A 72089-nucleotide genomic window follows, 5' to 3' on the forward strand; every position below is an offset into this window, starting at 1 on the left:
TCCATTTTTGGTAGAAACATTGTTAAAGATTTAGTTTGTTTTGACTTTGAAACATTTTCCCCTTGAGCCAAGTAGCATATTGCTTCTGTTATTGTGTAGTTACCACTACTTGTTCTCTTCTCCTGATCTTTTTCACTCTCTATTTTGACACACTTTCTTCTCATCTTCCTTTTCCTCTTCCTCTTCCTTCTTCTAACCTTGCTGGGGTTAGCAATTACTTTTTAAAAATTTTCCTAGTTTTCCATATACCCATAAGGATTATTTCCCAGTATATCTGTTAGATGACTATTAATTTTTCTCTGAACATTTTTTATCAGCTTTTTTCAATTAATTAATATTGTCTTCTTTCTACTTCAATATTAGTGAGTATATTTGAAATTTTCTTCTACTCCTTGGATTGTCTCTGTTTCTTGAGTCCCTTTTATAGTGTTTTCTTATATTGGTCTCTGTATTTCAGGTTGGAGCCTTTCCTATAATCTAGGATGATTTTGGCTGCCATTTATATTAAAGAATAGGCCATAAGAAGGTACCTGAAGCCCATGCTAATCATCCTCAAGGAAGAAGAAACTGAGAGCTTTTCCTCTAAGATCAAGAACAAGACAAGAATGTTCACTCTTACCACCTGTATTCAATATAGTATTCAAAGTCCTAGCCACAGCAATTATGCAAGAAAAAGAAATAAAAGTCATCCAGATTGGTAGGGAAGAAGTAAAACTTCCACTATTTGCAGATGACATGATTCTATATACAGAAAACCTTAAAGATTTCACCAAAAGAACTACTAGAATGGATAAATGAATTCAGTAAAGTCACAGGATACAAAATTGATATACAGAAATTGAATTTCTGTACCCTAATAATGAAGCAGCAGGAAGAGAAATTAGGAAAGCAATTCCATTTATAATTGCACCAAAAAGAATGAAATACCTGGGGGGGGGGGGAGAAAATTGGAAAAGTCTATTTACAAGGACAGAGCTTGTTATCAGTGAGCTGTGTTCTAGAATGATAAAAACATAAACTGGCAGTTTCATGGAGGCATAGAAATGTCTATTTTTGTGGGTCTACTCTGGGACAACTCAAAGAAGAATCCTTGTTATCACTATGAAAACTTTAACCACCACTGGACTGATGTCCTCCAATCCAGGATCTCACTAGATCAATTTTTCCATAACACAAAGTTAAAGCCCCTTGCAGTATTTAGGGCATGTTTGTAAATGCTTGTGTGGAGGAGGAGAGGCATCTGCATATCTAACCATTCTTTATACTGATGTCCAGTCAGTCCCTCTAGATTCAACCTTGAGATTTCTGCCCCTTTCCAATTCACCCAGTTCTTTCTACACCAGAGCCTTTTCGTGACTCTGTGGAGTGGATCACCCTGATTTTTTCTGTGCAGAAATGTTGAGTTTCACATATTTTCTTCTTCTATGTCAGTTACTAACCTTTAGTATCTTCTTAAAATTTGGTGATATCTTTTAATAGCTCTTGTCTCTTCATCTATGCTTTTTGTCCTTAAGAGTTTATTCTTTAAAACAAATTCTCTACTTATTACTTTAGTAGAATTCAATGAAAGAGTAATATGAATACATATGCTCGAACTGACCACTTTTTTTTACTAGCTGTTCCAACACGTATTTTTAATTGCCAGGAGAGGCTTGGTGGTATCTATAGCATGATCTTACAGTAACTTGATCATGATAAAACTATGGTGTATTGTATGATAGTCAGAAACTGATAACTTACTATTTCATGAAAATATCTAATTATTATGATTATAAACTACTGAAAGTTTGAGATATTGTCTGTCTGATTTTTATATTTATAATACAGACTAAAATAGCAATTAGAGATTTTTAGTGATTCAACTTTGAAGTGAAGTCTTTAAATTGTCATATTTTAGATTTTGTTTTAATTTTTTTATTTATTCATAAGAGACAGAAAGAGAGAGGAAGAGAGAGAGAGGGAGAGAGAGAGAGAGAGAGAGACAGGCAGAGGGAGAAGCAGGCTCCATGCAGGGAGCCCAACGTGGGACTCGATCCTGGGTCTCCAGGACCAGGCCCTGGGCTGAAGGCAGCGCTAAACCATTGAGCCACCCTGGCTGCCCCATATTTTAGATTTTTGAATCATTTTAGTTTAAGGATACTCTGAAATCGCAAGGCATTGTCTTTAAAAGAAAAAAAAATGTTAAGCAGTTACAACTAACTGATATGAATAACAATTATTTTGAGTACAGTGAAACAAAAAAAATGATACAGAAATAAACAGAAAGTAGGATAAAAATAAAATTTATTCATAAATAATGGAATCAAAGGAGGATTTTGTGGAAAATATAGTATGACTACTGATTTTAATAACCAATTTCAAAGTTTGGAGTTGTCAGTCTCATTGTTCTCATATTGATTTTACAAATAGAAAATGTTATAAATTTGAACTTAAAAATACAGAAAAGAGCACTTTAATCTTTTTTATAAGATGAATTTCTACATGAATAGTGTGATTAGGAAAAAAATATTTCTTGGCCAATAAAAAAAAGAGAAAAAGGGAAAAAATTGAGAACTACATAATGATCTATAAATTCTATTCTAACCCTACTCGTCTCTTCAATTACTCTGTTTCACCTCATCCATAAAATTGTAATAATAATACCTGCTCTTACAGAATTATGAGTATCAAATTAGGTTCTGTATGAGGAACTATAAATTCCTTTAGATATGTAATTTATTATTACTAATCAAATCTGTGGAAATGTTAAGAAAAGTAAAAAGTCCATGACATTATCACATACCTTGCAATTTTCTCCTTCCACTACCAACATTCCTATACAGTCTTCCCTTCTTCCTATAATTTTTAATACCAGCCCAAATAGTAGTGTAACTCTAGTCACGTGGTCAAATCACATTTGCTGCCAAAAGCTGCCTCCCATAGAAGAAGCTCATGAGATATAATTATGCAATTACTAAACTTCTTACAGTGGTGCCATTCCTTTGCCAGGAGATTTCAGAGAAAACCGAACCCAGAAGGTGGAAGTCTTCTGTTGTTTCAATGGAGCTCCTTAATATTATCTATGTAGGAGGGAAATGCTAAGAATATAGATATGCAATTCTGTTCAAAATATTTGTGAAATACTACTTCTAGTTTCACTCCAATCTACTTTTTCAGCTTTGCAATCTCAAAACTCCCCTTTTAAAGAGAATGAAGATCAGAGATATTCATCCAGTGAGATGTGTTGGGTTTTTAAATTTTTTCTCAGTGGTCTTTAATAAATCTTCCAGATTTTCTGAACATATATGAATTCATTTCATATTTTCTTTGTGTGTCAGAGAGACAGGCAGAGGGAGAAGCAGGCTCCATGAAGGGAGGCCAATGTAGGACTTGATCCCCAGACTAGGATCACGCCCTGAGCCAAAGGCAGGCGCCCAGCTGCTGAGCTACCCAGGCATCCCAGAACTCCTTTTGGTCCACTTGAGTCTAAAGATCATTTGCTAGAGGAAGAAAAATCTGTGGAGATAATCTTATCTGCACTTCTTGAAGTCTATTAAAATCTCATACAAATATTTGTGAGTTCCTGTTTTTCCATTATAAATACAAGAATATATAATAACAACAAAAATAACCATGGCCAGTGTCAAAAGAGTCCAAAATTTGCTATCTGGTTTTGAGACAGTGTCCCATATAGTGTCTGTATTACTGGTAGTGGATGCTCAAATTAAGGAGCATCTCTGTCATGGTAAGGTATCACCTGGATCTGATTCTAGCCAAGTATTATTTTGTTCTTCCTTTCTGCCCTGGCTTTTGAAGTATGTTTACTCTGTGATGTCTAATGACAGGCAGATTGGATCTCTCCTTAATTGTTGGTGATTTGTCAAGTACAAGAAATGAGTGAGTGAGCTTCACTGAACTGTATCCATTGGAAGCCCATGAAACTATATGTTTATAATGGAAATGTATAAAATGGACACAGTAACTGTGGTTTGCACTGTTTTAAAGACAACAAAATTTCTGATTCCTGTGATCTGCTTTCTTTTCAGAAAACTAGGTAGGAGAAATCCCAGCACAAGTGACATGTATCACTGGATAAGAATACTTTATTCCATGAGTAGGCTCTTAATGTCTCTTTCACATGACAAGTATGCATTGACTTCAGAAGCCCAATACTAAATTTTAAAAACATTACTGAAAAGGCTTTCACCATTGAGCCCAGAAAAGAGGAGATTCTGATAAGTAGTTTAATATTTATTTTTTAAAAAGCGTTTGTTCTTCATACACAAAATGAAACCATCAACGATCATGAAGAGGCCTTAATTCTGACATGTAATTCTATAAACCATATTTTATTTAACATAGTAGTTGAAGAAGGCCACTTAGGTTAATATCAAGTTACTGTTTCACCATTTTAAAAAATATTTCTTATTTACTTTTGAGAGAGAGCAGAGGTATCAAGAGATAATACGAGTGAGGAGGAGAGGCAGAGAGACTCCTCACCAAGCAGGGAGCCCCATGCAGGGCTTGATCCCAGAAATCATGACCTGAGCAGAAGTCAGAAGCTCAACTGACAGATCCACCCCAGAGCCCTTTACCAATTTTTAATTAAATAGATTATTAAAAGGTGCTTGAAACCACACTAGATATATTATTTTGAGGTTTGTTTTTTGGTTTTGTGTTTCAAAACTTACATTGTAAACTTACATTTACACTTTCTGTGCTTAAAATAGGCGTCATTATGATGTATAAAAGTGTGTGAAGGTACACACCATAAGGATCAGACCAACTTAATTCTAGAAAATTAAATGACATTTAATTTTTTTTTAAAATGACATTTATATATACTATTTCCCTCCATAGGGAAATCATTAGAAAAAAAATGTCCATTTAATATCCTTTTAAGTTCTTTAATGTGAGTCATAGCCTTAACTGATGGACAAGAGGACACACACTCTCTACCCAGAGTTTGAACTTCATTTAAAACTCATCTGAAAATTGGCCACATGGCCTCTGTTGTAGTATGGACACCCTGTTAACTCTCAACACACTAGAAGTCAATAATAAGAAGATAACTTTCTACTTAACCTATGCATTATTTGGAGGTCTGTTTTTAATTTACAAGTGCTTAGAGATTTCCTGTTATCTTTTTGCTATTGACTTCTGGGTTACTTTCATTAAGATCTAATAACCTACTTTTATGATTTTGATTATTTCACATGTTAAAATAGTTTTCCCTCCTAGGATATGGTCTATCTTGATCAGTGTTCCAAGTGCATTTGAGAAAAATGTATATTTTTTTTGTTGGGTTAAATATTCTATAGATGTCACTCCTATGTGGAATTTAAGAAACAAAACAAAGAAGCAAAATTTAAAAAAGAGAGAGAAGCCATTAGCAGACTTTAAACTATTGAGAACAAACAGATGCTTAACATAGGTGAGGTGGGTAGAAGGTTTGGTGAAATAGGTTATGGGGATTAAAGAGTGCACTTGTCATGATGAGTACTGGATGGTGTATGGAATTGCACAACTATGTTGTATACCTGGCACTAATATAACACTATATGTTAACTATACTGGAATTAAGATTTTCAAAAGGTAAAAAACCCTAAAAACAACAAAAAAGAAAATATTTTATATGTTAAATTGTGGTTGAAAGATCTGCTTTCCACTCATTCATATGGTTGTTGGCAGGACTTGGTTCATTATGAGTTATTGAAGAGAGATCTATTTGTCCATCAATTAAGGCAGTGACTCACTTTCAAGACAGTATGTTAAAATTTATGTGATGGGGCTAAAAAGCAGTGCTTAGAGGGAGATTCATGGCATTAAATTCTTATATTAGAAAAGAAAAAGTCTTAAGTCAATAGAAATTACCATTTTTAAAAAGTAGAAAAATAAAAGCAAATAAACCCAAAGCAAACTGGGAGAAAGAAACAATAAAGATTAGAACAGAAATGAGTGAAATGGAAACCCAAAACCAATAGGGAAAAATCAATAAAAAGTAAGAATTTGTTCTTTGAAAAGATCAATAAAATTTATAAAATTTAGCAATACTGACAAAGAAAGAAAGAGAGAAGAAACAAATTTTCAAAATTAGGAATAAAAGAAAGGATACCATTACATTCTGAAGCCATTAAAATGACAGTAAGAGCATACCACAAAGAAATATGTGTACTTGAGTCACAAATTTAGATAAAATTGACCAAACCTTGAAAATCACTAACTACCAAAACTCACTTAAGTTGAAAGAGATAACTTGAGTGGCATAAATATTAAAGAAATTGAATTCATAGTTTAAAAAATTTCCAAAAAAGGAATTACCAGATCTAGATGATTTTCTGGTTAACCTTATCAAACATTTAGCAAGTAAATAAAACCAATTTTGCATAATTTTTTCAAGAAACTAGAAAAGGAGGAAATATTTAGTAATTCATTTCATGAAGGCAGAATTACCCTGATAACAAATCAGGCAAACACACCACAAGAAAAAAAAATTCAGACCAATATCCTCATGGACATAGATGCAAAAATTATTAACAAAAGTTTAGCTGAGTTCAGCATTATATAAAAAAATTATACATCATGAGTAGTGGGGGTGCATTACAGGGATTCAGGAGTGGTTTGATGTTCGAAAAAACAATCAATGTTATCCACCATATGCAGTAGCCTAAAGAAGCAAAACCTATGAGCATATCAATTGATATGAAAAAAAAAAAAACTTGACAAAAGTCAAACATCCATTCATGATATAAAAACAAATATTCAAGCAAAGCAGGAATGGAAAGGAACTTCCTCAACCTGAAGATGGGCATTTGCCAAAACCCACAGGTTAACGTCCTACTTACTGGTGAAAAACTGAATTGTTTCCCCCTAAAGTTGGGAGTCAGACAAGAATGTTCACCCTCACAACTTTTGGTTAAAGTTGTAACTAAAGCCCAAGCTAGTGCAATAAAGTAAGAACAAGAAATAAAAGAGGGCACTCATACTGAAGAGCAGTAAATAAAATATTCCTATTTGCAGGCATCATGATTGTAGAAGTAAGTAGTTAAGTAAGAACATAGATTACAAGGTCAACACAAAAATCAATGACATATCTACATAGTAGCAATGGACAACTGGAAATTAATATTTTAAAAAGCATTTACCATAATTCCCAAACAAATGCATGATTTTAGGATATAAACCCAAGAAAACTTGCATAGGATCTGTAGACTGAAAGCATACTTCCTATGAAAGCAATCAGAAAACAACCTAAATAAAGGAAGAGAAAGAACTTTTTTACGAACAGAAAACTCAACATAGTAAAGATCTTCATTCTTTCCAGATTAATCTACAGATGTGATGTAATTCCCAGCAGGGTTTTTTTGTTTGTTTTTTTGTTTGTTTTGTTTTGTTTTGTTTTGTAATGTTGAAAAGTTGTTTCTAAAATTTATGTATAAAGTGAAAGAACTAAAATACTAAAGCAATGTTGAAAAAGGAAAATAAAGTTGGAAGAATCAGATTACTCAAGACTTACAATAAAGCTAAAACAAATAAGACAGTGGAATATTGGCAAAGGCATAGACTCATAGATCAATGGAACAGAATGGATAGTCTAGATATAGACCCACACCAACATGGCTAATTGATTTTTGACAAAACTGCAAAGGTTATTCAACAGAGAAGGACAGTCTTCTGTCCAAATTAAATTGGAAAGTTGGACATCAAAATTGGTAGGCAAATTGGTATGAAAAACAATGAACCTCCACTTAAACCTCATACTTTTTGCAAAAATTAACTTACCTGTAGATCATAGATCAACAGAGAAAGCCTAATACTCTAAAGTGTTGAGAAGAAAACATAGGAGAAAATCCTCATGATCTAAAGTTAGGCAAAGCATTCTCAGATGTGACACAAAAAACACAAACCGTAATATAATTGTTAGGTTGGGCTGCATCAAAATTAAATATGCTCGCTGTGTGGAAGTAACTACCAAGAAAACAAACAAACAAACAAACAAAAAACAATCTACAAACTGGAAGAAAATATTTACAAACTATTTATCTGGCAAAGGACTTGTATCCAGAATATATAAAGGACTCTCAAAACTCAATAAAAAACAAACAACCCAATTTAAAAATGGGCAAAAAAATTTGCAACAACAGGGGTGGAGCTAGAGATTGTTGTGCTATGTGAAATAGTCATACCATATGGTTTTACTCATAAGTAGAATTTAAGAAAAAAACAGATGAACATGGAAGAAAAAAGAGAGAGGGGTAAACCATAAAACAGATTCTTAACTATAGAGAACAAACTGAGGGTTGCTGTAGGGGAGATGAGCAGGGGGTGGGGGAATTGAGTGATGGAGATGAAGGAGGGCACTTGTGATGAGCACTGGGTATTGTATATAAGTGATCAATCACTAAATTCTACACCTGAAACTAATATTACACAGTATCTTAGCAACTAGAATTAAAAAAAAAACTTGAAACTACATAAAATAAATAAAATAAACATGCTATAAGAAAAAAATAAATTAAAAAAAAGAAAAAAAAAGAAAAAAATAAATTTAAAAAATTAAAATGAGCAAAAAACTTGACCACATTATACCAAGAAGACATAGGAAGATATAAGCTGTGGGTGTCAGTAAATGCCCATTATCAAGCTTACAAAAACATGGTCAACATTATTAGCTGTTAGGAAAATATAAAGTTAAATCATAATAAAATACCACTGCACACCTATAAGAATGACTAAAATTAAAAAAATAATAATAATGACAACACCAAGTGCTGACTCAGCAATCCCATTCCTAGGCACTTACCCTACATAAATAAAAAAATATTATTCATGCAAAAACCTATACATGAGTGTTTATGGCAGCCCCATTAATAATTTCCTAAACTGAAAACAAAAATGTCCTTCAATAGATGAATGGATATACAAACTGTGGCATATCAAGATAGTGAAATATTACTAGGCAATAAAAATAAACAAACTATTGATGCTAGAAACATCTTGGATATCAAAATCACCTACTGAGAGAAAGAAGCCAGGCTCACAATATTGCATACAGTATGCTTCTAGTATATGATGTACTTGAAAAGACTGTAGGAATGAAGGTCAGTGGTTGCCCAGGTTTTGGGCAAGGGGACGATATGATGAGAAGAAAGCAGTAAGGGAACTCAGAAATGGATATTGAGGCTGATGGAACCATTCTGTAACCTTACTGTGCGGTAAATCTATGGCTGTGTTAATAATACACAAAACTATACGCTTAAAACATTTTTTTGCTATAACTTAATTTTTAAAATACAGTAAGGAAAAAGCTCTTATAAAGAGTGAAATAACATATATATTAAAAAGGAAAGAGTATCAGCCATGGTGTCAAATTATAAAGTGTAACAATACCCAAAACATTTAAAATAAATCTTTGTTGGAAATTTGGAAATTTGAGGCATTTGAGACTTTTTTGTGAGTAAACATTGTTGAATCCCAATTCTTATTTCAGGACTTACCTGACGCTGTGGACATTCTCAACGGCAGGAGGGTGGTGACAGGCTGACAGAATGGAATGGAGTCTGAAGCAAAGCCATGCATGTATCTGACAGGGCAGCCTCAGGTGGAGGAACCAGCCTGCCACCCCAGATAACTGCCTCTGCAGGACACCAGTGACTACAGCTGAGACATGATGCTCTCAGCAGAACTGGTCAAAATCACCAACTTGTGGTCATTCTTTTTAAAATTAGGAAGCACTTGTGGAAAATGTCCCCCTTGCCTAATCTATTGGAGAAAGGGTGGGAAGAGATCTAAGAACAGCCTAAAGCTTTTATGAAGGATGCATGTGTTTTTAAAATAGATAATGAAATGAGAGCAAGTCTAGACTGTGTTATGAAGTGAAAAAAAAAAAAAAAGTTCCAAACAGCATGGTTAGCATCATCTCATTTAGTATAAAACAAATAAATGCAAGAAAAATATTTTTTAGATAAAGTATATTACTTGGAGGAATACCTTTGTTTATAAAATATATGTAGCCATTTAAACAAATGAGATAGCTCTTTAGGTACTAACATGATTTTGTCCAAGAGTTCCATGTTGCCTGAAGAGCATATTGTTCTGAATGCATCCCTTTCTATTAAAAAATAACTTTGTGTAAATTTATTATAACAAATATGCTAATATAGAGATATTGATGATATAGATCTAGAGGCATATTGTGTGTGTGTGTGTGTGTGTGTGTGTGTAAGCATAAGAAAAATGAGAACTGTTAATAGGGTTTTCTCAAAGGTAGACATCCTTGTAGAGGATAAAGGAGAAAGAGAGTCCTTTTGCTTTTTATAATTTAAGAAAATACTTCCCATCCCTAATCTAAATATGCACACTTATTTCTTTTAACATGAAGGAAAAGACAAAAGTAGTAGAGTAAGTGTTAACATTGGTTCTCCTAGTCTGATAAAATGAGATATAAATGTTATCTGCTTTTTTGTGCTTTTCTGTGTTACCAATATTTTTACAGTAAATAAGTATAGCTTTTTCAGTTAAAACATTATTGAAAGTACCACTGAATAGAACAAACGATATTTGAGTCACAAACCCTTAATTATATATATATAATACCTTCATTATTTTAAAAATTAAATGCATCATGCACATTCTACCCCATGCATATTCTTAACCCAAACTTTTAAAAATTAGATAAGCCTAATCTTCTAAGATATCAAAAAGGCTTACAGAAATGTAAGAGATGTGTTCCAAAGTTGAAACAGGGTAGAAATATCTTCCTAACATTAAAAATATCACGTTTACCTTTCCTTTCCCCACAGATGCATATGAATCCACCCACATCCCGAACATTCCAGTTATTTATGGCTCACAGTTACATAGTCAAATGATGTAGTCGCACAGTCAGAATATGTAGATCTAGAGCTTTATAATGGGCAACCCCCATCTCAGTAGTTTATTTAAAAGAACACATGTGTATTTCTTATGCATACTACTTGCCCATCTATGGTTTCCTGGAACCCTGCCCTAACTTGTCTTTACTCAGGAACCCAGGCTGGAGAGCGCTCTCCCTCTGTACATGTGCTGGGAAAAGGAAGAGTGATGAATCACATTCTTGAGTTTTAAATAATCCTCCAGAAGTGACATGAGTCACTTCCTCTCACATTTTGTGAGCCAAAGCAAGTCAAACGGCCATACCTAACCATAAAGGGGTGGAAAAATCAGATCCGACCATTTGCTCCAGAGAAAAGCCAAAACCATTTGATGAACAGAACTAATGTCAACCATAGTCAGAATCACAAGATAAACAACAACTGACACCAGTAAGAATCCAATGGATTTAGCCCATTAAACTTACATTTTTCACATAACAGATTTGTTTTAAGTTGCATGGTAAAAAAACTTTACACTTTTTCTAGTGCCCCAAAACTGTTGTTCTTAAAAAAGGAACTTGAAAAATATTCTTTCATTTTTTCTAAAGAAAACAAAATAAAACGAAACAAGATCTTAAGCCAATTGGCCATTTTCAGGTATCAGACAGACATGACCCCGTAAGGGTAGAAAAATATGAGAAAAAAAGATTTCTATCAGGCTTAACCAGACTACTGCCATTAGTAAGATTTTTTAGAATTTTAATTTATTTGGTTTATTATCTAGATATATTTATTTATTTTACCAAAGTATTTTTGAATGCCTACTAAGAGCTGCGGGTTTTGCCAGGCAAATGCTGTCAACCCTTTGAACTCCTGTGATCAGTGTTAATATTTAAAAATTATGGGGTATCTGGATGTCTCAGTTGGTTAAGCATCTACCTTTGCCTTAGATCATGATCTCAGAGTCCCAGAATCAAGCCCCACATCAGGCTCCCTGCTCAGCCAAAGCCTACTTCCTCTTCTCCCTCTGCCCCTCCCCCCACTTGTGCTCTCTCTCTTGCTCACTCTCTATCTCTCAAATAAGCAAAATAAAAAAAAAAATCATGAGTAAATGAGGTGTAATCTAATCTGCTTGGAATCGTGCATAAACTTGCTTCTGGGTTATGTTAGCATAGATTCCACGCCTAGGGAAGAGGACAGAGCATAGCTCATTGAGGTTATCGCTGGCATCTGCCTTAGAAACTGAAAATTCAGGACCAATATTTATGAAAATGTATGTGCTCACAGAAGTTAAGGAGCCATGATTTCAACCTTGGGGTAAGTTCTATCTTTTCATAAAGTGTTGACAAATCCTCGTGCATTCCTTTCTTCCTGCCCATGCCACCCCTCACCACTTCTAATCTCTATTTCTATGCAGCATCCTTGTGGTCACACTTGACTGTCTCTCAAGAAAAGACTTCTGGTTTCAGAGCTAAGAAAGCTGTTTTCCAATCCCCAAAGACTTATCAAAAATCTGAGCTCTTCACTTATATCTAAGAAATAGATGTGCCATTTATTCACACACATCAGAGTAACCAACTGCTTAAGAGGTTCAAGTTTTTGGTAACAGGCACTGGCTATTTACAGATAGCGTGTTTTAGGTTCAACTAGATCGCTTCTGAAAATGTTTCATGGTCCGGTTTTAACACAGATCATTAATATAATAGTTAAATCCTGGCATTTGGAGGATAATTTTTCTTTAAAAAAAGATCATCTATTGAATTAAAAAAAGATATAATGGGGAATAATGTGTATCTAATTATTAATGTACTATAGAAATTAGCTTTTATATTGCAATTTATATTGCAATTACCTTCTTTGTGTTTTAAAGCAGAACAATACAGAAGAAGAACTTCTTTATTAATGCCTAATAGCATGGTAATTTAAAATATTCAAGTTTCTTTAATAAGGTAGTGTATGAAATGTTACTTAATTTGACAAGATTAATTATACAATTAATTTAAGACTGCTCTCAATTAAATTAGTAAAAATTCTTAAGCTTGCTGCTTTTGAAAAGAGCGCTGGAACTTAGCATGAAGTGAGATACCTATTAAACATGATATTAATTAGACAGAGATAGAATAATGCATGTTTTGTTAATAGAAAAGGCATTGTCAAAGAGTTGGTAAAGAGGTATTATTTCATTACTTTAATAATAATAATACTCCAGCCCTCTACACAATTTAGAAGGATCTCCAACAATACTGGAAAATACAGTGGTTTGGGCATACTGAGAAGCACTCAAGACAACAATGACACTAAAACTCCTATTTTGCCAGTCCTAACTTCATGTATTTGGGGATTTGTGCAGACAAAAGTATTGCCAAAAGGAACCGACTGCTGATGAAATACCTCCAAGGTGACATTATCTTGGTGAATTCACCGTAGTCCTGTGTCTAATCTTCAGCTTTTCAGGTCCAAAGACAAGCTTGCCAGAGTCCCATAGTTACTTAGATCCAAACTGACTGAGAAATATGAGTTAAATTCATAATTCACTGGGATATAATCACAAAATTCTCATTTATGTATTCACAGTGGAGAAGGCTACCCTTTGGGGGACCAGAAGGCCCAATTTCTGTATTTACAGTGAGCCCTTTCATGATATCAGAGTATCTGGAAAACCATTTTAGTGATGTAAAGGTTATTTGGCATACAGAGAACTATTGAGTATAAATCATCTTGGCTGCAAGAGAACCAAAACATTTTTCCTTTTCTGCCACAGAAACCACCTCTCCAGTAACCAGAATATTCTTATTCCTCAGATTTTCTATATTTCTCTCTGCATCCCCAAACCCTCTGCCCTCTCCATGTGGCTGGACTCTGTGCTAATTCTATGGCTGGAAGACAAAAGGATGAGGGTTAAGTTGCAGGTTTTAGAGTTTGGTTGGCCGTATAGTGCAAGTCAACTAGAAAGAGGACAAAGAAACAGAGGTGAAAATGCCATTGATCTGGATACAATTAAGTCTTGTCCTGAGCCAAGGATCTTTCTGAATATTTCATGTAATTTTGCCTGCTTTGCGTGGTTAAGTGTTGCATTTCTTAATCCAAGTGTCATACTTCTGGGGGAAAGAGAAGTGTCTAGCATATTAAACCCAAATGGTTCCCTAAATTGGGTTGGGACAAGGGGAAAAACAAGATCTCTACTAGTTTATATGGAGGGAGAAGGAACTTTTTTCCTCTGGGAGGATGCCAAACTGCATCAGGACTATGCCCAGGGAGCAGAAGTGAGACTGAATGCAGTTCTTCCTTCTCCCAAATTTCAGCTTTCCTTTGACCCTAGGTAGGGGAGCCATTGACTATTGCACAAAATGAAACATGATTCATGGAGATTCATTAGAGACATCAGGCTGAGGTAGATTACACATAACCATACTATGAAGGATTCTTCTAGGATCACTCATACAAATGAGAGTAAAATGTACGGTTAAAATAATAGGAAAATTTTTTTTTTAATTCCTATAAGAGTTTGAGTGAATCATGTGGTTGTTAGTCTTGGTTTAAAATGCAGAATGCCTCCAATTTATAAATAACAATAAAGAATTTTGGGTAAACACAACTATAGAGATAACTTTTCCTAAATTAATAATTTTCAGATGAAACAAGAAAAGTGCCATGCAAGGAAAGCTCACACAGTTAATGGTAGAGTTGGAGCTCAAATCTAGGTTGACCTTCAACCCAATGTATTTTATATTATACTTTGCCATTAGGTAACTCTTATAAAGTTGCATACAATATAAATAATTATAAATAGAAAATCTCCCAAGTTGTAAAACCACTGGAATATGTTCTATTAAAGATTATTAAAATATTCAAATAAGGCATGCTCAATGGGTGGCTGTCCCAAGGTGATAGTCTGTATGGAAACAATAGCTTGCATTTGTTGAGTGCTATGTGCCTGGCATCAGTCTAAAGACAGATCATGTTCCCATGGACCTTTCACTAAAAATTGGTGCTCTGCTTTGTCCAAAACAAATGATGGCTCTAAGTCATCTAAAATAAAATTAATATTCTTAATATATAGTAGAAAAATCATCATGTTAATATTTGCAATCCACACTAAACTTCTATCCATCCACTTTACAAGTATTTAAAACTGAACTGATTAAAATGCACTGCACTGGTATTAAAATTTCCATCTTACAGTGAGTTCTTTGTGACTCCACCAGAGTGGAATGCTTAAGTAGAAACAATATAGCCATCCTCAGTTAGAATTTAATAAGGAATAACAAAGGTCCTGTAAATGGAGTTGCTCTGCTATCATCTAGCTATCTATCTATCCAACCATCTATCCATCTATTGATAAATGTCTGTTGAAGTTAGTGTTTTACATCCATACACATACACACTCACACACACACACACTACTTCTGATCAAACCAGTCATGATCTCACGTCTCCAGTGGGTGGTCCTTTCTGAGAATAATGGGTTACCTACAGGGGCATTAAGTATTTAGCAGCAACCCACTAAGCTACTGCTGCCTAGGGATGTTTAATAGAGTTAAACAGGAAGTGCTGTGGTGTTATGTGAGTCCAGAATTTGTTTTCAGGAAACACAGCAAGAAGTTAGTCTTTCCACTGAAAGCCATGTAAAGAGTCTTCATGTTGCCATAGTTATAGAAGGACTCGGCTTACTCAGGACAATGCCACCTCCAAGGAAAGGAGGAATTGGGGTCTAATATCAGACTCACTGTATATCCTTCACAATTTAATGTGTAAATTTATAGTATGAATAATAGGGCTCTTATATTTATAATGGATGCCTCTTTACAAGCTTAGAAAATCCCCTAAATTTCAAACACTGCTGAAAAATGTTCTTTTAATTCATATAATACATAAGCAATGAGTATTTGTTCCAAGGTGATGATTACTAGCAAACAATAGCACATATTTGCTTACTGAGTGCCTGGCATCATTCATTCTAAGCATTTTTTTTGTATATTTCACTCAATTCCCACAGAAATCCTGTCTGATAGGAGTACAATTACCCCATCCCCTTTTTAAAAGAGGAAATTCAACAGAAGTTAAGTACCCAAGACCATACAGCTAGGAGATGGTGGATCCAGTTTCAAATACAGATAGCCTACTTCAATGTGAAGGACACGAATTTCTTTAATACAGGGAAAGAAGATGAGAATACATTTGGGAAAAAGAGCTACAGAGACCAAGGCATCCAGAGGCATACTCCCAAGTTCTGAAACAAGCTTCTTTCACCTTCAACTTCCTAGAAGGATCCTATAAGGGTAATGATCTTATTGGTCCTTTAAGAAGCTCCAGCTCAGCTGCTACTTCTTTTTTTATTATTTTTATTGGAGTTCAATTTACCAACATATAGCATATCACCCAGTGTTCATCCCGTCACCTCAGTGCCCGTCACCCAGTCACCCCAATCCCCCGCCCACCCCTTTCCCACTACCCCTTGTCAGAGTTAGGAGTCTCTCATGTTCTGTCATCCTCACTGATATTTTCACTCATTTTCTCTCCTTTCCCCTTTATTCCCTTTCACTATTATTTATATTCCCCAAATGAATGAGACCATTTAATGTTTGTCCTTCTCTGATTGACTTATTTCACTACTACTTCTAAGGCCATAAAACACTGTTGTCAACTGACCATTCTTTTGGAGATTCTGCTAACAGCTTGCCTGTTAACTAGGTTCAATTAGCTGGTAATGACTCCCGCATATTCTTGAGATTAACCAAAGCTTTATTTCACTTTTTTTGTTTTACTTAAAGTAGCTTTATTGATGTATAGTTAATGGCACATAGCTAAAGTGATGATTTAAAGTGATGATTTCATAAGTTTTGAGTATGCAGTCCATCCATGAAACCACCATGACAATCAAGATAATACTTTATCCCTTAATCTACAAAATTTTCTCCTCCTCCTCGGTAATACCTCCTTCCAACCTCTCCCCTACGCTGACCCTTTCTACACCTCTGCAGTCTTTTTTTTTTGTGATAGACTTTATTTTTTTAATAATAAATTTATTTTTTATTGGTGTTCAATTTGTCAACATACAGAATAACACCCAGTGCTCATCCCGTCAAGTGCCCCCCTCAGTGCCCATCACCCATTCACCCCCACCCTCGCCCTCCTCCCCTTCCACCACCCCTAGTTCGTTTCCCAGAGTTAGGAGTCTTCATGTTCTGTCTCCCTTTCTGATATTTCCTACCCATTTCTTCTCCCTTCCCTTCTATTCCCTTTCACTATTATTTATATTCCCCAAATGAATGAGACCATATAATGTTTGTCCTTCTCCGATTGACTTATTTCACTCAGCATCATACCCTCCAGTTCCATCCACGTTGAAGCAAATGGCGGGTATTTGTCATTTCTAATGGCTGAGTAATATTCCATTGTATACATGGACCACATCTTCTTTATCCATTCATCTTTCGATGGACACCGAGGATCCTTCCACAGTTTGGCTATTGTGGACATTCTTTAGGCTACCACTGCAGTCTTTAGGCTACCACTAATCTGTTTTCTGTTGCTATAGATCAAGTCGGACTTTCTAGAATTACACATGAATGGAATTCTACAATATGTAATCCTTTTTTTGTTGGCTTTCTTTCACTCAATACAATTATTTTGAGATTCCTTCATATTGTTGCATATGTTACTAGTTCATTCCATTCTGTTGCAGAACAGTATTCCACTGTAAGGATATACCACAATTTATCTTTTTCCCTGGCTTCTGGGTATTTGTTTTTTCCCAATGTTTTGGTTATTGCCAAAAAGCTGCTCTAAGCATTCACAGGTAAGTTTTGTATAGACATGTTTATTCTTCTTGAGTAAATATCAAAGAATACAATCATTGGATCATATGGTAGATATACACTAAATTTTAAAGAAACTGCCAAAAAAATTTAAAACATAAAAAATAAACTGCCAAATATTTTACAAAATGATTGTATTATTTTACATTAAAAATAATAACATCTTAGAGTTCTAGCTCCTCTACTTCCTGTCAATATTTGGACATTCACCCTTAATTTTACACAACCTAATAGGTGTTTAATGTTATCTCATTTGGCTTTAATTTTAATTTCCCAAATGACTAATGATGGTAATAATATTTTCATGTGCTTGTTTGACAAAAATTTCTTCTTTGGTTAAGTACACATCCTAAAATTTGTCCATTTTTAAAATTTAGATGTTTGGTTTCTTATTATTGAGTTTTTAAGAATTTTTTATATGTTCTGGATATAAGTTCCTTATAAGATATATGTTATTTTCTCCCTGCCTTTATGATATTGTTAGTCATACATCTCACAATTACATATGTTACAAACCTTCATATTATATATTATTTTTAATTAAGCAGTGAATTATCTTTTAAAGAGTTATTATCTATAAAAAATAAATATAAAAATATTGCTTAACCACGGAGTTACCATTTCCAGGGCTTGTTTTGTTTTGTAGATCCACATTTCTATCTGGTATTTTCTTTCTGTCCAAAAAACTTCTATTAACATTACTTGTAGTATGTTCTTATGCAGATGAATTCTGAAATTCATCTACCTGAAAAAAAATTGTTTCTCTTGGGTTTCGAATAGCATTTTAGCTGAATACAAAATTCTGGGTTAATGGTTCTTGCCCACAGTATTGTAAATATGTTCCCCATTGTCTGCCTGCTTGCATTGTTTCAGATGAGAAATCTGTTCTCATCCTTTTCTTTGTTCCTCTGCATATAGTGTGCCTCTTTTCTTTGGCTGCTTTTAAGATCTCTTTGTCACTGGTTTTGTGGAGTATGATTATAATGTGCCTTCTTGTTGTTTGTGTGTGTGTGTGTTTCATGTTCTTGGGATTCTCTGAATTTATAGGATCATACAGGTTTATAATTGTTACCAAATTTGAAAACTGTGTATTGATTATTTCTTCAACTAGTCAAATCTGACTTCATTTCTGAATCGCTTTCTCCTCTCTCCTTCAGACTCCAATTACATGTATATTAGTCTGCTTGAAGTTGTACCACTGATCACTTGATATTTATTTATTTTTTCTCTGCATATTTCATTTGCTGTATTTTCTACTACTATGTTTTCACATTTACTAATCTTTTTTTCTGCAAAGTCTAATTTGGCATTAATCCCATTCAGTGTATTTTAAATAAAATCATTGACATTTTTATCTTTAGAAGTTCAATCTGGATCTTTTTAATATTTTTTATGTCTTCCATTAAGTTTTTCATCTATGATAGAACACAGTTAAAATATCTTTTAGTCATTGATGGCTAATTTTAAGATCATTTTCATTTTTGTGTCAGTTTCAATTGCACTTTCTGTGACAGATTATATTTTCCTACTCCTTTGCATGACTGGTTACTTGATTAAGTGCCAGAAATTGTGACTTTTAGCTTTTTGGGTACTTGATATCTTTGCATTCTTACGGATATTCTCAAGCTTCACTCTGGGGTGCATTTAAGTTACTTGGAAACAGTTTGATCCTCTGGGTCTTGCTTTTTAAGATTAATAAGTAAAGCTAGATTAGTGTTTATTTTAAAGTTAATTATTCTCAAATATTGAGGCAAGATCCTTCAGCACACCATAATGCTGTGTGAGTTCTGATGTTCTGCAGCTAGCTGCGGGAACTGGCCTAGGTGTACATTAAACATTCCAATCCTTTGGATAGTTCTTTCCAAGATTTGCATGATGTTTCCCACATTCATGGGCTGATCAGTTCTCTATTGAATTCTTGGAGGAGGAACCCCTATAGCCAGGGTTCTCTCTTTGCAAAGATTTTTCTTCATACATATTCTTCACTAAACTCTCAAGCTATCTAGGTCTTCCTGTGTTCACAGCTCTCCTTCATAGATTCAAGAAGTCTGTTTCTGCCTAGTTTCCCTCTTCTAAGGCAGTAAACTTGGGCAATCATGTCTGTCAATGACTGATATTCAGCGTCTTGAAAGCATTGGTTTATATATTTTGTCCAGTTTTTTTTTTTAGTTGTTTTAGAAAGAAGGTAACTCTAGTCCTTTATTTTCTAATTTGGCCAGATTCCCTCTACTATGCAGTTTAGCCGATTACAAAATCTCAAAAAAGCAATCTCTGAAAATTTATAAAAAACTGAAATAAATGAGCATAATTCTACATCAAGTTAATGTCACAGAAAATAATACAAAGTCATTTAGAGCACACAACTCTGTAAATCTTTATTGGTATATATTTTAATGATTCATAGAGATACAAAAAAAATTTAGGCTTTATTTAGAAGTGTAATTGTTAAAATAATGGTAGTAATATTACTTTAATCAACATATATTCACATATGTAAAAAAGAAGTTAATGTGGTTAGGAATAAAATCTTCAGCATAGGAAAAAAAATCTAATTATGAAAAAGGTAAATGTTTGAAATATTTACTTACAGATGGAAATATTAATATAAGCTCATGATTTACTTTAACAACACTTATTTCTTAGGCCTGTCCATTGAGGAGCCTAGAAAACATTACAACACAGTAATAATGAACATACCAACAACTTGGATTTTATACTCTAAATGCCATTTCCTACGAAAAGAACCAGGGTTCTTTGGAGGAATGGCTGATCCCATCAGGTTTGGGCAGGTAAAATACAAGATGAGCCTGGAATGCTTTATGGGAACCCCCAAACAAAGAGGCTTTTCAGGACTAATGGTCATGGGAAAAAGAAATTTGAGGCCTACAGTTGCTGTGATAGGGGAGTTTGAACATCAATAAGAATAATGAATACGATTGCTTCAAACATAGTCACTACACAAAAACCTATGAGTTCATAAGAGAAAGAGAGCCAAAAAACATACACACAGCTTGACTGTAAACTAATGAGCCATAACTGGAGTACCAACTCTTTACTATGGAAACTAGCACTTAAAAGGAAAGAATTATGAATTTATCCTAACTTTTTTCTATATAAATTATATTTCTAAATAACTAAAAGAAGGTAAGATCTTCTCCATAGAAATCTTCTAACTCTTAATCCTATACCTGCTGAAGCCAGATAGTATAAATGCAAATTAGGATTATGTTACCCTTTATCAAGGGCATAAAAGTAAATGTGGGTTGAATAAAACTAAATGAGCTTTTTGCCTGATTATTCTCATATAAATGCCATACACCATTTGTCAAGAGGCAAATACAACTATGACAAATAGGCAAGGCATTTTAAAATCTATGAATCTGATTTCTCTTTTTATGTTGTAGTAACCATTTATGGATAATTATAAGAGCTATCTCTGTTTTATCAGCACATCAGTGGACAGGAAAGACAATGGTGTACTTCATCACATTAAAAAAAAAAAACTTATTTGGAGCTACTGAACAGATCTATACTTTTTTGCCATGAGTTTAAAGCAACTATGCTTCCAGCCAGGGATAGTGACTGAAAAACATAATTGTGGGTGCATTTGGCATAAGTAGGATAAAAATGAGAGAATAAAGAGTGAAAATATTTTTTTGAAAATAGTTCAACCATATTTTGAGAAATTGTAGTAACAAAGTCCTAAATGAAATAAAAATCAGACATGGAAAAAAATCAATGAGATAAAATTTTTAAAAGATTAGAAGGTAAAAAACAGCAAACACAAAACTTTCTCTAGAGACTTCCTTAGATGAGGCAATATACATTAGTGTTTTTGAGCAAAGGAATTTTAGGAAGCCAACTATGAACTAGCTTTGTGACTAATTTGGGCAAGTTGCTTAACTTTTCTGAGCATCATTTCTCTCTCATCAGTTATATATGGGCCATTAGTGTACCTATAGCATGGGCTTGTCAAGAAATGATTAAATGAGTTGACATATATAAGTGTTTAAAATAAAGACTGCACATATTAAGTTTGTAAAAATCTTAGCTGGGATTATTTCCTTGACTTAATGTTTTCTTAAATCTCCTCCCATATTTGTTCTCTAGCATATAACTGAATGCAAAATTTCATTCTTTGATGTTTTCATGTTAACCATTTGGAATTATGGAATTTCCTCAAAAAATGACTGCTGACACATGATAGGTATCACTGATGTTAACGACGACCTTAATAGAGAGAGCTTTGATAGTTCTGAATAAGACATTATTGAACAAAAATGATAGTTTGTAGATTGAGGAGGCAGACAAGCATGCTTGTCTAAATAAAAATAGATGGAAGATTACTGAGATAAGCATAATCTATCCTATCACAGTCCCTGATGACTTGCCACCAAGGAACTGTAAGGACTGGTGAAAGTCATCCTAAACCTAATGGCTTCCATTTTAAAGAATTGCTAGTAATATATCTTATGCCAAGAAGGAGACACTGTAAACTATACTTCTTTTTCTTTTAAATAAGAGAAAGAGAATTCAGAGAATTATTGGCTAATAATTTCTACACTGAAAAGACTGTATAATTAATCATCAAAAAATCAATTTGAAAACATCTACAGAAGACTAGGCCATTGGCATTTTTTATGAACAGTTCTAGACTGATATAAGCTCCATCTATGACAGAATGGCAGGGCCGCTGGATGGGGCAGAAATGATGGACATAATCCATCTTGATTTCAGCAAGGTGTAGATCCTGGCTCCTGTTACATACTTATTAATAATGTTGGCATGATATTCTCCATCAGTGTTCTCCTCTCTGTGCTCTGACACAGGTTTGCATTGGTCCTGTTTGCACCTCTAGATGGTTTATTCCCATGTTCATGAAGCCAGACATTGGGACCTAAGAATGTCTTACATTTAATCAAGCTGTGCCTTCTGCAAGGATGTCTTGCTTTACTTCACTTTCTCAGACAGTGGTATTTTACTTATATTTCTAAGATTCAACAGAAGATTCACTAAGTCTCCTTTTTTTTGAATCATCCACTATCTCCCATGTGGTCCTCCAACTTTGTTTAGATTCTTTACTCAATTAGAGACCCAAATGCTCTTAACTGTATCAACTGTTCAAAAATTATGCCATCTGTAGGGAGATAATTAATGTGTCAATTTTGGTTATTGGCTTTGTATTGGTGGATGAGTTCTGTATATATGGGGTAAAAGAAGATACCAAAATGTTTTAGATGGTATGGAAGCAAATTAACAAGAGATGAAAACATAGTGGCTCATTGAATTACATCAAATAGAGGCAGCACAGATTCATGAATCCTTATACTACCTTAGTAGCTTTGTGTCTTTAAATAACAAACTTTCTGTGCCACATTTTCCTTACCCATCCCCTATTTTTAATGGCATGCTTTTTCTCATTGTTTAATCCACACATCCCTTGAATAAAGACTATGTTAGTTTCACTCAATAAACATTGAATGAGTGAATGGATGGGTGCATAAAGGAACAAAAACTACAAGTATCAGTGTAAGCTGGGCCACTTCATTATAAAATATTTACACTGGTTGTTTTTGATAGTCCTACTACATTATGAAATAATGAAATCTTATACATAAAAGTTCAAAATCAACATCATTGTAAAATTATTTCAGTAAAAATTTTTTTGAATAAACTCATATGGCAGTTTGAGACTGCCCTAATAAGGTACACCAAGTTTTCTATGTCAACATAGAACAGAGACACACACATATTTCTGAGGGAATCTGGTTTGGACTTTTCTTTCCATTTATAACTAAAAGCAATTTTTACTGAGTAACCTGTTCTGGTTTGATTATCTTTAACTCTCGTCTTCCTGGTAGACAAGAGGTACTGCTTAATAAGTGTGAACCAAGGTGCACTCCTATAGGTTTGAATTAAAGAAGCCTAAGGTGGATAAAAGAATTTTTGTGTCTTCCATGTTCTGTCTCCCTTTCTGATATTTCCCACTTATTTTTCCTCCTTTCCCCTTTATCCTCTTTCACTATTATTTATATTCCCCAAATGAATGAGACCGTATAACGTTTGTCCTTCTCCAATGGAAGACTCCTAACTCTGGGAAAGGAATAGGGGTGGTGGAAGGGGAGGTGGGTGGGGGGTGGGGGTGACTGGGTGGCGGGCACTGAGGTGGGCACTTGACGGGATGAGCACTGGGTGTTATTCTGTATGTTGGCAAATTGAACACCAATAAAAAATAAATTTATTATTAAAAAATAAAAAATAAAAAAAGTTAAAAAAAAGAATTTTCGTGGATCGTATGGTTATAACCTTAAAAAGGGGGCTCTGACTCCGCACATACCACTATCTTACTCTGATGGGAAGGACCAACTCTGCATAAAAATAACTTTTTCTTAGTGTAGTAGAATATGGCTCCATTGAGTTAGCATTAGGACCTTTACCCACAAGAGGGGGAACATATTGATATGGAAGATGTTAGAAAGATTTAGAGAGCATGATTAGAGGTTTCTTCTCTCTGGTTTGGTTCCTCCTTACACTTTATCTCACATATTTTATTTAGGTGTGCTACTTTTCCATGATTTGCATGGTAATGAAAATAGATATTAGCAAATACATTTTTAGGAAGACTCAAGTATTTATAGTATTCAAGTACTTCTAGAGTAATAGCTGCAGAGAGTACTAGAAGTATCATAAAAAAGTGAGTCCTCAAGATTGTCAAGCAAATGTTTTAAGAATCAAAACAAGGACAGATTGGAATCAGTATCTGGAAATGTAAGGGTATTTTTCTTAATCTAATGGAAAACTCATATTCAGCATTCTTTCAGGTGTGGAGGAGGGAATCTAGGTATTCCTAGGGAAGTCACCCTGATTAGCATGAACACCACATTCACTTAAGGGTGAAGAGGACTAAAAGTTAAAGAAACAGTAGTTGGGGGCCTGTGGGTTACCTAGACAGATCAGAAGGGGTGAGGTCCTAGCCTGAAGCAGAGGCAACAGCAGGAAACAAGGTTGAGACATAGTGGATTTGAGTGGAATTGCTAAACCATGGTCAAGAAGGTCAGAGAAAGAAGTGAGAAGATCCTGAGATGTACTTCAAGGACTAGAGGGTGAAAGGGGCAACCTTCTAGCAGAAGGCTATCCTAAAGATCTTAAGGATTTATGTGCCCACCTCTCCCACCTTTGAATTTACAGGGCTTTCTAACATTATCATCCATATTCATAATCTAATATGTAAGATTATTATCTTATACAGTAATCAGAATGCCAAATGCACAAATGTACCCTTTGGTAAACTTTTATTGGCCAGCTTAGAATTCTGCAACAATCTTCACACTAAACCAGATCAGGTCTCCTGCTGTTTTTTTTTTTTTTTTTTAAAGATTTTATTTATTTATTCATGATAGTCACAGAGAGAGAGAGAGGCAGAGACACAAGCAGAGGGAGAAGCAGGCTCCATGCACCGGGAGCCCGACGTGGGATTCGATCCCGGGTCTCCAGGATCGCGCCCTGGGCCAAAGGCAGGCGCCAAACCGCTGCGCCACCCAGGGATCCCCTCTCCTGCTGTTTAACACAGGTGATGCACACACAAGGTTTGAAGTCCCATAGATGAGATGTGGGAGAACTTCAGACTAACCCCACTGTGTTCTTTTAGCCCCCTCCATAGGCCCCCATGAAGCCAAGGAGACTCACTAGGAAGCAAGTGGAAAATAATACAGCGAGTTTTCAAAACTTGTAATAACTTTTAAAGCAGGTACCTAAGGGTAGAAAGCAGAGTACAATAGTTACATGGGAAAGGCTCCTCTACAGACTAGCTATGTGATCTTAGAAAGATACTTGATCTCTCAATGCCCTGGGACAACAAATGCACAATAGGGATAGGCCAGTACTTCTCTCACAGAGTGGCTGTGAGGATTGAATGAGATAAACCTGTCAAGTGCTTAACACAGTGCTTCTCACTTAGTACAATTTCAATAAACATTACTGTTAGTAAGAGTTGAGAATCATTTGAAGGTTGAGTATGTTATATATTTATGTATTTTATTATATCACATATAATAATATATATTTACGTATGTACATAAAATAAAGCAATTTACCAACCTGTAGTGTTTTCAAAATAGCATATAATACAATAGAGGAAGAAAGAGGGAAGAAATAAATGTTTTCCATGAGAAATTCTAACACACCTTCAAAAAAGAGAAATTGAAGACTATGGCTTTTGGTCAATCTGAAATTAAAAGCCCTGAGGTCTAAGAAAATTTTAAAAAGTACATACCTTTCTGAATAAATGAACTAACACTTTCCTAACTTTCAAGGGATTTTTGTGAGACATGTTGAAGTGAAGAGAAAAAAAAATTTCAAAGTAACCTAGCTAGTGAAGATTTCATAAGTTCTTCAAATACTGTAAAAGAAAAATGATGTATCTTTAAAACTTTCCATCTAGATGAAAAACTATTTTTTCAGAAAAAAGAATAAACAAACCATTTTTACATTAGTCAATTAAAAATGGAAAAAATAGTTGAAATGTCTAGCCCTTCTCTTTGAAGTATTTTATTTTTGCAGCATAGAATTGGACTGCTGGAACAGATTTCCTCTGCTGTGTCAGGAGGGTCTTACTGCAGAAGATTATTGCAAAAAAATTTTCCTCTTTTGAAAGCACTTACTTTTCTTCCATTGATGCTTATAATGGCCTATTATTTAGTTATGGATTAAATAAAAGATTTAAAGGAATGAAAGAAGTTGAATGTGGGTATGTTAAAAAGTTTTTATTTATTCATTTATTTTTTAACTTTCTTTTTGCAATAATTATAGATTCACATGAAGTTGCCAAGATAATAGAAGGAAGTCTCTCCTACTCTCTCCTGGTGGTTATATCTGATATAACTATAATACAAAAGCAAAAACAAGAGTTTAATTTTAATGAAAGTTTTTTAGATGAAATAGCTGTTCTGTGCGGATGTGCACATGTGTGTGTGTGCCCATGTGCATAAGTGGGAGGTATCCTGAAATTTCTCTAAGAGTTTCAGCCTGGAGGCAACTTCAATCAATAGCAGCCTACTCACTGGAAGGGCAGAAGGCTGGGAAGCCTCTAATAGTGACAGCAGTCTTGTTTGAAAATCAGGTCAAGCCCAGCAGGCTTGAGACAAATGGAAGAATAATCTGGAGTTGCAACCAAGACCCCTGTGTCAAAGCCTCTACTATCAATGACCAAACAAAACAACCTGACAGATTGGAAGAAGATTTATGTGATACATAGATCTGTATCCATTATCCCTTTTCATTCTCCCAGAGAAAAGGCGTAATACTAAGCACGATAGATCTTTAAGAGGTTTGTGTCCTTAAATTCCATCAGAAAATACAGTACAAAAGTAGTGCTTCTTAGTCAGCTTGTATTATGTCTGTATTATCTTTAATATGAGTTCTTATCTTTAATATGGGTTCTCTGTGAATTGGAAATATTTTTTAGGTCATGCTCTTGAAAGTATAACGTATTAATAAAAGTAATCCGGAGCCACAGTTGACTGGAGGCAATGGGATGACATGTAGTGCAGATAGTACACTTCCTGACACTTCTCCCTCCAGAGGCTTTGCCAGGCATCACTAATCAAGTATGGCATCATGTCCCATTGGACCAAGATACCATTTTTCACATGGGGTATCAAGCAGCCAATACCAGCTGATTATACTTGGTATAAGAAATGGAGCCTAATCTGGGGTGACCGGTGATAGGGGAAAGCTTCCATAAGAAGTCAGGTTTAAAAGCAATTTGACAGAATTGAAGGAAGAAGATTAGACAAAGAGAAGAATCAAATACTTCATGGCCAGATTACTTTTACTAGTAGTCTTTAAATGTTTGTTTATAGCTATATCACTGGGACCTAACAGTATGTTTCATACAGCTGGTACTCAATGCATTTTTTTTTCTCAATTAATGAATGTTTTTTCTTATTTTAGCTATCAAAGAATGATAACAGAGAGGGACACCACCTAGCTCTTCAAAGCAGATCTCCATAGGGGAGGAATCCATTAAGGGATAAGGTGTGGTCTGGTTTGGTTCTTAGTTCTTTATGTCCAGAAACATAATTCTATAGTGTCCTGTTCCTAGAACTGTTCTTCTTCCAGTCACAACACTTTGGAGCCTTTTGATACTAGGTTTTCCTTTACAATAAATCATATTTGGATTATTTAATGTTGCATATCTCTGCCTACACTGAAACTGTACCACTAATGTCTTAATTGCTACATTAGCTTCTTAAATTTTCAATGGATTTTATTTCCTCTGCTTAAAATTATTCTATGTTCTATTAATAAATGAACACTATATAACAAACTTGTTTTCTTTTACTATTACAAAAACTTTTAGGTATTGTAGGAAATTTGGAGTAATTATGGAAAAAAAAGGCAATATAAAAATCATTCTTAATTCCATCAACCAGAACTGACCAGTGTTAGCATGGTGATTTGTATTTTAATAGCATTTCTTATTTGATGATATATTGTTTTCCTTTCACAAAAATTTTCTCATGTTATGCATATTCCTTTGCAATATGCTTTACCCTACCTAACATATATTAAATATTTTTTCTGTAATGTTTTGTTTGCTAACATATTGACTGAATGTTGTCTTACCTCATAGATAGTGAATAACTTATTAACCATTTCCTTACTGATAGACATTTCCATTTTATGCAATGAAATACTGCTGTCATAGTATAACAATGAGAAAATTATCCAATGAGTTCCTTGGAATAATTTTTAAAAGATTATTTCATAATTTAAAGAGATGAAAAAATTTAAGTTTTTCAATATATACTGCCATAATGCCTGACACAGAGATCATATTGATGAAACTCCCACAAACAAAATGTAAAGAATTACCACTTTAATAGGTAAATCAAACAGATTAGATACAACTGAAGGAAGAACTGGTGAACTAAGAAATAAATCTGAGATAATTTATCCAGAATATAGAATACAAGTGAAAATCTAGAAAATACTGAAGAGACATTAAGATGTGGAAGATGTAATTAAAAGTTCACAATCTGGGACTCCTGGGTGGCTCAGCAGTTGAGCATCTGCCTTTGCCCCAGGGTGTGATCCTGGAGTCCCAGGATGGAGTCCCAGATCGGGATCCCTGCATGGAGCCTGCTGCTCCCTCTGCCTGTGTCTCTGCCTCTCTGAAATAAAAATAGAAATAAAAATCTAAAAAAAAAAAAAAAAAGTTCACAATCTAACAAGAATTTAAAAGGAGACAATAAGAACAATTTGGGAAGAAGAATATTCAAAGATGCAGTACTGAAAGGAGTTCCAGAATTAATGAAAGATATGAATCATCAGATTTAAAAAATCAAAATGAATTCCTCAACAGAGTAAATAAAAATAAATCTCAAAACAGTGAAAGAGAAAATCTTAAAACAACCAGAGATAAGGCAATTCACTTCCAGTGGAAGAGAAACTAGAATATCAGTAGACTTATCAACAAAAACATCAGAGATAAAAAATAATAAAATTATAGAGTCAAAACTTTGAAGGAAACTGGATTTTATACTTAGCAAAACTATTATTCAAATGTAAGTTTAGAATTTTTAAAAAGTGACAGATTTTACTGCCTAAAATTCTTCACCAAAAGTAATGAGGAATAAAACAGTAGTAGTCCAGAAAAAATACTGAATTTAGAAAATTGGTATGCATGTAGGTAAATATAAACAAATACCGAGCAATGAGCACAATAATAATGATAATGATAATGATTATCTTTAGGAGTTGAAAAACAGGATGGAAATAAAATACCAGATGATAACATTTTAAAATGGAAAGAGTGTGTGGAATTAAAGCGTTTTAAAGTATTTTTATTGTTCAGAAGAATAGTAGACACAGTGCTTAAATTAAACCTTGTTAATTTAAGTTGACAGGTTAAAGATTTCAATGTAAATGAAATTTCAGTAAATGAAATAGAAGACAACTTAGAAAAGAGATAGTTTAAGAATATGAATAAAACAAGAGGAACCTCATAAAGTTAAATAGATGCATATTTTAGGCCTAAGCAATTCTACCCTAGAATACTTAGATGTAAATAAGAATGAATGAAAAAAAATAAACATGAATGAATGAATGAATGAGCAAGCCAATACAAGATTTTAATTACAACATTGTTACAGTGACACTGAAAATTGAGTAAATAGGCTTTGGCCTATTCATGAGATGAAATACTATACATAATTAACATTAACTATATCTACATGTGTCAAGATAGCTAAATATCCAGAATATTGAGTATAAAAGTAAGTTGCTAAAAAACGTAGAGTATGACACTATTTTTGTAAGCTTTTAAACAGAATAGTACTCTCTTCTACACTTGGTGTACAAAAAGTAAAGAACAAACTATGAAGGAAATGTACTTTCCAGCTTCAGAATACTAGTTCCCTCTGAGAATGGAGTAAAAGAATTGGATGGAACTTTGGCTATATAAAACACTTTATTTCTTTAAGAAATACAAGTTTGAAGGAAATATAGTGATATCTGTGTAATCTGACTTGGTTGATGCTGGACGTCGTCATATTTTATTTTCCGCACTTTGCAGTCTACTTGAATCAATTCAGACTTAAAAATAACACTTAAAAGAAAATATTTTACATATCCAAATTACATTAATGAGATAAATGTTTTTAAACAGGTTGCTTCAAACAGTTTGCTACTCAAGCATTACTTAGCCAAAACTTGAATATCTAAAGCAAAAGACATCCTTTTTAAAGTAGTTTGGCTAAAGACTAAACACTCCTTCCTGTGATATTCCAATTGTTCAGAAACAATTTTAGAATCCATCTTTTGTAATTTCCTAAAGCTGTTTGTTGTTTTGAGTTACCATGAAAATAATATTATTTTGTATTCAAATCTTGTGTATTACTTCATGGGCACTCAACCTTCCAGTCACTATTTCTGTGATGTGAATTGTGGTCAGGCAGCATATACATATAGAACACTTGGTACTCAATGCCAGGCATAACACAGTTCCTGCCCTCATGGGGCTTTTTGTCTAGGAGTCTCCCAATAAATCCAGACTCTTCTGCACATGAAATAAATCTACCCTAGAAAGGGAACTACAAGCTATAGAAGGGGAGTGAGGGAGGAATAGCCTTTTCATGTAAGAGAAAGGAGCAAGAACAACAACAACAACAACAAATGGTGTAAAACATGAAACAGTCCAAAAGTCAAAGAAAAATTGGAAAGAAACTTAAGGTATATGAAGATAAGAAAAGTAGCATGAGGGATGCCTGCATGGCTCGGCAGTTTAGCATCTGCCTTCGGCCCATGGCTTGATCCTTGGGGTCCCTGGATCAAGTTCCACATCGGGCTCCTCACAGGAAGCCTGCTTCTCCTTCTGCCTGTATCTCTGCCTCTCTCTGTGTCTCTCATGAATAAATAAATAAAATTAAAAAAAAAAAAAGAAAAGTAGCATGAAATGAAAATAAGACACAACTAAACAAAAACTGTGATATGAAAGGCTTAGGATTCAGAAAGAGACCTGGAGAGAGACAGAGACATACAGAGACATTGTCCTGCAGAGAGATACTAAGTGAATTAGGAACTAGCGTTCCATGCAGAAGGAAACAAAATGTCAAGTGCTTTTAAAGGCCATCTCGAAGAAGAGAAGCCGCGAGACTGAGAAAGACCAAAAAGAAAGATGATCTGCCATGATAGCTTTCGAATTCCACCTCGATGAAATGGCAGATATATAACCCAGCAATTGTAAATGCCATTTACTTTGTACTACACCCAGCCTTCTAATTCCAATTAAGTATGCTGAATTCTTTGACATATGCAGGGCTCGAAAGGACGAATTTCCAACACTCTCTTAAGAGAATTCATTAGAACTTTATCTTTCAGATCTGGCTGCAAGAAACCTTGAATGCCTAGCACTTGATTGAGTGTCCTTCATAAGGAAGACGACCATTTTTAACTCGGTGTCTGGGAGTCTGTTCCAAAACAAGATGGAAATCGCCGCCTGAAAGCTTCAGTTAAAACAGTATAATGAATGTTACAGCAGATTTCAAATATTGTAATTTGTCACATGTTTATCCCCCAAAGAAATCTGCAATAAAATCTCAGGGTGTGCAAGATAAATGTGCTGAGTGCACAGAGCAGTGATTAAGAGTGTGGGCTTCCAACTCAAACAGAGCTGGCTTAAATCCTGCTTCAGCAGTTTAGCAGGAGGCAGCCCTGAGCTCACTTTTGCCCTCTGAGCCTCAGTGTCCCCCATCTGGTAAACATGGCAAACGATGGCTACTTGTGTAGATGAATTTTGAGGAAGTAGGCAGGGTAGGTAAAAGTTTGGTACTATCCAGCTAGTTTCAGCGCCCATTCACTACTTGCAGGGGTCTCACCAACAGCAATGACAAGTGGTATAGTAGTGTAATGGATGTGCTAATGCTCACCATTACCTTTACCCTATATACTTAACTTTGCTGTGACAGCCCAGCTCCATGCAGATCACTTCCACAGGGAAGGTTTCCCTGAACTTCAGCGTACATCTGGTCCCTCTGCCACAAGCTCACATTTAAGTGTTATTTTATATTTGTATTTGGCTCATGCTAGCTCCTCACTGTGGCTAAAAGTCCTTGCACTTAGCACCTAGAGCTGAAGCTGACAAAATTGTCATCTGGTAAGAGCCTCTTTCAGGAAAACACTGAATCATAGATTACTGAGTGATAAATGAACAATAATTATTAACAATGATTTAAACTTACAATTGGCTCCGAAAAACCTTGTGCATCTGTTTCTGCCGCAGGGACATGCCTGGCAGTGGAAACAAGGACACACTCTCCTTAGTATTTGAATTCAGTTGTTAGCTAAGTCATTCATTCTGCTCCGTAGGATGAATGTCTCTGATTTCACCCAGTTTGCGTTCATCCCACAGAAAGCAGTCTTATTTCCTTAATAAAAAGAGAATTGTTGAGAAAGTGAACTGGAACATGTAGCAAATATACAGTTCTAGAAAGACAGAAAGAGAAGCACAACTTCTCATTCACCCAGATGCCAGCCATCTGCACACCTATAAGTTGAACCTTATTTTTTATGTCACAATTGTATTCCTTAAAATAAGATGGCAAATTGTTGTTACTACAGCAACTGAGAAAGAACTGGATATGAGATATACCATGAAGACCACAACGTCTGATGGTGACCACAGATTACACTGGGAGCAAATAGAAGCAATGAATCATCTAAGCAGAATGGGTACCTTCCCTGCCTCGCCTCCCATCCTCCACATTCTAGTTCCCTAACTAATATAATGGAGTGAAAATATGAATGCTAAATACTCTACATTCATAAAAAGAAATTGTGCAATATTAAAAGTGCTGAGAGCCAACTCCATATGGCAGAGGGATTCAACCCTGGTCATAGTGAGAATTAGCCTGGAGTGCTTCTGAAAACCATCCTATACCTGAGGTTCACCCCCAGAGTTTCTGACTCGAGTGATTCTATGGGCAGTGAGCATTTAGAACCATGATAAACCATTAATTAGTATCAATGGACTTACTTCTGAAAAAATAGATAATTTTCTCAGTAGATAGAAAAAGAGATTTTCCTGTTTTAATATGTGAATGTTCTAGGCAACAAGAGGGGAAAACGTTATGTATTCACCAGAACAAAGAAGACAAATTTCACCTTTTTGTGTGTTCTTTGGGTAAACAAATGTATGGTGGTGGACAAGAGCATTGGCGTTGTCATAATGGAACCACCTACAGAGGTTTCTCCAAGCACAGATTTATAGCATTGTCTTCTCTTCAAGTCTTATAGCAAACTTCCTGGCAGTCCCAGTGTATGTATGACTGTGAACCTCAGCCCCATCACTAGCTCTAGATCCTGCTGTGCCCCAGCAGCCGACTATGGTCTTGTGCAGATCTTCCCTAGGATTCTGAAGTCCTGGTATAAATAAGAGAAACCACGTGGTTGCTCCCAACTGAAGAGACAGCTGGTGTCCATCCATTCGTTCTCACATTCAGCTCACTCTCCATCTCACTGGGACTCTGCAGTGGCTATAGGTGTGTCCTCCTGTTCCCCATGGACTCTTGACTGGCCAACGAGGGTGGCTGAAGGGCCCCTGACATTTCAGAAGTGGGGGGTCTAAGCACAGGAAACTTTGGTGTATAGGAATTCATATTTTCACCAATATTTCCTGGGCTTCAGGGCAATATCTATTTTGTACCCCCAAGATACCTTACTAATTTCTTAAATGGATTATGAGGCAAACTAATGATTCAGAAATTAAAGTTTGCATTTTTCACCAAGTAGAGTTTGAGAACTCCCATGGTGTGTTAAGTTTATCTGCTAGAGAAGCTAAAGCCTGTTCTTCCCATGCTCATTGCAGACCTCCTAAGATCCTATTTCCTAAATTTTATCAGGCTCTTCTATCTCTCCTAATGGGTGTGTGGTGTCTTTCCTGTATTCAAAACAAGTATCCACTGATTGGCCATTTGCCTTTGAAGATGAGGTCATTTACTTCATCATAAGTAATACCACTCATGTCTTTCTAATTCCTTTTTGAGGGTTCACAGAGCTGAGGTGAAGGAGTGCAAGCAGATCTTTAACAAATGTCCCACAAATTCTCCTTATGTAATCAACTAGAGAAATACGATGCCTCTGTTAGGGTTTTAATCTATCAACATGTTACAGTTTATTTGATGAAAGACTGTTCCATGCTGGATTACCAATAAAATATGAATTATACATAATCATCTCATCAGAGTTAACTTCTTTATGTTTTAAAAATACGAATCCTACCTTAAGGAAAGCTTCTATTTTCAAAGAGGAGTCTTTTCTGATTACTCTTGAAACTACAGTTATTCTCAAATGCCCTAGGGAAAGCAAACAGCTGTTGAATCCTACGCAGAACTATGGGTTCAAAATCAGTACTTAGACTTTTCATTTTAGCCCAGCAGGGCCACCCAAGTGACATTTCCGGGGAATAGAATCAACATCCAGTAAATTAGCAAACTTACACCACAAATGGAAATATTCAATTGAATATTTATAAGAAATAAAAAATTGAAGGTATATTGAAAAGAGAATAGCTTTCATTGTTGAAATGCCTAATGCTTCAAGCTAATAGTTTAAACTAAAAATCAGGATGTTGTTGGGAGGGGAGAGTAATTAACATTTTATGAGTAACCGTGCAATAGTGTTGGTTATTATTAAAGGAAAAAGAAAAGGAAATACTTCCCAAGCATGCTTTGTTCATTTTGATTTCCAGTGACAGAGCTTTTTGTGCTGTTTGGTAATGTTACGGTAAGAATGCTGAATTAGGAGTCAGGAAACCTGAGTTTGGCCAGAGGCCTCTTGGCCTTAATTTTCTTCTGTGTGAAATGAGAAGGAGGGACTGGGCCAGATGTTTCTCATGTATTCACATGCCAAGTCTCTTCTTCAGAGATTCTGATTCAGTAGGTCTGGGAGATCCACCTTGAACATTCTGGGATTGGACCTCACAAGATCAGCGTTCAGCTCAGGTAAAAGTGATATGTGTGGGTCAAACATTCAAGAGCTCAGAATGCTTACAAGAAAGAAGGTACAAGAAAGGAAAGGAGAGAGAGCTGCTGGAAATCATGAGAACTGAGATGTCCTGTTCAGGGGCAATATGGAACAACACTGAGCCCAAGTCACATAAAATACAGGTGTCTACATCATGCATTTCTGAAGGAGAGATAGGTCATAATTTGTAGGTTTCTGACATGACTCAGGGGTGCCTACAGGCAGGTGGGGCTCTGACTTCCCTTTTTAACCGGGGCATTTCTGCTCAAATTTAAATGTCACAGTTCACTAGAAAAAACATATTTGAGAACATATTTTAATTACATACTCTGTGTTAGAACCTGGGGAATCTGTATTTGCTCCAACTTTCTGTATCTGTTCATGCCACTGCCATCCTTCCTGTTGCCCAGTTTCCAAAGCCCATGTCTGGTCATGACCTAGCTTGTCAATTCCTTTATAGTTCATTTCTCACTTATCCCTTTCGTTCATCTTCCATAACCGCTTCCTGATCACTGGCATCTAAATTACTGCGATGGCCTTTTCTCTGGGCTCTTGGCCTCTAGTTTCTTTCTTCTTCAATCCGCTCTGCATCGCTGGCCAAATGAACCCTTCTGCTCCACAGTTCTTATCCTGTTGTTTGCCTTTCCAAAATCATACTTTTGATTAATTATTTCTATGTAATGGCATCAAAATAGAGTTAAAAGGCTCTCTATGATTTGAACTCACCATAGCATTACAAATGATCTTGTTCTTTTGTCTGTTTCTATCTTATGATTGAGCCAAACTAGAATTGTTTCCATATCATATACCTGGGCCCACGATTTTATCTAATTTGGCATACGCTTTTACATATGCTATTGTATCTCTGGCCATGTTTGTTTATTGAAAGACAGTAGGAGAGATCAAAGTACACATCTTATTTTCCTAACACAATTATTTCAATTTTTATATAGCCCTTTCTCTTTTCCTTTTACATATGCATACGTATTTTCATAAATAGAGTCAATTTTACATATATTTTTGCATTCTAGTTATAATCCTTTTCCACTTGGCCACATAATCTTCATAGCTCTCATTTTAAAAGTTGCATAATTTTCCATTCAGCAGATGTGCCATAATTCAGTTAACCATTCTTCTATCTATAGTTAGACATTTGGTTGTTCCTAATTTTTAGCTATTATAAATAATGTTGCAATTTTTAGCTATTATAAATAATGGTGCAATTAATAACTCCATGTATAACATTCTCCCTGGGGTTTATTACCTTTGGATAACTTTCCAGGAGTGAATTAGGCCAAAGATATAAAATTTTTATGGTTTTTGATGTACATTGACAAATTGTTTTCCAAAAAGGTTATACCAATTTATACTGCCACCAATAATATATGAGTACACTATTTTTACTACAAATTTGCTGGCTCAATAAAAATAACTATACCTTATTACTATATGAATTTTTGTATTTTCATTACTAGGAAATATAATTTTTTCATATTTTGTTTAATTATAGCATTTTCTTCTTACATAAAATGCTGAAGTTATTTACTGGCAACATTTGTGAATTTCAGAAGGTCACAGCCATGCCAGTCTTATTTTCCAGTCTCTACTAAATCTCAGCTCCAGTCCTGGTGCATAGAGATCAGTCAATATATATTTGTGCTGTAAATAAAGACTTATTTATTTTTTAAGGTCTCATATGTTTTTACCAATTCATATGAGCATTTTATATACTATGAGTATTAAGTTTTTGTCATAGGGAAATTTTTCTTTTAGTTTAATATGATTTTAGAAGATAAAAGATTATAACAGAAACAACTGCTATTTTCTTTGTGCATCTTTATATCGCCTTAAAACCTAAAAGTCATACTCCATAGAGATGATGACATAAAAATTGACTTTTAAAAAAAATTGTTAAAGTTTCCATTTTCAGATAAAATCTTGCTAGTTTTCAAGGCCGATCCTCAATGCACCTTTTCCTAAGTTCTGTCCGGGTGTTAGGCCATTTATCTATAAACATGGTCATCTGTGACTTATGACTGAAACCTTTGGTATAAAGCTCATAGGGAACCTCAACTTTGCATCTGTGCATAGGACCATTTTTACCGAAACCGAGGGATTTAAATTAATCCAGCCAACATTTCAAGATTCCAGATTAAGTCAGCACTGCTACTATTTTAGCCATAAAGCTTTATTCTAACTATAACAACAGAATTTCTGCTATGGTTTCATGCTGAGGTACCTGACATTTTAATGTGATTATTTTGATAGAGGGACATTTCAATAGGGATATTTTGATATGGCCTTGAAAAATAAATCATTAAATTTTAAGTACATCTCAGTTCCCAAGAAAGAGTGTGCAGCAGGTACTCTCAACCTATCCAGAAGCCCCATTCTACTTATCACCTCACCAATACCTGTTTTGCTCCCCATTCCTGGGCATCACAGCAAAATCAAAATCATGATCACATCAAAAACCCTAGCTTGTCATTGCCTATCCTATTCTTCATAACTGAATTCCTGTTTCATGTTTTCATCTTTGAAGTGTTGATCATAACCCATGTCGGTCTTGAAAGGATCTTCTGATTCTTGTCAGTGTCCCCCTCCCCCCGCTTCAGAATTACCTGGTGCCACTGCCTGCCTACAGCTATAAGCAGCATGCTTCTGAGTTGCAGTCATAGGGATTGACTGATGCAGGACTCCACCACCTCAGATATTTCAATATATCTTCTTGGATGTTTCTGCCTGGCATGTTCAGCTTCTCTACATGGACCCCATCTGCTATTTCTTCCATAGTGTAAGTCCATTGTCATGTCTCCATTTTATCTGATCCTCTAGGATTACTTTGTTTTGGTCAAATCCATCCAGAGATATGACTGCTCCTTCCTTGATGCTTTCCTTATAACTGGCCCATTACAAGATTCCACCCCTAGCCTGCCCTCGACGGAGGCCCACATATCATTTAGTTCCCATTATTTTCAACCTTCACGGCACTGACCCAACTTATGTGATATTAAAGTTACTTTTATGACAGCTTAGCTCATCTCTAATAGATTGCGAAGTCCTGGAAAACAGGAGCCATGCTACTTTATATTTATATTCTCCTAAATTCCATCAACTCCCATATGCCTTCACACAGAAAAATATTCTTTGAAACAATATATTAATTTTGTTCTACCATCCTTTAACCTTTCTTTTTGTACCTTAAAACCCCTCTACTTCCGTCAAATGTAGCTCTTGGATACTACCGAATCCCAGTTTATACTGCACCTCTAACAGGGAGAGAAACACCAAAACAACAAGCAAAAACAGCCTTTTTTTTCTATTTCTGTAAATCTCCTGGTTCCTCTCCGGCATCTTACAGCTCACTTCAAGAGGCATTCTCCCATCCTAACCTGCAGCTGCTACCCCACTGGACATTTCTCTTCTGTTCACATCGTTGGGCTTTATGGGGCAGCCAGTCCTCCTTTTATCCCTTTGCTCTCTGAACAGAGTAGGTGTAGGTGGATGCAAGAAAAGAAACTTCATAAAGGTAATGCTGATGAACTAAGTTTTGGGGTTTTTGAATTTTGTTTTGTTTTGCTTTCTTTTTAGTGGGGGGATAAATTTGCTTTGACCTATTTACACTGCTTCATACTGTTTCTCTAGTTAGTGAATTTATAAAATAGCTCAGTTGAAGTAGGGTTACAGGGCTTGCTCACAGGATAAGAAAAGTCAGCTGACCCATGGGAAAACAAAAAATAAATAATGTTGCTTCCTTACCCCTAAGTTGGCAAAATCATCACATCTACCAAGAAAAATTCTTACCTTTAGCATCTCTTTTATGTATTTCAGAGGAGCCTTAATTACAAACAATGGACAACCCATTTTGTTTGATTTCTGTGCATGTATTTAACAGGAATTCTGATATACAATAATCTTTTATTTATTGTGCTCACATAATGTGTACAGAAGCATTAAATATTATTATTTGTCCTTCATAAATATTAGTGCTGCTGATTTAGTTACTATCAGTGATATCACCAAGGCTGTATGGACAAAATAAACTGCACTTTTTTAATGCTTTGTGACTAGCCGACACAGCCAGGAAATGGGGACCTTAAAAAATGTAGACATTCTGTTATAACCTCTACCCACATTGGACAAATATTCATTAAAATCCCTTAAAAGTGACAAGATCATACTCCCAGTGTTACCAAAATGAGATAATGCCTTCACAATAAAAACAAAAATTCAGATAGGTAAAAAAGCAAAAACTGAACTGCAGAGTTAAAATAGAGATTTATTTTAACCAAAATATTCACCCTTGGTCTCAAGCAATATGTTTCAAGGGAAATAGCAATTTTGCACTGTCCTCTTCTCCTGAAATGGCCATGTGGTCTTGAACTGTTTATTGCATCTTGCTGAGAGGAAGGCTTAATGTCAATAGGAAGGCTAGCACCAACCCCAGGGAATGAGTGCCAATTGCAAAGGACAGCTTGACTAAAAGAACTTGGTGCCAAATCTCTATACACATCAAATTCTTCCTTTAAAATAAAACCTTCAGGGATGCCTGGGTGGCTCAGAGGTTGAGCATCTGCCCTCAGCTCAGGGTGTGGTCCTGGAGTCCCAAGATCGAGTCCCACATCGGGCTCCCTGCATGGAGCCTACTTCTCCCTCTGCCTATGTCTCTGCCTTTCTCTCTGTGTCTCTCATGAAATAAATAAATAAAATCTTAAAAAAAGAAGAAATAAAACCTTCATACACTTGATATTGTATTTTTAAATTCTCTTGTCTGCTATGTATTATGGCCTGTTATATATATATATATATATATATATATATTTGCTAAACAGTTCATAGTTTATTATATAACGACTTTTAAAGTATCTCCATCTCATTTGATTTCCCAACCACACTACAAAATAAGCTGGTTGCATCATCAACTTTACTCAGAGAGAGAGGAAACTGAGAGTATGAGTGTTGGAGCAACAAACAAGGACCGATTAGTGGAAACTGCAGAGGTGGAATGCAAATCCACATCTCTGACTCCCTCACTTCTTTTCTTTCGGGCTCTATTGAACCGCTTTTTGCTGGGTATATGCATAAACATTCTGGCTCTGGAAACTGAACTCAACATGGAGATTTTGATGTATCCCCCATCTTAGAGCAATGGTGTCTTCTTTTGCTGAATGAGTTTCCTGAGGAATTAATATTTATATCCTCCCAATAAGACACTCCAGGGTGCATATTATGGACGAGCAATGATATGCCTTTGCAGTTAATGGCACTCAGTCAAAACTACCAGGGCATGTCATTATTAGGTCATAATACCCACCCTGGAGTGTCTTACAGCTTAATTGTTCCCTCTTCCATCCCAGAAACCAGCAAAAGACATATTTTACTAATGTTTCTGCTTTGTTAATGAGTTCAGAATGGATGAACACATGTGTTCTGCCTATCAAACATGTATCCAGAAATAAACACAGGTCTCGTAATCCCCAACTCCAGCTTGCGTATTTTGCTACAAAATGTTTGGCATGGCTCTGTTACTTCGGAAAGTGAAGATTTAGTATGCAATGTCTGCCTAAATATTCAGACCCTGAAAACTGTGGAGACGTCCCCTTCTGCCAATGTCCTTAGCATTTATCTCCCTACCATCATCTGTTTTTCTGCTAAAAATTTCCATCAAGTGAGTTATAGTTTAATCTGGACTAGAATCCACAATAGACTTTTGACTATATAGCTAGCAGTGGCTTAATGAGTATTTAAGCTTCGGTGTTTTGTTTTGTTTTGTTTTGTTTTTTTTTCTTACCCACATTCACCAAAATTCTCCAATCAGAATACAAAATTCATTGTGCATCTTTAGGCTCTGGTTCTTCTACCATAAAGTCACACTTTGTTTACAACCACATTTTAAATAAAAAGCAAAAGGCTGAGAAGTTATAGGAAGAAAGAGCAGACCCAAATGTGTGTGATTCTAAAGTATGGCTGCCTAGCAATAGAGGGCATTTGACTATTCAAATAAACATGATGTCAGAACACATTATGAGATGTTTCTGTTTAAGTTCCCTCAGATTGTATGTAGTAGAGACCCATGAGGCTTAATCTCTCCCACTGCGTAGGAAGTACTTGGTGAAGGTAGTAGAAATTTGAGGCTCCAGGTCAATGAAAGAGATGCAGCTGGGGGGCTATTTAAGGGAAACATCTCTTGTAAGGTTTGTGGTAGAAAGAAATTGATTTTAGATGGAGTTGTATAATCTTGGTTCATACTCCCAGAATAGTACATAATAACATATAATGAGTAAAGAGATCGACTTAATAATTTTAAGACTTTCCACAAAAGCCTATTTCCCAGATGGCTTCACCAGTAAAGTCTATCAAACATTTAAAGAAGAATTAACATCAATTCTTCGCAAGCTTTCTCAAAATACAGAAATGGAAGGAATACTGCTCAGTTCATTCTATGAAGCATGACTTAATTACCCTAATGCTAAAACCAGACAAAGACATCACAAAAATAAAAAGAAATACAGTTCAATCCCTTAGGAGCATAGATCCAATATCTTCATCAAAGTATTACCAAATCAAACCCAGCAACATATGAGAAAGATCGTATATCATGACCAAGTAGGATTTATCCAAAACAAGTTGCAAGTTTGGATTACCATCTAAAGACCAATTATGTAATATGTTATATTAGTAAAATAAAGGACAGAAACCTCATGATCATCTTGATAGACATAGAAAAGTTATGTAAAAGTTTTACATTGTAAAACCACCCAAGAAACTAAGAATTGAAGTGAATTTATTCAGTCTCATAAAGGCCATCTACAAAAAAACCAACAGTTAATATTATATGTAACAGTGAATGATTGAATGATTTTCCCATAAGATCAAGAACAAGACAAAGATATCTGCCCTCACCATTTGTGTTTAACATTGTACTAGAAGATCTATCCAAGGCAATTAGTCAAGAAAAAGAAATAAAAGACATCTAGATTAAAAAGAAAGATCTTTCCACCACAAATCATATGATCACGAACCTAGAATATCCTAAGGAATACACTAAAAACTTATTAGCAGTAATAAGTTCAGCAAGGTTGCAGGATGCAAGTTCACTATACAAAAAATTATTTGTGCTTTTATACATTGGCAATAAACTATCCAAAAATGAAATTAAGAAAATAGTTTCATATACAATAACACTAAAAGGAAAAAAAATACTTAAGAATAAATTTAACAAAAAAGTGCAATACTTGCAGTTTTGAAAACTATAATTGACGAAGATCTAAATAAAAGACATCTCATATTTATAGATTTGAAGACTTAATATCAAATTAATCTACAGTTTTAACACAATTTATATCAAAATACCAGCTGGCTTTTTTTATTTTTGCAGAAATTGACAAGATAATCCTAAAATGCATATGGAAATGCAAGGGAGCCAGAATATCCAAGACAATTTTGAAAAGAAGAACAAAGTTGGAGGACTTTTATTTTCCAATCCCAAAAGCTACTAGAAAGCTATAGTAATCAAAACGCTGTAGCACTGACATTAGGATAGAGATATAAATCGATGAAATATAACTGGGAATTAGAAATAAACATTGTCATTCATGATCAATTGATTCTCAACAGTGTGCTAAGATAATTCAATAGGGGAAAAAATCATCTTTCTAAGAAACTACACTGGGACAAGTAGCTACCTACATGCCAAGAAAATGAAGTTGAGCTTCTACTGCACACCATACACAAAAATTTACTTTTAAATCAGTTAGAGACCTAAATATAAAAGCTAAAACTATAAAATGCTTAGAAGAAAGCAAACAAATCAATCTCTGTGGATTTGGGTTAGACAATAGCTTCTTAGATATAATGCCAGTACACAAGCAACAAAAGAAAAAGAAACATAAATTGAACTTCATCAAAATTTAAAACATTTGTGTTTCAAAGGACATTACTAAAAAAATGAAGGGACAATACAAAGAGTGGGAGGAAATTATTGAAATTCAACTAACAAGAGACTTGTATCTAGGACATGTGGAGAACTCTTAAAAAAAACTTAATACATGTGTAAAGCATCTGATATTTTTTCAAAGAAAATATACAAATCATAAGTACATAAAATATGATCAAGTAAGTAGGGAAATACAACTCAAAACCACAAGAGACAGCACTTTTTGGGGGTAGGGGATGGCTAAAATAAAAAAGACAGACCATAACAAGTGTTAGTGAAATGTGGAGAAACTGGAACCATAGTTTGTGGGTGGGAATATAAAATGATGCAGTCACTCCGGGAAATAGTTTGCCAATTTCTCAAGATGGTTAAACATAGAGTCACCATTTGACCCAGCAATTCAACAATTCCTAGGCATATACCCCAGAAAAAAGATTATGTCCGCATAAACACTTGTATATGAATATTCAAAACATCATTCATAATGATAGATCAAAAGTAGAAAAAAACATAAATGTCCATTAACTGATGAATGGCTTTAAATGGTAAAAGAATATCCATACAATGGAATATTATTCAACAATAAGAAGAAATGAAGTACTAATATTGATTACAACATGGATGAACCTTGACAATATATGCTAAGTGAAAGAAGCCAGTCACAAAAGGTCACACAATACATGATTCCTTTTATATGAAATGTCTAGAATTGGCAAACCTGCTTAGACAGAAAACAAATGTGAGATTGTCTAGGGCTAGAAAGCGCAGGGTATGGAAGGGCCTGATAATGGACACAGAGCTTTTTTGGGGGGTGGGGGAATAACAAATATGTTCTAAAATTAGATTTTGGTGATGGTACAGTGAGGGATGTATATCTGTGAATATGCTAAAAATCACTGAATTATGTACTTTAAATGGGTGAATATTGTGGCATACAAGTTAGTGAATTGTGGCATAAGAGTTACAGCTCAGGAAAGCTGTTTTTTTAAGAAAAGTAAAACTGAAGATTGCATTGAAATGAAATCACAGACTCAGCTGTGTAGAGGCCCAGAGATAATCAGGTCAAGTGAGAAGAGGAAGTAAGCATTGATATATAAAGAAGAATGGGAATAATTGCTTCAACAGAATCCAATTTGAAATATCTTTGTGGTTTGGCAAAAAGACCTATTTGTTCTTTGGTTAACTTGGAAGAAATGGGAGATGCTTCAAAGCCCTAGGGAAAGAAATAGATGTCGATAAAAGATAATGATCAAAATATGTGGAACACTAAGATTTGTCATAACTTAAATTACCAAATATGGGGAAAGATAGTTCACTGGACCTTGTTGCTTGGAATATTTTTTCTTCAAATGACTAAGACTAATAATCTAGGATTTTAGTAGTTTCCTGTAAGTGACCTAGTATACAATAAATTATATTTGCATAATATATTATAAAATTTTTGTGAATTATATTCATTTCCGGTTTATAGAACTAATCCATGGACAAGGTACAGAATAACTTACTGACATGTAAAGGTTAAATGTGAAAGTATAAAATTGGACTCTATGGGCATTAATTTCCTCTTCGTCTTAGATAGTAGAGAATGAGAAGGTTTGGGACAAGTCTTCCTCAAAATGTGCCACTTGGGCATAATTATTATTTTGATCTAAAGGCAATCAAAACCCAGCAGGTTCAGAAAAGCTCTTTACCTCTCTCTCAAAGACCTGGGTTTACAGTGGGAGATGAGCCTGTACCAGAAAGGAAGCTATTAACACAGGTAACTTTTTACCTAAAACATGTACTGGCACAACAGGGCACCCTTGCTTTTTCAAACACCTCCCTGCCTTTCTGGGAATGGCCTTCCACTTCTTTGTATTCCCAGACCCCTGCCCCTTTCCTTAGCTCAGAATATTATAGAAGCCTCAGTTACCTGGCTGTTCCTCCACTCTTCTATTTTTAGGAGGCTCCTGTTGTATGTAATTAAATTCGTTTTTCTCCTATTAATCTGTCTTATGTCATTGTAATAGTTTGCCTGGCCAAGCAACCTAGAAAGGAAGAAGGGAGAAGTTTTCCCACCCCGACAACAATCAAGAGACTCTGTATTAAGTTTACAGATGAGGAATCAGGAGAACAATTGTATTATTTTAAAATTTGAAAGTAAACAAAAGAAGAACTGAAAGTTTTTAAAAAAATTTTTTATTTTACAAAATGTAAGAAGGGGGTGTGAAAGGGGGAGGGGATTGACTTGTTCACTAAAGTTTATGGAACAAGAAATACAGATTAGAATGTATTATTTAGGATGATAAGACTTAAAGAATATACACAACTTTAAAATGTTTGCCTCCAAGAAGCTTGACTGGGGGAGCAGTGAGCGATTGCACTGTCCATTTAATGAGTTAATGTGATATTAGAGGTTCTCAGGATCATGAACATGTGTTAAGTTTAGGAAAGAAAAAGTATCAGGGACAATATGAAAGTGAAGTCTTCAAAAAAAATAAACTATAAAATCATAAGGAATTATTTAAAAACAAACAGAAGCAAAAGAGACCTTATTAGAAAACTATGGCTGCTCATCAGTTGGTCTTCCTCATTTTGCTTTTATAATTGAATTTTAAGGATTTCAATCGCTCAGTAGGAATGCACAGAACAAGGTACAGTCTCGGGATAGCTGTGGGTCTCAGTTATGCATTTTCTCAGGACAGAGCCACTCAGCAGTGAGGTTCCAAGGCTCCAGGCTTTGGGGAATCTGGGCTGCCCACCAGGTAACAAGCTATCTGAAGAGGCTGGGCTCGTGGGGCCCCAGGCACTCTCTTATTCAGCCCACACAGAGAATTCCCCTTTCATTGAGATTCTCTTCTCATCAAGGGTTATCAGTCCAGCAGTCAATCGCACTGAACCCTTTTATCAGCCCCACTTGGTAATTATAAAATATTTGCAATTATACAATATGCTAATTCTTAGACATCTACAAACAGCTTAATCAATTGAGTGCGTTTTATTATTTCTAGTCTAAACATTATGGACTCACATGAAGTCTCTGAGATCAGTAAATTATTCTAGATTGTTAAACTGCTGCCAAACCAATCAGAAGTTTTATTTGAATTTATTAGGCTTGCTACATTATTTAGCCAGCAAGATTGAGAAAAACAACAGAAACAAAGAGGCATCCTGGAGTCACACTGTGAAGCTTGATGGGTTCCCAAGAATTACAGAGCGGGCGAGCCAGCTAAATTCAGGAGGAACCAGATTCACCGGACACCTTCACTGTCGAGTTGAAATTAATGGGAAGCCAGGTTCTGGAGGCATCTGGGTTTCTTAAAAGCCTTATTTCCCCATCATAATATGTTCGATCGTGTATGTGTGTGTGTGTTGTAAGTGACTAGACATCTATGTTTACAGGTAAGTATAGGCATATGTGGTATATATGTCTCCAGCTACTTTATTGAAAGATTTTATTCATGCCTATCAAGACCTTCAGGGATACACCACATTTGAACATCCCAAAATAGAGCAAGAGATGAAATGCTCTGCCAGTATTTATATTTAAATGTGTTCAACAAGAACCATATATTCCCAAACATAAGGCAGGGCTTTTACCCACTTCCAAATTAATGCTCCTCATATTCAAATTTTTACAGTCTTTTATACTCCTGGGTATTACCAACATCCCAACCCATGACTTGATTTTTTAACAACTGAGTTGTCTTTGGAGAAAGCAGATTTCCTCAAAACCTCCTCAAACAATGCTTGCTTTGGTTGCTTCTGAAGATCATCTGATTAAATAGGTTTAAAACATTAAAAAAGATAGATGTAATACATATTTAGTCATTATTCTTGGAGGTATAATTTCCTAGCTTCTAGGCCTAGATGCTGTTTTAGTAAGTCTATTAAACTGCATTTTTAAAAGTAAGGTACTCAGTGGTTATGTTGTATGGGTCATGAAAATGCTCTTATAGCACAAAGTGGAAAATTTTTCCTCATGTTTCAGTGAAAGTATTTGCAACCCCAAGATAAAATTTCTGTCAATACACACCCAGAAGAAGGAAATGCTATATTTTAAAAATTGTGTTTAGAAGTGAAGATGATGTGCTTTATCGCAGTGATTCTCAAACTTTACCATGTGTGCTTATCTGGGGGTCTTATTAAAAATGGAGACCCTGATTCGGGGCCTGGGATGTTTCATGCCAATTCAGGACCCCACTTTGAACAACAGGACCCCACAAATCTTTGTTAGATCATCCAAAAATCAACACTAAGGAAGGTGAAGACAAGGATTACTGATGTCAACCATGCAGGTGAAGAGCTAAGGAAATTGTTTTAATGTAACGAGGAAATGGAAAGGAGGAATGCACACACACACACAAACACACACACCCCAAATATGCAATTTTTTAAAGATTTTATTTATTTATTCATGAGAGACAGAGAGAGAGAGAGAGAGAGAGAGGCAGAGGGAGAAGTAGGCTCCATGCAGGGATCCCAATACGAGACTCAATCCTGGGACCCCAGGTTCATGCCCTGAGTAGAAGGCAGATGCTCAATAGCTGAGCCACGCAGCAACCCACTAATATGCAAATTTTAAATGCATTAGTATGATTAAACATAAATTAAACAATTTAAGAAGATGTTTATTAAGTTAATAAAAAAAGAAGACATTTGATTCTTCAATCCATATTTCTAAATGTTTATATATATTTAAGTTGTCTGGATTATTTTTGTGTGGGATACAGGCAGACTGCTTTCTATTCATGGTCATATGGATGGCATTTCTCCCAAAAATTTCCTGCTCTGCTTAACAGATCTGAGAGACATAGCCAAATTAGAAATTTTTTTGAAAACTGGTTATTTGAACTGGAATAAAATGGGGATGTTTAGATTTCTTCTGCTCAATGATTAAATAGGATATTATGCTGAATTGATTTATTCTCACCACAGAATGAAAGTAGTACAAACATAAAAAAAAGTGAAATGCTTAGATAATATGTAGTTAGCCAGATTTTAAAGACTATTGTACATAACACAAAGGAAGGAAAGAAGCAACTCCTACTGTTCAGTTGTATAAACCTCAGGACCAGAACTCAAGTAGGAGATGCGTATGAGCCTCAGAGGAGAAGGCTATCACAACAAAAGCATTTTTTAGAGACGACAAATAAATAACATTAGTTATAACAGATCAGTTAAAGCTAAATGAAAGTAAAATGCTCCGAGTACATCTTCAGTTAAGTTCAAAACAGTTTTAGAAAAATATTTCAACTCTATACTTCTATAAGTACAGACACAAAGTTAGGCTGCCCTCAGAAGTTTCTGTCCACACTGGATCTCTATTTTTGTTGGAAAGAGATATTTCTAAGAGCAAATTCTTGCCATCTTTTCTAAAAATGTTCACATGGCAGCATAGAATATACTATTGCTATAGTAACTCTCCTAGAATGTAACTCTGCATTTACATGCAAAAAGTAAGAAAGATGTGTAATGTTATTAGTTAAAATTACTTTTGCCTCAATTGTGAACCAGGTTAATAGGACTAGTCATAGAAATGAAATAATTAATGTAGCTTTATAATATTGTATTTTGTTTCATCAGTGAAACTGTTCCTCTGTTTCAGAAAGGATCTAAAGCCTCATGATTCTGGTTTTGTATTTTTAACACTGAAGTATATTTCTATAAAAACTTTGTGTCTAGAATGCTTAAATTAGAGTAGAAGAGTTGCCTAAAAACAAATATAATTGTGCTGCTTGAAAAAAAAAAAAAAAGCAGAATGTTAACAAATCAATTGGATGTGGGGAACAGAGTGAGGAAATGAACATTAATGTTGTAAAAATTGTCTTTAAAAATAGTGATATCACAGCTGGTATTGTAAAGTGTCTTTAGTTTATAATCACTCCAGTTTTGTTCTTAATATGATTCCATTCTAGAGATACAGTCAGTTGACCTTATATAACTGTGTTAATGTAACCCACAAATAAATGATTAATAGCAAAATGCTAGGAAGATTTTCTGTGAGTCCTGCCATGCTATAGTATATCGTGATTAATTGCTTATAGAATCATGGTTAAGTATATGGTTTTCATTCTACAGTGTAGGATGGCATCTTGATCTTTTTATTGTCATAAAATCCTAAATTTAAATGCCTATTAATGCACAAAGATTTAATTGACTCCAAGAGATAATTATAATGAACATGCCAGGGCCCAAAAGGGTATAAACAGATCATTTTCTTAGAAGAGAAAATATAGAAAACTAATAAATCTGAAAACTATCATCCTCACTGTTAATGAAGAGTAATATTAAAAACAAAAATGAAGTAGTTTGAAGTGGGGCACCTTTAGGCACAATAGGTAGGAGTAAAAATCGGTATAAGCCTTTTAGAACCATTTGGCAGTATGTTTGAAGAATCTTAATGATGGATGTACCCTTTGGCTCAGAAATGGTGTTTCCATGAATCTAGTTTAATAAAATAATTGAAGATGTAAATAAAGTTTATGAAAAAATATATTTAACCCAGAAATATTTCCAATAGTTTAAAGTTGGAATTAACTCAAATGTCCAACAAGTTATGGTATATCTACAATGTAGGCTACTTTATATTGATTACACTTTTGAAAAATTTTAATGACATAAGAGATTGACAAAAAGAAAACCTCATTTAAGCTAAATATTGCATTTATGAATAAATATGTATTAATAATTATATAGAAAAGAAGGTATTAGAAAATAGGCTGAATGAAAAATTATGAATTTTTTGTTCTTCCTCATTCTATTTTGTGATGTGCCAGTTCCCCCTCCAACACCAGTTAGAGGATGTAGTACTTTTACAGTCAGAAGAAAACCCAACAACAAAATTTAACTGTATGTTGTAGCTTCCAGAGAAGGCAAAAGAATTAAAATACACTCATTACAGGATGGGTCCTAAATTCTACCAGTTTGGATGTGTCTCACAATAAATTACTGCATTAACAGTTTTTTTAAAAGGATTTTATTTATTTATTTATTTATTTATTTATTTATTTATTTATTTGATCTTGAAAGAGACAGTGAACACAAACAGAGTGGCAGGGGCAGAGGGAGAGGGAAGGGAGAAACAAGCTCCCCACTGAGCACAGAGCCCGATGCAGGGCTCTATTCCAGGACCCTGGGATCATGACCTGAGCCAAAGCCAGACACTTAACTGACTGAGCTACCCAGGCGCCCGGTGTCAACATTTTTTAATAAGGCTTTTTATTGGACCTTCTTTTTTGGTAACTTTTCAAACCTAGTTCTCAAAAAAAATTCCATCAAATATTCAGTAGCAGATACTGACTTCACGGATGACACATTTATATCTCTTTACTGACAATATTAAAATCACTGGTCAGGCATGGGTAGGGGCCCTCTAAGAAGATCTGTGGTTTGAGTATTTCTCCTCCTGGTTCTGCATCCTGATTTCACAGAGCTCCTGTAATGCTGTCCATGAGTCACCATTACCTTCAGGTCTGGCTCTATTGCTGAGTGCTTCCAAAAGCCCTGCAGCTAAGAAGAGACCCTAGAGAAACATTCCAGTCATGTAGGCAACATAACTTAAAGCCATTTGTGTGGACTTGGCTTCAAATCTAACTTTCTGGTTTGGCTTATAACAAGGTGCTTGCAACGCAATGCCGTTGCTTTCATAAAAGATGGCAAAAGTACTATTAGTGACACTAATTAAGATGTGTGAATATCATTTAGATACTCCTCCTTGTTGCTTTCCAAGTACAAGCTATGTTACCTAACACATTAATTGGTAATGATACAAGTGCATATCTTTCAACTACAAGGTCAGTTTTTAAAGCAGGGCTTTTATTATTAATGTGTTTTAAGTTCCTACACAGCCCACGTAGAGATTCCATTAACAAATCTTAACTACTGTGCTGCTCTTTAACCCCATCACGGCTGTATCCCATCTCACTCACCCTGAGTATTATATTATGGGTTAGAGCATTTCAACTCTTTATCTGGCCTTAAATATAATGCCTAAAGCATTGTATATACACCTAGAACCTATTTGCATAACTGTTAGCATTTTAAAGCAAGTCCCTTCCCTGGTTTTTTGACCAGACATGCAAAATCAAAATGCTATTTATTTGAAGCCCACTACTCACCTCTCCAGCATGACTGCCTAGAGTATGTTTTGTGTCTCTTAAGTAAAACCTAGCATGGGAAACAAAAGAATATTAAAGTATAGCCCTTCCTAATATAATATGCTCTGCTTATTTCCTTAGAATTCTAAATGACATAGACCAGTAGATATAAGAGAAAATTTTAGCTGCAGTAGTCCATGTTACAGAAGAGAAGGTGGAGGCTCAAAAAATGGGTCTCAGTACCAGCATATAAATGTCCCATGCCCACTGTGAGATGACTGGTTATAGTACCGTGTCTCTCAGATTCAACAAAGAGTAAGGAGAGCCTATTGCATGCCAGGTTCCTTATATGACTGCTTCCTAATTTAATCTTAGTAAACATCTGTGATTGTCATGCGGACAGTAGGAAACACTTTTTATGCAGAACTTGGTAGCAGTCAAGTGTTCTTGCATTCATGACTTTATATAATTGTCAGATGGGTTATGTGGAGTATGTATTGTTACTCTTATTCTATAATTGCATACCTAAGAAGTCCCTTTGGTTGTGATCACATATGAAAGGCTACCTCCTTAGGTATACAACTTTTTGAGTCTTTTTTCTCCCTTCCCACGTTTCTTGGGGTAATTCCTTCATTGTTCTTTGGCAGAAGAGAAATCAGAGGCTACCTGATATATTCCTTTAGAGATGACCTTCTTTTTCTTCCATGTGAGATTCTTATAGGACATTTTGGTTCACTTCACATTTAAATATTGTCATCATATGTCTATAAGACAAATTTTTAATTAATTAATTAATTAATTAATTAATTTATTTATTTATTCATTTATTTATTTTTATGTAGGTTCTGCTCCCAGCATGGAGGCCTGAACTCACGACCCTGAGATTGAGACCTGAGCTGAGATCAAGCGTTGGACACTTAGCCAACTAAACCACCCAAGCATCCCAAGACAAATTCATTTTTATTTGTTGCCACTTGAGTTCATTGGGTCTGAAGACATAGTCCTTCCATCCAAGAAAATTATCATTGCTAAAAAGTTTATTATTGCTTTGGTTAAGCTTTGTATTGTCTTGTCCTGTCTTTTCTATAAGCACATTAGTGATACCTAGGTTAGCTTTTTTTTCTCTACAATCCATATCTATCATCTTTTCTCATGATTCTGTTTCTTTCTCTTTTTCTTCTGCATTTTCAGAAAGCCTCACAAAATTATAGTTCATATTAGGGTTTCCTTTTTCCCTAGCAACAGCTATTACCTCCTGCTCCCAGCACTGATTCCAACTTTATGCTTGCTACTCTCTCTACTCGTCGAACTCCTGCTTCCAACACAGGTCTCTTTTTATCCTGTGGTTCCTCATTCATGGAGCTTATAATTTCTCTATCATATCAAAGATACAAAGGAACTTACTATATTTAAAACCCTCTTGGGAAATAATTTCCAGAGGTATTTTTCGGGATGATGTACCAATTACTCCATTGTATTTTTCTCTCTCTTTTTTCTAAAATGATGGGATGTGTCTGCAGTTCCTTTGTGTGTTGCTGGACAGAGTATCTAATTTATCCTTGCTCTTCCTCCTTGTTGTTCACGAAAAGTTAATAGAAAGACAATAGTAGGGATCCCTGGGTGGCGCAGCGGTTTGGTGCCTGCCTTTGGCCCAGGGCGCGATCCTGGAGACCCGGGATCGAATCCCACGTCGGGCTCCCGGTGCATGGAGCCTGCTTCTCCTTCTGCCTGTGTCTCTGCTTCTCTCTCTCTCTCTCTCTGTGACTATCATAAAAAAAAAAAAATTAGAAAGACAATAGTATAATTCCAAGGAGATTAATAGAATCTTCCTTGTCCTGGATCTAAACCTACAGGATAGACTGATAAGGTCTGGGCTTAGCCCCATTTTCAGTGGCTAGCTCTGTGACATATATGAACAGTATGGATGGGGGTCAAGTGCATAGAGATTTTGGGAAGGGATGTGTTGTTTGAAAAAAGCATGTTTCATATGGTTATTGTTTTTTATGCTCAAAACTAAGTTCTATAAATCTGGACAAAATCATGCTTGGGAGAGATACACAGAAATTGAGTCAGGATACATTTAAAGAGGGAGAGACTAAATCATGTTGAAAAACACTGGAATTGTAGTTGTTGAGCTAGAGAACATGGAAAAACTGAGTGACTTTTCAGGTTTCCTTCCATCCTCTCTGCTTTACTAATTGTTAACTAAGCTTCCCTGGATCCAGACACCTCTGACTATCTTCTTCCCTCTTATGTTTTCTCTTGAAGTCTAAGAAGTGGCTTAAAATGAAATTTCTAATGGAGGGTGGGTACAGATATTATTCAGGTCACCTCAAAAAGTGGCACCTGTGCAGCTCATTCTGAGGTTGGTACTTCAGATTCAGAATGCAAAGCCAAGAAGTAGGCAGTGGGGGAGAAATGAAGCTCTAGCCTGTCTTCTCATGGGAACAAATTTGTTCCTCCATGCAGCAGAAGCTGGGAGAGCTTCTGATTATATTTCTGTGTTCCTCTCCATAGGTTTTGTGGTTGGTGGAATTTTTTCCAAAATTCTGGCAGTTAATGGGATGTCAGTCTTGGTGTACCATTTTCTTGGAGATTTTTCATTCTTTCTGAGTCTTCAAAAGTATTTTGGAAAGAGTGAGAAGAAGCTGCCTCAGGAACTGTGAGCCACATGCCGTGTTGGTTCTAATTTTAGTCCTGAATCGCTTAATTCAGTTGTGCAGATAAATGAATTGTCACAAACTATTTACAGAACCAAATTGAGAACAATCCGCTCTTATCCTCACCTTACTATTCTGAATCAAATCTGCTTGGGAACAAATCTGGTATTAGTTGTTTCTTCTTCAGCATAAAATCATGTCAATATGTTAACTTTCCACATATATTAATCTAAAGCTTACTTCTAATTAAGCGATAGCTACAAATTAAAGGAATTCAAAGCCTCACTGCACAGGCAGGGGTTTCTTCTAAGCTGGCGACCCTGTGGGAATCATAACCCAGACTATGTAATAGGCAGCCTAGCTTTCCCGTAAGAAACCGGCTCTGTCATGTTAATGAATTTGATTATTTTATCCATACGTATCCATTTTAAACTCCCTTCACTCTGACAACAGGTAACAAAATAAATATATACCAAATCCATAAACTACATTGGAAAAACCAGATCTTGAAAATTATTCCAGGGCCAGTTTGATGGGTTTATGCTGAGGTCATCAGCCATAAGCAAGATAGTAGTACCCCTGCCAAGGACACCAGTAGTAGCTAGAGAATTCTAGAGACAATGGCTCAAGAGGCATGACTTTTCAAGTTGTGGGATCCAATGCCAGTGGGAGGAAGGGGGATCCTTAAAGGATAGTCACAATCTTCACATCTTCATAGGTGAAATCCAAACAGATAAGTGTCAACTACCTGTGCAAATGCAGTGTAGAAGGGACATGACTGCATAACTTATATGGTCAAGTAGTTGAGGGTTTAGTGGCTGAAATTGTACTAGATGTTGATAAGTTCTGTGATTGCAACACAGGTGGGATAATAGACTTGTCTGATGTCTTGGATAAAGAAGATGATAGACTCATTCCCAGCTTAATCTCAGCAGGAACGTTGTGTTCTATCCTGGGTGCTATTCAGAACAGTAAACAATCAGATGCATTCAGATGTGGGTTATCAGGAAGTAAAACCCTAGACACTGATGGTGAGGAAGGAGTGAACATCCAGTCATATTTGGATAGCCATTTATAGAGGACGGTACTGAGCAGATGCATGTTTTGTAGGGGTTTGAATGAAATAGCCTGTATGATTACTTTAAACTCTAAAATTCTAAGACTGTAGAATTATCGTATTGTTTCAATAGTTTTTCTCCACTCTGCTCTCTACCAAGTAGTTTTTCTGAAGAAAAAACATAACAGTAAAAATGTCCAGACAGTATTTCTCAAAGTACAGTCATTCCCGCAAAGTTGTCAAACTAGAGTAGGATAAGAAAAACATAACAAATGTTTCAGAATTTCCTGGTTACAAAATTGCTAACTGTGGAAGACTATATTTATTTGTTTGTTTGTTTTCCAGGAAGGAAGCTTTTATGTGTTCAGGCCATTTCATAAATAGAAAGAACCATATATTCCTCAATCTCTCCTCCTTCTTTCTTGTTACAGCAATGAAGAACAAGCCCCAAATAAGAGAGTATTTTGTGGGTGATGCACATTTTCAACATCCCCATAACTCAAAGAGCTGTTGCTATCAATATGTTAAATGCAAAAAAAAAAAAAAGAAAGAAAGCTGAGAACTGCCAAAAAGATCCCACTGCTCTATGGCATCTTTCCCTTTAATTGAAAAATATTTTGTGTATCTATTATACTAGAATTTCTTCTGATAATATAGTACCTGGAATTCAGGTTGTGTTCAATCATATTTTTTTTCACAGAGGTAACAATCTTGTAAGATTTCTAGATTTGTTATCTCAAAATATCATCTATGCTGTCTTGATCTCTAACCTTACACATTTTTGACTGATGAGAAGCTGCTGTAGATCGTCAATGTTGCTCCACCAAGCTCAAATATTTGGAAACTTCTTATTAAAGAATAAAGCTGAATCGTTCATGCTTCCATCTGAACCCATTTTCTATTTTTCAAGTTCTCCTAAGATGGTGCCCTACAGATGGTGAAGCCCTATGCAAGCAGATGTTCACATATTCACTTGACTGGAAAAGAGGACTCCACCCAGGGAAGGCACGGGATGGTAGCTCTTCCCTGCCACAGAGGCTCAGGTCTGAAGTTATCTTTAAGATTACCTAAGACAATTATACTTTACCAATGTGGTAGGCAGAATGATGACCCCCAAAAGATGTCCACGTCCTAATCACCAGAATCTATGACTATGTAACATTATATGGCCAAAGAGACTTGGCAGATTGTGATTGAGGGTAGAGCCTTGTAATGAAGAAATGTTTCTGTGTTCTTCAGAGAAGTCCCATCTGATCACATCAATCCTTAAATATAGAGAATTTTTCTGGCTGTGGTCAGAGAAAGAGATGTGTTCTCATAAACAGGGTTAGAAAAACACTATGTTGCTGGCTTTGAAGACAGAAGAAGAGGGCCACAGAGGAATGTGAACAGCCTTTAGAAGCTGGAAAAGGCTCCCGAAGGAATATGGCCCTGCTGCCATCTTGATTTTAGCCCAATGAGATCTATGGCAGACTTCTTATCCAAGAAGTTAAGATAATAAGTTAGCATTGGTTTAAACCACTAAGATTTGGGTAATTTGTTATGACAGCAGTAGAACCCATCTATTAAAAACAGTAGAACCCATATGTTTATGGACTATGAAACCTAAGTGATTTCACCTGATAGGGCCAACCTGGACTTGAACTCACACTTTCTAACTCCCATTCCAGTTATGCTTTCCACTGTGTGATTCTGCTCCTATTTTTTTCAATATTTAGAATAGAATAATCAACTTTTACTTTTCCTTGTTTAATTATTCTAACTGAAATTGATTTTCAAGGCCTCATTTTATGCAGAATTTCCTTCTACTGACACAAAAGTGAATGTATGATTTACAGAATAAAGTATTACTCTGAGTTAGCCTGACTTTCTGTACTCTGAAAAATAGTACTGGTTGCTCATCATTTTGCCTTAGTTTGCCCCTTAACCTTGTTTCTACCTGTTCTATTCTAGCTACCTGTTTGTAGGCTCCTCACCTTCACTCTGCCATGAATTCTTAGAGGAAGCAGCAGCCCTAATTTATCTATTACCAGGATTTGGAATAATTTCTGACATATCCAACTACTTAACAAATGTTTGTTTATGAATCATCCAAGTGTAATATTTATTTATTTAGGCAACACTTATTTAGTGATCCTCCCCCCTTATATACTAGGCATAAAAATAACTTTAAAATGCTCACTATTCATCAAGACCACATAGCCCGGTGAGTGAGACAGATACTTTACCAAACAATCAAAATGCCACATGATTAATATGTCATGGAGATCAGAAAATTGTTGTGAAACATAGAGGCGGGAAATGCACATTCTACTGAGAACGAAGTTTCTTTATGATCAAGGATAATCCTAGAATAAGCAGCTAAGTTTTTTTTAAGTCTTTATTTATTTATTTATTTATTTATTTATTTATTTATTTATTTATTTATGAGAAAGAGACAGAGCATGCAAGAGAGTGAGCATGAGAGCCGGGGAAGGACAGAGGAAGAAGCAGTCACCCTGCTGAGTGGGGAGCCTGAGGCAGCTCCATCCCAGGACCCTGAGATCATGGCCTGAGCCCAAGGCAGAAGCTGAACCAATTCAGCCACCCAGATGCCCCAGCAGCTAACTTTTAAAATGCCATTCCACTAGCACTGTCCAAGAAGTCTTTGTTCCTTAAATCATTTACTTGATTGCTATTAGTTTAGTCAATCAGAATCCTAATTAGCATTGATCATGGAAAATTGTTCAAGTTGTCTCCTTCAGGCTCCATAGAGTTATGCAAGGGAACCATCAAAGGAGCCATAGAAATGTTTCTCCTTAGTATTGGGATACCCTTCCAACAGCTGCTGGCAAATTTAAGTGGAATAAAATGTATCTCATCATTTTTCATCTGGGGATTTACCTTTGCTCTGCATTTTTACCATCTTGCAATGAACTTACCTTCAAAGACCACTGTCTCAACCAGAGGCAATAAGGACAGGGATGCGTGTGTGTGTGTGTGTGTGTGTGTGTGTGTGTGTGTAGGTTTACCCCCCAGGGGACATTGAGACATTTTTGACTGTTGCATCTTGGAAGCTCTAGTGGCATCTAGTGGCATTTAGTGGGTAGAGTCTGAGATGCTGCCAAATGTCCTGTAGTTCACAGGACAGTCCCCGACAGCAAAGAATTATCCACCCAAAATGTCAATAGCGCTGATACTAAGAAATCCTTTCCTATGATTTACACGCTACTAGAGAAACAGAATAACATTAGCATATTTGTTCATACACATATTTATTTAATTATGTTTATTTACAAAACTGACAATGTGATTTAAAGGAAACTACATTTCAGGTCAATCGATGGGGTTTTCAATGAATGGCCAAGGTACTGGAATGACATGTGTTTTCTGTCATTCTCATACTACCAATGAGAGAGACCCTACTAGGTGTCTAACTTTCAAGGTGCTAAAGACCAAGTATAGGACAATTTATTGAATGTGCTTTGCAAAGTGGTTATAGATGCCCTGGAGGCAGAAGGCTTATTGACTTTAAACCTTAACTCCTCTTCACAATATTCAACTTGTGACATTTGCCAACTTCTGGAGCTTCTGGAAAACTATTCTGCTAAAGCAAAATTTGTATTACTAGCTCTGAATTGAGGGCTCAGCTAATGAGAGGGGAGGGTGAGATACTAAGGGTCTCTCTCTTTTTTTTATGACACACACTTAGCAACAAGGGAGCTTCATTCCAGAATAAAATGTCAAACCCAAAGTGAAATACTATCTATAATAAATGAAGCTCCTCGTGATTATTATGTAGCACATTTTCTCAGGTAATAAAGTCATTGTGTTCTGCATGGCTTTATTCTTTTAGGCAGAAGGAAAGGGAGGGGGAGGTTGTTGGTATTTTGTGCTTCCTTTTTTTTTGATGGGTTTCTTTCCATTCTTCTTGTGCCAATTGTAATGTTTTATGATTATTCATGACTTAGACAATGGTGCTTTAGGCAGTCAATAGCAATTATGCTTGTTGAGAAGAACATATAATTCAAATTAGACCAATATAGATTTTTCCCCTTCACTTTAATGTTTAGTTACCCAGTCAGATTTAAACTGAGTATACAACATTTAATAAATGATTTCCACTAAAATCTAACTGACATTTAAAAGTAGCCTGGGTTTTTTTGTTGTTGTTGTTCTTGTTGTTAATACAGAAAAGTAAGACAAATGTTATTTTGCTTAAAAGGTGTATCAGTTAAAATTAAATACATATGACATTATTCATTATGTAATGTGTTTATACGTGTGGCCTGAAAGTGATCATTCTGTACACCAACCAGCAAATATGCAAAAATCAGCAAGTGGTAACTCTCTAAATCGTTTGTTTTAATGAACAATAAATTCACCCATGGTTTAGATTTGTCTCTCAAGTTTAACAAGAGTCAGAATGTAATTTTGAATATATATTATATATTATTCAAAAATTAAAAATCGAAATAAGTAATACCACAAAGTCAAATGAAAGACTGTAGTAGCCTTACAGACTGAACGACATCATGGCTGTCCCACCTCCACTCTAAGTCATACGTTGAAGCCCTAACCCTCAATGTGACTGTATTTAGAGATAAAGTTAAATGAGATCCGGGACACCTGGGTGGCTCAGCGGTTGAGCATCTACCTTTAGCTCAGTGTGTAATTCCCAGAGTCCTGGGATTGAGTCCCACATCACGCTTCCTGCACAGAACCTGCTTCTCCCTCTGCCTGTGTCTCTGCCTCTCTCTCTCTCTCTCTCTCTCTCTCTCTCTGTGTGTGTGTGTGTCTCATGAATAAATAAATAAAATCTTTAAAAAAATGAGATCGTAAGAGGCCCAATTCCCACATGACTGTTGACTTTATAAGAAAATGAAGGGGCACACCAAAGGCTTCTCTGTCCATGTACTCAGAGGAAAGGCCATGGGAGCACACAGTAAGAGATAGCTGTCTGTGAGCCAGGAAGAAAGATCTCACCAGAAACCAACCCTTGCTCTTGGACTTCACCTTTCAAAACTGTGAGAAATTGTTAATCCATTCAGTCTGTGGTATTCTGGTATGGCAGCTTGAATAACTAATATAGTAGGGTTTTTAAATATCTGAAGATGTCTTATCAGCTGGCCATCACTAGGATCCACCAAGTTGGCCTTTTCACTAAGTTTCAGACTTTCTTAAATCTGGATGAGTGACCAGAGCTTTCAGACAGCCATCAGGTATATTTCCCAGTAATAAGGACAGCAGTGACACACTTAAGCCCAAAGTTCTGACACTGGTGTTTATTATGAAAAATTGTCTTTATTTTCCTCAAATGAACATGAAGCAGTTAACCAAGAGGCACCAGGAACCATCTAAATTCTAACCTAATAAAAATTAGTAGGCATTAAAATTATCCATTTAAACTCCCTTCTCAATGCCTGGGAGCAACATAATTTCCTGGAAAGATCATAGGCTTCCATGCCAGACAAACCTGAATGTGAATGCTGCTTCCTCATGTTGGAGTTGGGTGGCAAGAGGCTGGCAACTTAGCTCCTTGAATCTTAGTGTTTCCTTACTAAAAGGGAATAATAGCAATCCTAATCATGTTGACCAATAATATCTTGATCATTGGGATCTTGTGGGAACTTGAAATAATGATCCTAAGTACCCACAGTGTCCAGTAACATAATAAAGGTTCAAGGGAGATAGGGTCTGTTGTTATTACAATGATGTTGAAGGTGATGCATAAACATCTTTACACCTAACAAGACCAGAGTCTAGAAAATTGCAGGATCTACTCAAATGGGATCCCCAAAAGACATTCATACTAAGTTTAGAGGGTTATGATAAAAAGTATTGGATAGTTTAGAAAATTTTGAGGAGCTAAGAGGTTTGATTATACCACCACAGATACCTTTCAGTATTTTGCACTCCCCTGATCTGAATGTATCTAGTGCAACTGTGTGTTCATGGAATTTGGGAACAGAGTGAAGTTGTTAGTTCATTTGTTTCTCTGTTTTTAGCCTCACAATGGATTTTTCCCTTGAACATGTGACTCAGGCCAGGATAGTCAAAGTGATGGCAAATGGTTGGATCCTGGGTTTACTGGAAAGCAAATCAGTAGAATTTGTAGAAAGCTGGATACAGGTACAACTGGATATAGGTGAAAAAAACAAGCTGTCAAGGACCACTTCACACATTTCGGCCAGAGCAATTATAAGGAAGCTATCAAAAACTGAGATGGGAAGAGTAGATCACAGGTGCTCTCACCACACACACAAAAGGTAACTATGTGAGAGGATGAATATGTTAATTAAGCTGATTGTGGGAACCATTTCACAACACACCTGTATATTAAATCATCAAATTGTACACCTTAAAATCACATTGGGTAAACTAAATATATACATAACTTTCATTTATTTATTATACAATTATACTTCCATAAAACTGGAAAAACATAAATGAAGGTAAGAAAAATTTGAGGAAGAATATTTGGGTTTCAGCTTTAGACTTGGTAAGTTAAAATCGCATTTAAAAATTACAAATGGTAGGGGCACCTAGGCGTCTTAGTCAGCTATGCAGGTCTTGATCTCAGGGTGGTGAGATTGAGCCCTGCAACGGGATCTATGTTGAGCAAGGAGTCTGCTTGAGATTCTCTCTCTCTCCCTCACCCTCCTGCCACTGCCAACTCTTGATCTCTCTCAAATAAATAAATCTAAAAAAAAAAAAAAAGGAAAAAATTATAAGTGGTAAAAAAAGGTGGGGGTGGACTGGGTAGGTCAGTTGATTGGGCTTTTGGCTCTTGATCTCAGCTCAGGTCTTGATCTCAGGGCCTGAGTTCAGACCTTCACACTGGCTGTAGAGCTTACTTACAAAAAAAAAATTAAAATTATAAATGGTTTGGTCCTGCTGTGACAGGATATAAACAGAGGAAAGACACACTGAAGAGATGAGCAAGAGGTCCATCTGCCTGGCCTGCAGGTCATGCTTGGGAACTGAGACATGGCCCTGTAAGCAAAGCTAAGAAATTGAGGCTTGTATTAAGGCAGAACAATATGCTTAGGAGGTTAATTTACCCTGGTATTTTCTTGGAGAGCAAACCATTATCTTCTTGGTGGTTTGTGTGTGTTGTTGTTGTTGTTTGTTATATTTTGTTTGATAATCCCTAAGAAAGAGTTTTGCCCACTGTTCTCACTTAACAGTGTCTATGACAAAATAGATTTGACATCCTTTTTTTTTTTTGTCTGCTTAAACTACTTTTTACATTTCCTCACTCAAAGGACATCACACATTATCTCAGAGGGATATGGCAAGAATTAAATTTCTCAATTTTATAACTTCATCTAATATTGTGAATACATTTTTAAATACTAAATGACAATAATTCCACCAAAATATCTGACCTAGTTATAGATTGGGATCAGGTGAAACTGTGAGAGAAATTGAAGAGTTATAGAGGGAGGCAATGGGGTGGAGATGAAGAGAATTAAATTGATCAGGACAGACACAACCTCCCTTAATCTTACATTCCAGATACATCTGATATGTTCTCACTCCTCTTGGGATAATGGTAGGAATCCCTGAGAAATTCTGATGATATTTTCTCACTCCCTTGGAGGGATTCTAATGCATTTTGAAGAAATCAAGTAATAATAGTTTATTAGTTCAGTAAAAGTCATGCTCTTCCAGCTCTTACATGCTTGGATCTTGGTCCTAGATGAAACCCCTCTTTCCTGCCTATTGAGAAAATGCAAATTTCACAGCCATTAGCGAGAAATTGATCAACAGTATATTTATGTAGCAAAATAACTGACATTTACATCTTATAACATATCTCCATATATGCTCATTAAAATGGATAATAAAATTGGGGTCATTAGCAGTATAGTATTACATCATCAAAATAAGGATAAGACATTGAAGAAGTTTGAATAAATAATAAAATTAGTAGTATTACTTTAGCTTATAAAATAAAAGATGCCAAGGGTTGGTCTTTACTGCTTTCTTCTCATTCTGACCTCAGAGAAGTTGACAAATGCTTCCCATTCTAATATCTCTCTGCAGTATCTTCTCTGTGTACAAAAAACAGAATCTTTTAAGAGTAAGAATTCTCCAGAGAAACAGAACCAATAGGTTACACATCTATCTATCTGTAGATCTATCTCTCTATATCTGTATCTGTAAAGAGATTTATTTTAAGAAATTGGCTCAGGCAGTTGTGGAGACTGGCAAGTAAAAACTTATAGAGCAGACCAGCAGGCTGGAAATTCAGACAGAATTTCTATGCTGCAGACTTGAGACAGAATTTCTTCTTCTCCAGGAATCCTCAGTTTTTGTTTTTAAGGTTTTCAGCTGAGTGGATGAGGTCCATCCACATCATCAAGAATAATCTCCTTCAAGTCAGCTGAATGTAGATGTTAACCACATCTATGAAACAACTTCACAGCAAAACCTAGATTATTGCTTAAATAATAAGGTACTAAACGTCTAGCCAACTGGACACATTAACCATCACACCTCTACATCACAGAACTGTCAATTCCCATTGATTCTAAAAGCAAATTTAATCTTTAGGACATATTACTCAAAGATTTTCTTGATTTAACCACATATATTCTTTTCAGTTTCATCATCCTAAATTACTCATCATTTTTTCTGCCCATAGGAAGTACTTTCTTAACTCCACACTTTTACTCATACTGAAGTATAAGTTCCCTTAGGGTAGCAATTCTATCTCAGGCTAACTTCTTAAAATACAAGAGTGGGATAAGTTACACTTTTTTAAAGATTTTATTTATTTATTCATGATAGACACAAAGAGAGAGGCAGAAACATAGGCAGAGGGAGAAGCAGGCTCTTCGCGGGATCCCAATATGGAACTCGATCTTCAGACCCAGAATCATGCTCTAGCCGAAGGCAAACGCTCAACCACTGAGCCACCTAGGTGTCCCAGATTATACTATTTGCTTACAATTCAGCTTGCCATCTCTGTCAGTCCCATCCTAGACATCAGATTTGACGACACAACTTGCTTTGGCCAATGGGATGAGAGTAGAAGTGATATTGACCAGATATGTTGTATAGTTCCTGGGTCCTTAATTGTTCTCACCCCACTACCCTGAGATTGATAAATCCCAGGGAGAGATTGCCCTGTCAGTTTGGGTCCCGAAAGTGAAGAGCAAGGCTGTAGCAAAGTTTAAAAAGAGAGAGAAAGAGAGAGAGAGAAAGAAAAAAATGGGATGGGAGAGATTGAGAGAGACATGTACTATAAGTAAGAAACACATCTATTTTCTTATAACCCACAAAGGTTCTGGTATTGGTTGTTACCTCAGAATAATCTAGTGAAAGCTGATTGAAACAAGCAGGTATTCCCATATTTAATGAAGGAAAACATAAATTAATGGAAGAAGTTTAAGTTCACTTCTTCTGAAAGGCCCTTTCCTCCCATTTTCTGATTGTTGAAATTTTATTCATCCTTCAAAGAAGAGCTCAATAGCCAACTCCTGTTATTTCCAGCTATAACTAGTGTCTCTCTGTTCAAAATCTTTTCTGCATTTAAGATCCTTTCCTTCTATAGTCTTTCAGAAACAAATTTGCTGGTCAAATAGAGGTATCATTACTGTTTGGTTTTCTCAATACTTGTTTCATTTATTTTTAATTTCCAGTGACTTGTTTGCTTTCAAGTGAGTTGTTAGCCCCTCAATCAAGCCCTCAATGCATCTCCCACACAAGAATCTCAGGCACTCAGTAAACATATGTTGTTGGTAAAGTCAAAATATTTTCAAGAAATAGTATGATGATGGTATCCAGGTATCCTTTAATGAACAACCCAAGAGGCTTGGATTAAATGCAAAAGAAACATATGAGAATGATACTGCAGTGGCTTGTAGAAAAATTCAGAATGCACAAAAATGTGGGTGCACTTCTCTGGATGAGAAAGCTTAGACATGGCTATGAGCAAAGTTTTTGTTGGAGACATTCTGTAGGGTGCTTCACTTCATGCCATATTCCATTACCTCACACCATATTTCAACAAACCCATTTTTACATATGAAGAAAGTGATGCTTATAGAGGTTAAGTTATTTTCCATGATCACACTTCTACAAAGTAGTAGAGCAAAGAATTAAACCCAGGTGTGCCTCAGTCCAGAGCTCAAACTTTAATCATACTGCCTTATAAAAGAGAAGATCTAGAGTTTTTTGGGTTTTTTTGTTACGTTTTGTTTTGTTTTTAGCTCTAAGCTTGCCCTAACCAAGGTCATCACTAAAGTACCAGAAGGTGCTACCCTTGCCCTAAGCATTTTACTAGAGAGCAGGATGTGAAGAAATAGTCCCCAGGATGATGTTCAGAAAAGGTGACTCTGATTGAGACAGAAAGTAGATTAGTGGTTGCCTGGGGCTGGGTGTGGGAATGGAGAGTGACTGTAAATAGACATGAGGGATCTTTTTAGGGTGATAAAAAAGTTATAAAATTGGATTGTGATGATGCTGCAAAACTCTGGAAATTTACTAAAAATCATTGGATTATACACTTAAAATGGATGTATTTTATGGTATGTAAGTTATAGTCTCATAAAGTTGTTAGGAAAAAATACACTCTCTAACACATATTAGGTGTTCTCTCCCTCTCTTTATATATATTATATAAAACACATCAATATAACACATTGATGTATAGACACATCAATAAGCAAAGATTGCATGCTTTTTAAAAATATCCTCTGAGCAGCAGCCTTTTTAATAATAAATATGATAATCACAAATTATTTGTATTCAGTTCAAGTTGCACAAGCAAACGTTTCACTTGTCCTACTGTGTAGTTAATAAAGCTGACTTTTTCTAAATGTTCTCCCTCAGACTTTTTGCCAGGTCAAACTGAGTTTCTCTAATTTAAGACAATGAATAAGTTTATTTTTCTGCATTACAGAATCACGAATGCTGTTTCAATTATCTATGCTTATGGAAGGTGCAAACAAACTGAGCATTTTATACCCATGCCTAATTTCCAACTCCCATTTTAGACAGTAAACGTGCTGCCCTACAGAGAGTGTTCTCACAGAGAATCCATTCTACTTTTGTCTTGTACTCAACTGTCTGCTATTCAAATCTCATGGCCAGAAAAATGCTATGTGCTTCACTAGTTGATGTTCCACCTAAATTTTCCAGTGACATTTTTTAACACTTTTTTTTAACACTTCTAGCAATGCAGAAGAAAGAGAAAGAAAGAAAGAAAGAAAGAAAGAAAGAAAGAAAGAAAGAAAGAAAGAAAGAAAGAAAGAGGAAGGAAGGAAGAAAGAAAGAAAGAGGCATCTCTCTCTAGCCAGAGCTAATGTGAGCCATGTGAAAGTCATAGGTGAGCAATTAATGGAGTGCTTCTTAAGCGATATTCTTTAAGTATTATTTTAACAGATATTTAGAAGAAAGGCTGAGAGCTGCAGAGGAAAAGTAAAAAGAATGAGGACTTCTTCACCACTATTTTCTTGGATCTCAGGCCAGACTTACATACCCCACTCAGCATAACCATATATTTAATATTTTTAAAGTCTTTGCAACTAATTTAACTATGCTTCTTTAAATGCAGTTAAGTGATCAACAATCTACTCATGGGGAAATCACACTCAGCCATCAATGCCTTGGTAATGTTTTCTTTCCAGCTCCTAGTCCCTGGGAAGATGTCAGTTCCCTAATCTTGCACATTTCCAAGTACAGCACCCCCTGTAGGTGGGTACCCCTGTTAGCTCTCAGTGGATCTGTCTTTTATTTAGCTCTAATTCTATTAAACTTGAGTTCCTTACAAACCAGTCCCATGTAAATCAAGTCAAAGAAAACAGAAAGGTGAGGCGAAATGTTACAACAACCCACTGCCAAATTCCCATAAATCCTGCCCTGATTTCTTATTTCCACAAGTTTGCTGAGCAGTAAAATTGCCAAAAGGTAATGAAAAGGAACGGAAAGAAAAGCAAAGGATCTGGGAAGATAACCTGTCCTCTGGTGATTAAATATTCTTTTGATGGTAATATAATGTTTTCCTGCTGCAAGTTATTTTGTGTTTATATATCTATTGGATTACAATGTTCCCTACAGGCAGCAGTCCAAGTGCATGTATTGAAACCAGGACCGCATACCTGACAATTATGAATGAAAATTACTTTTGAAGAAAACTGCCGAATTAAGCTATTAGACTGTCTGTCACATTCTGACATATTTATCTGTCTTATACACAAATATGACATCAGCTGGTTCATTTTAAATATCATCCATTTGTGACAAAATCCAAAAGGTTTGCATTTTGTAGCATTTTCCTTTCCTTGTATTATTTCAAGTGCCATGTGGAGTTTCATGTTTAATAATATGTTATAGCAGATGTCAATATGATCCAGAACTGAAATGATACTTGGTTCCAAATCATTTAGCCTGCTTCTTGCAGTTTCAGGTTGACCTAATCGAACAGATTCTACAGATCAACTTGACTGCCTCATAGCCTCTGAAAAGCTGACCCACTTATTTCTGTAAAAGGGAAAGTTTAAAACCTGAGAACATGTAATACTCTGCTAAGTGAAATTAGAACGAGCCGATTTTCTTCAATAGTGAATGCATTTGAGGTCTTTCCACTGATTTAACATTTGAGGTTGTAATCCTTAGTTTGTATGCATTACTGCGGGATGAATTTCTGTCAGCTGTCTGTCCACCATTTAACTACGTGGAAAAGCTATACGAAGGACAAATTTTGAGCTGTGAAAGCTATTTTACCTCGCTCTTTTTTATTTTAAGGGAGAATGTGAGGAACAAGAAAAAGAATCCTGGAAATAATTCATTTTTGTTTGAGGGTAACATGTTCATTTATTTAGAAAATGTTCTTTATTATTTGACCTGACTTCCTTATTCTCTACTTCAAAAAGCTACAAAAGGATGAGAATTTGTAAAAAATCTATTCCATTTGTCAATCAAAACTTTAAAGAATGTGGTTTCATAATAAAATTCCCATTAGCATCATTTCATTTAAAAAATGATCTCAAAAATCTAGTAATCCATATATTTAGAAAAAGGCAATTAATAGCACAAAAGGCGAAAACTCTGTGCCAGAGTTATAAGAGCTATCCACTCAAAGATTTCAGTAAACAAATCTGTTCATGTATTTCTCAACTTATAAAAGTCTGAACTTTTTAGGCAATATGATGAGAGAAAGGCAGGAAGTATATATTAGGACTCCCAGGTCTTTTGAACATGCAATTTAAAACATTTCTTTAGAGTAATCATTTTCTTTAATTGCTTGCTGAGAGATCTGGGGTAAGCTTCACTCTGCTTCGATACTGTTTTTATGTCTTTAGATAATAAAGATCTCTTTCCTCAGCATATTTTCAAATGCCCTAAGTGGGGTTGTATAATTTTAAGTACTTCTTATGTATCCGACTCAAAGACAGTGATTGGATGGTGATATTTTTGAAATGCAGGTCAATTCAGTATTGAAAAATAAACATTTTCCAAAAGAAAAAATAAACCTCTGTAGTGTTACAAATAATTGTAGTGAGATTAGAGAATGCAGGTGAGTCAGCAATCTTCTCCCTTACTTAGTGATGATATAAAGTGATAAACAGATTTCCTTTTAAAAATTGAATGTCACATTCTAATACTATTCAAGAGCTGATGAAACATCACACACTCCAAAAGTAGCATAAGGAAAATTTAAAAATTTACTCAATACAAAATAGGGCTCTTATCACTCAAGAAATTAAATTAAATCTTTTTTAAAAAAAAACATAAATGAAGTGAAAATGGAAGGAAAACATTTGCAAAATATATAAATTCACACTAATTTTTCTTTCACTTTTTTATTTGAAAATTTTTGTAATAAAGAATATTTAAAAATGACCAGAGTAGAATACACAATATACAAATATCTCACATAGACCAGTAAAAAACAAATAATCTGAGAGGGGAAAAAAAGGCAATAAAGGCATGGAAAGACAATTCCAGAAAATAAGAAATTGAAAAAGTCAATAAGCTTATAAAAATATTAAACCTCACAGGTAGCCAAAATAACATAAATTAAATAACTTTTCTCTTGATTGGCAAAGAAGTAATTTTTACATAATGCTGTTATATATGTGGGAAAATACAAACTTGTATGAAGTTACTGAGAAATATAAGCCTTAAAATTTGTTTCAGGAGAATTTTGTGATATTTATCAAACAGATTTATGTTTATTTTATTTTTATTTTTTTAAGATTTTATTTATTTATTCATGACAGACACAGAGAGAGGCAGAGACACAGGTAGAGGGAGAAGAAGGCTCTATGCAGGGAGCCTGATGTGGGACTCGATCCTGGGTCTCCAGGATCACACCCCAGGCCAAAGATGGTACTAAACCGCTGGGCCACCGGGGCTGCCCCAGATTTATGTTTATTACTTCTATCCCAAGAAGTGAGCTTCTAGATATTTATTCTAAGGATATAATTGTTTAAAAGTGCAAATTTTTGTGACTATATGAGTTTATTACATACAGCTTTGTTTATATTAAAGATAAGTCCAGGCAATCTGAAGGTCCCATAATAAGTTACTGAAGTTATGATGAAAATGTTTTTATCTTGATTTGAAAGACTATGATATGTTAATAAATGAGAATAATAGGTTCTAGCACAGTGTATAAACTATTATTATACTTCTCTAAAATAGATGTATGTGTGTAAATGTACATAATATATACATATGTATATGTGTATCTCTGTATACAGAGAGTGATATCTATATCTATCTCTATCTATCTATCTATCTATCTATCTATCTAGAGAGAGAGAGAGGGAGGGAGAGAGAGAAAAAGAAAAAAATATGCCTAAATGATAAGATAGTAATAGTGGATGGATATCTTTGGATGGTTGGCTTGTGGTCATATTTATATTTTCAAATTATCCTACAATGGCCCAGATTACATGTGTAATGAATTACAACAATAAATAAAATTGAAAATTTCTTACCTGGCAAATTTGATTACCTACTTTAACAATATGGCTAACACACTGTTACATCTTTAGCATACACTGAAATATGTTTTAGTATGGCAGACACAAGAAGACCTGGTACCAATTGCCTACCACCCAGAGGATGACATGAAAATGGTACTACTTATTCTCTGATTTTAGGAAATAAGTACCTTTTCAGGTCTCTTTTTTCCCCTGTTGGAGCTTATAGCTTTCTTTATGTTTTTGCTCATTATTTCCAATCTCATAATCTACCTACTTCCAGTAGGTATATTATAATCTATACTACTTCCAGTATAGATTAAGAGATTACACTAGATTTCCTTTATTTACTTTAGGTTTATAGGGATAAATGGATAATATTAGAGGTTCCATCTGTATGTACTGAACTAAATGGCACAAACTTATAAGAAACATTTGCCTTGAACCAGTGAGAGAAACACTTTTCACCAGTTTTTCTTTTCTTTTTTTTTTTTTTTTTAAGATTTATTTATTTGTTTGAGAGAGAAGGAGAGGGAGAGAAAGAGAGAGAGAGAGCACGATGGGAGCAGGGGTGCAGCGAGAGAGAGAATCACAAGCAGACATGGTGCCAAGCAGAGCCTGATGCAGGGCTCCATCCCATGACCCTGTGATCATGACCTGAGCTAAAACCAAGAGTTGCCCACTCAACCAACTTGCCAGTCAGGTGCCTTTTATGAGTTTTTCTATTAGGAGACTGTCGGAGAACAAATGTTTGTGTCTCCCCCAAATTCATACATGGAAGCCCTAACCCCCAATGTGGTGATATTTGGAGATTGACCTTTGGGAGGTAATTAGGGTTAAATGATGTTGCGTGTGGCAGTAAGAGGGCCATTCCATTGGGATTAGTTCCATTGCAAGAGGCAGCATAGAGCTTGCTCTCTCTTTATGCACTCTCACAAAGGAGAGGCCCTGTGAACAGACAGTGATATGGCAGCCACCTATAAGCCGAGAGGAAGTTGCAGAATGAAATCTTCCTGTCAGCACCTTGACCTTGAATATCCCAGCCTCCATAACTATGAGAAATATATGTCTGTTGTTGAGGCCACTGGCCCATGGTACTTTGTTATGGCAGCCCTAACAGACAGAGACAGGACACATTCACCTATCAGAGAGTGGGGTAGGGGAATAGAAACCAAGATAGCTGTAGGGGAAAGAGATGGATCAAGAGCCAGGGAGAAGGTCACCAACTTTTTTCCCCACAGGAGACAATTGTACATGGTGTAGTTCCCATTCCGATCTGAAGCAGTAACTCAAAACAATGTGTGCTTATCATTTGCTCCATTGTAGACCTGACCCAAATTTGACATTCTTCTATTTTTCACAGAGGTCCTGGAGAAAATATTGGTCAGAACAAGAAATTAAGAATTAAACCAATATATTTCAGACATTGTAATAGTCTTGTCCTGGCCGTCTGACAGACTGTCACTTGGTGTCAGATATACCACATTCTGATATATTGGATTTGCAATAATAGATCCAATGACAGTTTCTTGTGGGTTGCAGGACAGGACCATACTGACAAATATTGTAGACATTCATTCACAAACTTTCTTCAGGGTATAATCTAAACAGTGAACTACTTTGAAAACATGATTTTTAAAAATAGGAACCAAAAACATTAATGGAAATGCTTTGTGAGTACTGCTGAGATTGTAAGACTGTGGCAGAGATATAATAAACCCTTGCCAGAATTTAAAGGCAAACCTTCAGATCCACGCTAAAATGCTAACGCTGTGTCCAAGTCCTGCTGGTTGCTCCAAAGAAAGTTTCTGCCTGGGGACTGTCTTGGGAGCAATGGTTTTGACTCTAGAGCCCTGCATGACTGCCTCACAGTAATTTCTCCAGCATTCTGGATCAAATTGACTGCTACAAACTGTATAAGCTTAGTTCCCACCTTGACATCTGCCCATCGACAGCCAATAAAAGGAGAAGGGGTGAGAACATGCTAAAAAGAGCCAGAGAGCAGATTATGCTGCAGCCTTTGAAAGAGCCTGTTGAAAGGATGCAGCAGAGGGTGACCTCGTGTGCTCGTGTCCGTGAAACAGCCCCGTGTGAACTTCCCTCACTGCTTCTGGGTTTCCTTCCTATCAAGACTCCATTCAAGAGGTCCCCATCCTTTTCAGTCTGTCCTGTGGGGATTTTCTCGTATCTCTTTGTTTCCTTCCTCCATTTCTGGTTAGACTACTGCAGGGAACTCCAGCTCTCCGCCTCCGTGGGCTGCC

General features: G+C 35.6%; 1 long non-coding RNA gene across 1 annotated transcript; it reads left to right on the top strand.

Annotated features, from left to right (window-relative positions):
• The first annotated feature begins 11943 nt into the window (after window positions 1-11943).
• On the top strand, window positions 11944-34380 carry LOC125755709 (uncharacterized). Its single transcript, XR_007412806.1, has 4 exons — window positions 11944-12149; window positions 15990-16111; window positions 27602-27685; window positions 31532-34380. It is a non-coding gene; the product is annotated as an uncharacterized LOC125755709 (long non-coding RNA).
• Window positions 34381-72089: the final 37709 nt, after the last annotated feature.

This window comes from Canis lupus, chromosome 1 (genome assembly GCF_003254725.2).
Source record: "Canis lupus dingo isolate Sandy chromosome 1, ASM325472v2, whole genome shotgun sequence".
NCBI classification, from domain to species: domain Eukaryota; kingdom Metazoa; phylum Chordata; class Mammalia; order Carnivora; family Canidae; genus Canis; species Canis lupus.